This window comes from Dromiciops gliroides, chromosome 4 (assembly GCF_019393635.1).
Source record: "Dromiciops gliroides isolate mDroGli1 chromosome 4, mDroGli1.pri, whole genome shotgun sequence".
NCBI lineage: Eukaryota > Metazoa > Chordata > Mammalia > Microbiotheria > Microbiotheriidae > Dromiciops > Dromiciops gliroides.
In genome coordinates, this window is record NC_057864.1 from 170,606,329 (window position 1) to 170,678,417 (window position 72,089).

Here is a 72,089-nt window from a genome sequence, read left to right on the forward strand (position 1 = left end):
AAGGTAGTGATATTCTCAACCTGTCTGCAAGTGAGGAATAGGCCAAATACTTACGAAAAAAATATGAGATGTTATCATTACCAAAAAAGGTCAACTGAAAGAATAACTATAGCTTCTGACTATATGACTACTTTCTCATCTCTATAAAATCTGAGAAAAATCTTCCTATGCATTGAGGGAATCTGTGCTGAAGGTTCCTTCTGATAACTCAGTCTTTGCCTTCAAAAGGAGTTCAACAATGGATGGAACTGTACTGGATATGTACTGGACCTGTGCTTTCACTGGCATAGGAAACTACCTCCAGGTAAGAGCAGGTAGGCACTTACTCTATAACTGTTGTTGTGAGAGAGTTGCTTGGGGCATTGAGAGCTTAAGCAACTGCTCAGGGTCACACAACCAGCATCTGTTGAAGGACTTGAATCTGTGCCTTCCTGACTCCAAGGTTGGCTCTTTACTTACCAGGTTAAGTAGTCTTTTATTAACGAGGTTGGACAGTATAGGTGGTAGGTGGAAGGGTTGATAAATGCTTTCTCTCCTTATCTCCACACTGTTCCTCCCTGCCAACCACAAAGCATGGCTGGGTGATGCAGTGGATAGAGTGCTAAGCCTGAAGTCAGGAAGACTCATATTCCTGAGTTCCAATCTGGCCTCAGACAGTTACTGGCTGTGGTTAGTAACTGGGCAAGTCACTTAACTCTGCCTCAGTTTCTCATCTCTAAAATGAGCCAGAGAAGGAAATGGCAAACCACTCCAGTATCTTTGCTAGGAAAACCTTAAATGGGGTCACGAAGAGTCAGACATCACTGAAAAATGACTGAAGAACAATTGATCCAGAATGCCCTAACAAAGTTCACACAGACTCAGCTTTAACCTTCACCACCCCTTGCAGTGGGTCAGGTTCCTCTCTCTCTAGTTCTGTTCCCTCCACTAATAACTAGTGAGATCTCTAAAACAAAGCTTAGGTATAAATCAGGTTTAGGGTTTCCTCCCAAAGTAGGGGTAACTCCCATAAAAGTACTCAATATACAATACAGGTATAGAACAAGTTTTATTTTACCCCCACAAGAAAAATACTTAAGATGTAAGAACTCAGATACATTCATGAACACATACAGGAAACATTAAACATCTCAAATGGTCTATTAGACTCAATTTACTTCCCCCAATCAATCAATCAACTGGTTAATCAACGGGAATTTATTAAACACTTACTATGGGCTAGGCACTGTGCTAGGCACTAGGGAGACAAATAAAATGAATGACAGTAAAGAGTGCATCTTCTGAATCCTCTCAGTCTTCTAAGACAATGGTTATTATTGTTCAATTGTTTTTCTGTCACATCTGACTCTTTGTGACCCCATTTGGAGTTTTCTTGGCAGAGATACTGGAGTGGTTTGCCATTTTCTTCTCCAGCTCATTTTACAAATGAGGAAACTATGACAAACAGGGTCAAGTGACTTGCCCAGGGTCACAAAGCTAGTAAGTGTTTGAGGTCAGATATGAACTCATAAAGATGAGTCTTCTTGGCTCCAGGCCCAGCACTCCATCTACTTTGCCATATAGCTGATAAAGGTGGGATAATGGTTACTTGCAAATGGTCTCATAAATAAATAAAAAAATCAAATGAACAAATAATTAATAATAAACTACCCTAATTTATAATGCAATAATTAACAAACAGCAAATAAAATAAATGAATTGATGTGATAATATAATTAAATAGTTAAAATAAAAGCCACATCCTCAGACCATGTGCTAAGTCATGGGAAGCCAGTTAGGCCTTACTGTAAAGGCCTTTTGGTCTTGCTAACTGTCCATGGTCTGTAAGCCTCAGACAAGCTCTAGACATCTTCAGTAAGACCAGCAGGACACCCGATGTTCTTGATAACTTTGAGATGATGGGAATATGTTAATGAACCAAGCCCAAGGTGGAACAGATAAAAGTTAGTTGGTCCCCTACCAAAACTCTATAAAGATGAGACACCAAATTTGTGCTTTCCAAAGATTCTTCCATTTCCTAAGTGCCCATGCTGTCTGAGTGCTCCCAACTCCAATCCATAATTACACAAGTGATTCTCTGTGCCTCTCTCCTCCTTTTTTCTCTTCTCCATGTGGCCTTCCCCATGTTGTTTGCCTCTGAACCTCCTCCCCATCTCATTTTTAAATTTTTTTTAGTGGGGCAATGAAGGTTAAATGACTTGCCCAGGGTCACACAGCTAGTAAGTGTCAAGTGTCTGAGACTGGATTTGAACTCAGGTCCTCCTGAATCCAGGGCCAGTGCTTTATCCACTATGCTACCTAGCTGCCCCCTCCCATCTCATTTCATTTGTCTCTGGACTTTAGGTGCTGTTTGCCTTAGTATTTTCTGTGCCTTATTAAAGTGTGATTGATGCATTATTTCCCACTTGCTGCCATCATGATCTTTTCCAGTGTGTATCCAAAGAAGCTGCCTGCCCTTCACTCAACCAAGAGGGACCCCATTGTGGTCCCATTCCCTTATTCCAAAAATTTAAATAGCAACCCAACATCCATTTCTACAGCACTTATGCACATATGTGTACATACCTATGTCTAAATAGTAAATAAATGTGAATTATCTTTCTTAGAGGATGGGAGAAGCAAGGAGGGGTCAATAAAGAAGAGAGAGGAGCATTCAGTGAGATAGAAGAGAAACAGGTGAATGAAATACAGGAAGATAAAGGGAACGTTTTTGGGAAGGAAGAGAGGTTAATAAGGTTAAATGCAGCAGATACAGATGAAGAAGGGATAGGAAAAAGCTATTATAAGAGGCCTAGGTAGCTAGGTGGTACAATGGATTAAGAGCAGAGCTTGGATTCAGGAAGATGTGATTTAACATCACGACTCAGATCCTTCCTAGCCGTGTGACCCTGGGCAAGTCATTTATCTTGCTTTCTTATGCTCACTGCCTTTCCTCCGCCTCGAACCTGTAATGTATCAAAATTGCTATGGCGAAAGTCAGTGTGGCAGGGATAACAGCAGTCCAACAGAAGGGGTTTGCCCAAGATCATATGGGCCAGTGGGTAGTGATGGGGTCAGGGCTCAAATGCAGTTCTCCTGATTGTCATTCCATGCCCTCTCAGAATAGAAAGAAAGGGAAAGGCAATAATGAGAATACTATGGTCATTTGTGTTCATAGAGTCTGGGTGGGGCATATTGGCCCATCGCACCTATGCTCTATCCATGCCTGTAACAGCAGGAAAATTCCTCTGAAAACAACAAAAAATACTATAAGAAAGAAAATTCTAGTTTACTGTTGATAATAAAACATAGTTTTCTCCATATTTGTTAATATGTGCTTATTAGTTTTTTGTATTGTAAATATTTTTCAGTGTCAAAAGAAATAAACTGTTTTCCTGTTACCAACCCCTATAATGTACAATGAGTACCTTTCCTAGAAGGGACCCTATTTGGGGGATTCTTCCACTTTTTGGGGAAACCCTAGACTCCTAAATTACTATGGGGCGGTAACAATGAGCAAAGAAACAGAGAGAAGCCTAATGCTCAAACCTCTTATTTAGGATTAGGTACAGGCCCCCAACCCCTCCCCATGAACCTAGTCCATTTGATTCCAGAGTCAAAGCTCCTTGTGGGACAGTAAGGGGATAGAGGTTCAGGATAGATTACATATATTTTTGGATATATTTCTGTGTGAACATGTCTCCTCTGGAAGAAAGTAAGCTCCTTGTGGGCAGACTGTTTCATTTTTTTGTGTTTGTATGTCCAGCAACTAGTACAGTGTTTAGTATGTAATAGACACTGGATAAGTGCTTGTTGATTTAACTGATTAAATTTATAAATTACCAAATATATATGGTAATTTTCTTTATTAAAATAGTGGAAAGATTTGATAATCTTTCATTTAGTTTTTCAAAAAAATCTTTAGTTCGAAAACATTTTTTCTGGCTCATAGAATGTGAGGTGGATTGCTGCCACACTCACCATCACTACCCCTTTCCTTCCCAGCCATCTCCATGATGGTTAGCACTGGTCTTCTGTTGCTGCTCAGAAAATATTAAATGGTATTCATGATGATGACCATATTTCAGTGTCATCTTTGAAATAGGTAGACTTGATCTTGACACATTTCATGGAAGTTAAGAATTCCTTTAAAGAAAGGGACAGCACTATGTGGCTTCTGGATTGGATTCTAAAGTACTTCTTGCTTATGTAACTGATGGGAGGTGACTTATTTTAGGAAACCAAAATTGGTTCTGTATCCTGGCTTCAGAAGAATGACTGTTTTCTTGATTGGTCCTGCAAGGAGAAAAACAGAACTTTAACTAAGGAATATGAAAAAAATTTAACACATGCACTCCTTCAGCAGTGAAGGAAGAGAAGGAATAAGTATTTCTATAGCACCTACTGTGTGTTAGGCACTGTGCTAAGCACTTTACAATGATCATCTCATTTGATCTTCACAACTCTGTGAAGTTTCCTTACAGTTAGGGAAACTGAGGCAAATGGAGGTTAAGTGACTTACCCAGGGTCACACAGCTAGTGTCAAGTGTCTGAGGACAGATTTGAACTCAGGTCCTCCTGAATCCAGGGCTGGTGCTTTATCCACTGTGCCACGTAGCTGCCCCCAGTTTAACTCATTTAATAAGTTTTATTCTTTTTGGTTCAGATCAGTATAGGAGCCTCCCAATGGCTAACCCTTTCCATTTGTTCAGTTGGAAAACTCATCTATAACTTGTCTTAAAAAATTGTCTAGGTGGCGCAGTGGATAAAGCACCGGCCCTGGATTCAGGAGTACCTGAGTTCAAATCTGGCCTCAGACACTTGACACTTACTAGCTGTGTGACCCTGGGCAAGTCACTTAACCCCCATTGCCCTGCCCCCCCCCAAAATTGTCTGGGGACAATGAGAGGTTGAGTGACTTGCCATGGTATAACAGCTAACTATTTAATGAACATTCATTAAGTGACTGCTTCATGTTAAGGAACTCTGATAGGTGCTGGGGAGGCAAAAGACAAAATAAAATGGTCCCTGACCTCAGGAAGTTTCCATTCTTCTGGTTTAGCTAGTATGTGTCTGTGTCAGTGGCAATATTTGAACTCAAATCTTCCTGACCCCAAGGCCATCTCTCTATGCACTGTGCCACACTGTCTCTCTATAATGGGCAGTTCATTATTCTTGATCTTAAAGTTGATTAGATTTGAAAAAGACTAAATGAGCTTATCGAATTATTTTAAAAACATGTTCTTGGGGAAGCAAGGTGGTACAGTGGATAGAGCACTGGTCCTTTAGATTCTTCCCCAATACTGACAGAAAAACAAGCTAAGCAACTCCTGAGAAGTCGGCGGCAGGATCGGCCCAGCAAACCTGGTTTTCCTGATGAACCAATGAGGGTGAATACTTTTCTTGGTCAATTTTAAGGAAAATAAAGTCATTTTTTTTTTTTTTGCGGGGCAAAGGGGGTTAAGTGACTTATGAGCTGTGTGACCCTGGGCAAGTCACTTAACCCCAATTGCCTCACTAAAAAAACCCAAAAAAACAAAAAACAAAAAACATGTTCTTGGGGCTGCTGGGTGGCACAGTGGTTAGAGGACTGGCTGTGGAGTCAGGAGGATCTGAGTTCAAATGTGGCCTGAGATACATACTAGCTGTGTGCCCCTGGACAAATCACTTAGCCCTGATTGCTTCAAAAAAACTTCCAAACATGTCTTTGATGGCCATGATGGCAGGTATTGAATCCCTTAAGTTTATTATAACTCAATGTTCCTCACAAAGATACAGGCCTCAACAAAATGTTAAGTACCTACACAAATAATTTTTAAATGTACCTTATTAATACCATGGAAAAGAAATATCGATTTCATAATAATAACCTACATTTTAAATGTTTTTCAGATTTGCAAAATTAATAACTTTTTGGGACAGGCAATTGGGGTTAAGTGACCTGCCTGAGGTCACACAACTAATGAATGAGTGTCTGAGTTTGCATTTGAACTCAGGTTCTCCTGATTCCAGGGCTGGTACTCTATCCACTGCACCACCTAGCTGCCCTCAAACTATCTACCTTTGAAGTAGTGCATTTGGAGTTAGATTTACAAGCCTCCCCTTGACCATGATAGGGGAAGGACTCCCTTCCAGGTAGGTAGCACAGATATTATTGTATTTGTCTGGATGTGTGAGTTCATTGATGTAGGGGATTCCTGGATGAGGAAATTCCCTCTACTTATGCAGATCAACAATTTCTCTTCAAGAGTTACTTGGATGAACTGATGATGAGTGAGATGAGCAGAACCAGAAGAACATTGTATACAGTATCATCAACATTATGTGTTGATCAACGGTAATAGACTAGATTCTTCTCACCAATACAACGGTACAAGAAAGTCCCAAAGGACTCATGATGGAAAAGGCTCTCCAAATCCAGAAAAAAAACCAACTGTTTAATATGGATGCAGACTGAACCATACTATTTCTTTTGTTTTGGTGCTGTTGTTTTTCTTTTTTGAGGTTTTTCCTTTTTGCTCTGATTCTTCTCTTATAACATGACTAATGCAGAAATATGCTTAATATTATTGTACATATATAACCTATATCAGATTACCTGCTGTCTTGGGGGCGGGGAGGGAAGGAAGGGAGGGAGAAAAATTTGAAATTGGAAATCTAATGAAAACAAATGTTGAAAGCTATCTTTACATGTAACTGGAAAATAATAAAATACTTTTATTTTTTTAAAAAAAGAGTTGCTTGGGGCTCTGAGAGATCAATTTACTTACTGAAGGCCACCCAGCAATTATGTATCTTAGGCAGAACTTGAATCAGGTTTTCCTGATTCCAAGGCTAGCTCTTTATATCATGAAGTCTCTCAATATAAGCCAATTTATATTTGCCTTCATTTTGCAAATGAGGAAACTGAGGATTTGAAAGTTTAAGGGACTTGTTTGTGGTCACACTGCTACTAAATTTCTGAAGTGGGGTTTGAACCCAGTTCTCTTGAGTAAGGGCTGGTATTTTATTCCCTTAGTTGTGCTGCCTCATTTATACATATCAGAAAGCCAAGATAATTAGGACTGAGAGACCCATCAGAGACTAATATTTCAGGATAGAATTTTAGAGGAACTGGGAAGGAAATATTTGAGCTATTAATCAGAACCATCCTGAAAACTCATGCCCAGATGGCTTAAAATCATGCCATGGGTCCCATTGGGCAACACAAAAACAAACATCTGTGCCTAGTGCAGCTTCCTTCAAGTAGGTGGCTGGCACCTCTGCACTACAAGCTCATTTTAGAAGGGACTGAAGGAGAAGGAGATCAAAATGAAGACTCTACTGGCCCTGGTCCTCTTTTTGTTCACTCTGACTATCTTTGCAGGTAGGAGATCAATCTATGAAAGATCAGAGCACTATTTATTTCTAAGATGGGACCATTAATGGTGTCATTATTATTATGATTTCAAAATACCACTTTGGGGAGGGTAAAGCCAATATTTTGGTACTCTTTCACAACAGGTTTCTAAAATCCTTTGTTAGCATCATTGGAGATAGAACTAAGCAGCTTTATCTTTAAATCAATGATGTGAGTAATCATTTTTAAAAAGTATTGAAAATTGTTGCTTCATTAGACAGACCTCTTTTATGTAGGAATGTTTAAATTGCCTGTGGTTTTCTCATTACTGAACATCTCCCAATAAAAATGTAATAGCTTTTAGTCTAGGACTACTTAGAGTTGGTGCACAAAGTATTATTTTCATATTTTTAAGAAATGATACCCAAGCCATCAGAAAGATTAAATAGGAAATAGAAGAAATGTTGTATATTTTTTTAAAAAGCAAACTTTCCAAATGGACAGATACTTTTTTATAGGGTGGACAATTTACAATAGAGAAGGAAGATATTTTACATTATTTTTTTCTTCAGGTGAGCCGATCTCCTTTATTGTCATCACAGATATATTTTAAAATATTCAAAATTCCATTCCAAACCTCCTGGAACACACTGTGTCTTGGGATGGGGCCCTCAAAGAAAGAACACTTTTGTGTGTTAACCCAAATCACACTTGCAAATATTTTGCTGTTGCATGGTGAGTTAAACAATCATCTTCTTGTTAACTTTAATACCTGCATCTCTTCCCTCTGCTCCCTCCCCCTCCCCTTTAGATTCTTCCCCAATACTGACAGAAAAACAAGCTAAGCAACTCCTGAGAAGTCGGCGGCAGGATCGGCCCAGTAAACCTGGTTTTCCTGATGAACCAATGAGGGTGAATACTTTTCTTGGTCAATTTTAAGGAAAATAAAGTCATTTTTCTTTTTTTTTTTTTTGCGGGGCAAAGGGGGTTAAGTGACTTGCCCAGGGTCACACAGCTTGTAAGTGTCAAGTGTCTGAGGTCGGATTTGAACTTAGGTACTCCTGAATCCAGGGCCGGTGCTTTATCCACTGCGCCACCTAGCCGCCCCAACATAAAGTCATTTTTAATGGTAATTGTTCAAGGTGTCCAGTTGAAGAGAGATAATTTAAACATCAAATTAGGCCAGTTGCTAAGACAAATATTAAACTTTTTAAACTAAGCATTTATTAAATATTATTTAGCAATTTCATGCTGAGAGGCAGAGTTTGAGGGAGGGGCAAGAACACTGAACAAGTACCAAGGGACTATTCTTGCGTTTGCTTGTATCCTCAGTGCTTACCACCTTGCCTGACATATAGGAAAGGGCTTAATAAATGCTTGTTGATTGAAACTGGGCTGGGTGCTTGGATAGTGCATAGAATGCTGGACTTAGGTCAAAAGGCAAAGATTCAAATCCTGATTCTGATACTAGGTCTGTGACAATAGAGAAATCATTTAACCTATTTCCTTTCTTGGACTCAGTTTACATATCTATAAAATTATAATATTAATTTCTGTAGGTCCCACTCTACTGGATTGTTCTGAGGTTCAAGTGAGATAATGTGTATAAAATTCAGTATACATCTTAAAACACTATTTTATTTTATTTTTTGTTTTTATTCTGAACTTACTCCCTTCCTCATTTCCACTTACGCATCTCCATTTCACAGAGCTTGTTTTTTGTTTTTTGTTTTTTGGCTGGGCAATGAGGGTTAAGTGACTGGTCCAGGGTCACACAGCCAGTAAGTGTCAAGTGTCTGAGGCCAGGTCTGAACTCAGGTCCTCCTGAATCCAGGGCTGGTGCTTTATCCACTGAGCCATCTAGCTGCCCCTTTTCTTTTTTTTTTTTTTTGGTGGGGCAATGGGGGTTAAGTGACTTGCCCAGGGTCACACAGCTAGTAAGTGTCAAGTGTCTGAGGCCAGATTTGAACTCAGGTACTCCTGAATCCAGGGCCGGTGCTCTATCCACTGCACCATGTAGCTGCCCTTGTTTTTTTAATGTATAAAATAAATTCCATATTACTTTCAAAACTGTTCTGTTTGTCTGGGTTTCCTTCTAAATTTCCTTCTGTTCTCTTCTGTGTATTTCCAAAAAAAATCTTTCAATGGCCCTCTTTTTTCAGTTTCAATATTAGTTGCCTATGCAGTCTCAGGTGTTTCCTTACCCCCATCTCCCATTAAAAATTGAGAGAACCCCATCCCCCAACAACCTTGGAACAAGTAAGTTGAGTCAAGCAAAATGAATAAGCACATTGGCCATGTCCAAAAATGTATGTTTCTTTTTGCACCTTGAGTCTATCACTTTTCTCTCAGGAGATGGATAAACGCCTCATCATAGGTCCTCTGGAAACAAAGTTAGCTTTTGCATTGATTAAAATTCTAAAGTCTTTCAAAGTTATTTTTCTTTACAGGATTCATGTCTTTGTATACATTTTTCTCTTAGTTCTACTTACTTCACTTTGCATCAGTTGATATTACAGAGTGTCCAGGATTCTCTGAAATCATCTCTTCTAAAATTTTTTAAGGTGTGATAATAGTCCATTGCATTCATATACCACAATTCATTTAGCTGTTCCCTAGTTGATGGATAACTCTTTAGATTCTAGTTCTTTAAATTTTTTTCCCTTTTAATTCATCTACTCTTCAAGACTGAGGAATTTTGTTTTGCTTGTGACTGTTCCCTTTCTGGCATTGTCCACCCTCTTAACATGCCCCATCTCCCTCATTCCCTCCCTCCATCCCAGCTTGCTTCCCTGTTGAGTTTGATGTATTTCTACACCAGTTATTCCACCCCCCCCACACCATGTTTAACACTCCTTTGTCCATTTCACATTAGTGTAAGGTTCATCTGATGCCCTTCTTTCCTCCATGCTTAGGGACTCTCCTTATCCAACCCAATTATAAGAAATAGCAAATTCTTCTCTCTTCTTCTCCTTTCTCCATTCACTAATGTTTGTCTTCTTTGGTGCTTCCTTTTCTTCTCTCCCAACCCTTAGGACAGAAGCAATACAGGGCTTTGTTTTTTTATTTAATTCTCACAGTCTATGAAGGCATTAAGGTTCTGAAAGGACATTTGTTTCTTCTCCCCACTGTGAAAATGTTAGCATTACATCATGCTATAGTCTTTTCCATTATTCCATTATTCAAAGAAAGCCCAGACACCCATGAACTCTGAGGTTATGAGCACTCTGTTCTGACAGGATAGAGGAAATTTACTAAGTTTCTCTTGAATCTTGTGTTTACATTTCAAAGTTCCTTCTCACCTCTCATCTTTTCATCAGAAATATTTGGAAGTCCTTTATTCCATCAAAGATCCATTCCACCCCCCACCCCCCACCCCTTGTAGCATTATACTTAGCTTTGCAGGGTAAATTATTCTTGATTGTAAGCCTTTATTTTTTTCCTTTTGGAATACTGTATTTTAATATTTCCTCTCAAGTATAGTAGACACTGCAAATCTCATGGTCCTGACTGTGGCTTCTTGGTACTTGAACTTCCTGGATACTCACAGTATTTTTTCCTCACTGTGGGAGCTCTGGTTTTTGGCTATGATGTTCCTAGGACTTTTCATTTTGGGATTTATTTCAAGAGATGGTTGGTAGATTTTTTCTATCTTTTCTTTGCTCTCAGTTCTAATATATAAGGGTAGTTTTTGTTTATGATTTCTTGAAATATAATGAAATATAGCAATATACGCTTGCTTAAGTGGTTTGGTTAAGTTTTGTATTAGATCTCTTTCCTCTTTCATTTTCTTCTTTTTTTCAGTTGTTTGATTTAATTATAATATTTCTTGCTACTTTATGGAGTCATTGATTTCCATTTGATCTATTATAGTTTTCAGTGATTCTGTTATTTGGATAAGGTTTATCCCTTTATTTTCTAAGCTATTTATTCTCCTTCCAATTCTTTCCTCCAGAGATGTTACTTCATTAAAAAAAATTCTTGTTTTATTTCTTCTAGGGAATCTATATAGTCCCTCTGGAAAATCAATTTTTTTTTCCCTTTGGAACTCTGTTCACAGTTTTTATGCAATTACTCTTTTCTTCTAAGATGGAATTTTGGGTATCATCTGGATCTTCCAAGACCTCCATGGCCTCTCAGGACATAATGCTTGGGACCTCAGAGTCCCTGAATACCTGGGCTTCCTTGGTTTGAGCATTGTTCTGTTCTAAGCACTTCTATGTTTTACTGGTTGCTTCAGGGGTATGCTGTTAAATGTGTAACAACCAGCTCTCAAAAAAGTATTCATATGACATACTTTTAAGTTTAATATGCATTATAAAATTTTCTTAATCACTTCCTGAAGTCTAGAAACTTAAAAAAACCCCAATAAATCAAACTGATTTATAGCATTTGCTGACAGTCAGCTTTCAAGAGGGGCTCTGGCACACAGCTACTTCAAAGTCTACTGCTTTTGTTGCCTCCAGACATGGAGCCAGGTAGGTCACACATACTGGTGGATCATCACTGTTTGGTTGGAAAGATGTTGGGTTTGCCTGTGCTGATCTTGGCTTTGTTGGTAGCACCTATTTCTCTTGTCTGAGGGTTTCCGGTTGGCTTTTTGTGCAGTTCTGGGAGGGAAACAATTTTCTGTAGTTTCTTATCATATTTCCTGATCAGTTTGCTCTGCTATGGGTTTCAGGTTCTTCCTGGAGTAGGTATTGGGGAGCTGGGTAATCTGCCATCTTGGCTAAAAGTATCTTAAAGAATTATGGTAATATATTAGCCCCAACTCTGCTACTAAGTAAGTATGTGACCTTGGGCAAATGAGCTTTATGTTTCTTATCTGCAAAATGAAGAGATTCAACTCAATATATTTTGTGTTTCTTTCCCAGAAGTTTTGTTGGTACTGCATAACTGAAATATGCCTTCGTGACAATTGATTATTATACCTTTTATAAGTAATCATTAAAACTTTTATCTATGGGGGGCAGCTAGGTGGTGAAGTGGATAAAGCACTGACCCCGGATTCAGGAGGTCCTGAGTTCAAATCTGGCCTCAAACACTTGACACTTACTAGCTGTGTGACCTTGGCAAGTCACTTAACCCTCATTGCCCCCACAAAAACAAAAAACAAAAAACAAAAACCTTATATCTATGAAACTTTGCCATTTATTCCCTGTGTGATGCTAGTCAGCTCACTCCAACTTTCTGAGACCTAGTTTCCTCATCTGTAAAATGAAGGGGTTGGATTAGATGACTTTTAAGGTCCCTTCTTTTTTTTTTTTTTTTTAAGTGAGGCAATTGGGGTTAAGTGACTTGCCCGGGGTCACACAGCTAGTAAGTGTTAGGTGTCTGAGGCCGGATTTGAACTCAGGTACTCCTGACTCCAGGGCCGGTGCTCTATCCACTGCGCCACCTAGCTGCCCCTTAAGGTCCCTTCTAATTCTAAGTCTGTCATCCTATGAACTTAGACGATCTTTTTTCTTTGCCCCTATTAACGGATGATTCCCATTATCCCTTTATCAGAAATGTTTATAGTAGATAAATAGGATTGGCCTGAGGTAGCTAGGTAGCATAGTGACTAGAATGCTGGACCTGGAATCAGGAAGACCTAAGTTCAAATCTTACCTGAGACACTAGCTATGTGACCCTGGGTAAGTCACTTAACCCTATTTGCCTTAGTTTTTCTATCTGTAAAATGAACTGGAGAAGGAAATGCAAACCACTTCAGTATCTTTGCCAAGAAAAGCCCAAATAGGGTCATGCGTATGTGTTCATCTTTAATGCTTGGATGGAGGATTTAAAATTATTTAAAAGCAGAGGAATTTAATGAAATGAGATAGTAAGAAAAGTCACAAAAATAATTTCTCCTATACACCTGGGGCATAATATTCTTCTACAAATAGGAACAACACCAATCCTTACATAGGATATATAAATGGAGAGGGACACATGCAAACAACATATGTGACCAGGACAACTTTGACTTTAAATGGTACAGGGCTGTTGATTTTTTTTTTTTGGTGGGGCAATGAGGGTTAAGTGACTTGCCCAAGGTCACACAGCTAGTAAGTGTCAAGTGTCTGAGGTCGGATTTGAACTCAGGCCCTCCTGAATCCATGACTGGTGCTTTATCCAGTGCGCTACCTAGTTGCCCCTATTGATTTCTTCTGGTGATGTCATCATGATGACCTTGTGGGACCTGTGATCCCCTACTCTCCACTTGTTGCTGCTGGGTAATGCTCAGCTGGATGTGTTTGTCTTGGCTGAGCTGGAGGTAGCACAGCAGTACCCTGGCTACCATGTCCAGATGAATAGCATCTATTTGGCCAAATGCCATCAGATGGGAGCTGACTGGAGGCAGGAGGGGCATGGGATGGGTAAGAGCAGCAGCAAGACATCAGTGACCCTTGAGCATCAAAGGTGTGTGTTCTCCCTTCCCATGTGTATCCTGGACTGATGTGTTCCTTATGTGTGTCTCTACATGCGTCACTCCCTCTGTAGAAATTGTATGTAACTTTGGAGAGTGTTCTTCGAGTTCATGGGGACAGTGTTTGGTTACAACTTTTCTTACTGTACTTTCATTAAATGCTCCTCAGGTAAAGAGTCAGTTGTTATGCTCAAGTCAGGGTGTGGCTGGCTCATGCTCTATGCTTGCTTATTGGCTAGAAGGGACTTAGGGATCACCTGGGCTCACTGGATCACAGACATAGGTCAAATCACCTGGTCTAACTAACTTCCTCATTTTATAGATGATTTGAGAGAAGGGAAGTGATCTGCTCGTGATCATTTTTTTTTTTTTTGGTGAGGCAATTGGGGTAAAGTGACTTGCCCAAGGTCACACAGCTAGTCAGTGTCAAGTGTCTGAGGTCAGATTTGAACTCAGGTCCTCCTGACTCCAGGACTGGTGCTCTATCCACTACACCACCTAGCTGCCCCTTGCTCATGATCATGCAGGGAGAAAGGTGGAGTTTTACTGATCACTTATAAATGTAATGAAAATAAATTGTCTCAGTGGCATCATTCAATTATTTTATTTTATTTCCTTCATATGGTCTTTTTTTTTAACTCGTGTCTTTTTTAATGGGTTTTACATGTATGATTATGTAAAACTACCATATTTGTCATTTTGTATAAGCAAACTTGATTAAAAGAAAAAAATGAAAGAAAGTGAAAAATAGCATGCTTCAGTCTGTTCCATCAATATCAGTTCTTTCTTTGGAGGTGGATAATATGTTTCATCAATAGTCCTTTGGGATTGTCTGGTCTTTATTTTTAATTTGTGTATTTATAATAGTCAAAATGACAGAGCCGTTCCAAGTTGTTCTTAAAACAATATTGCTGTTGCTGTATACAATGTTCTCTTGGTTTTGCTCACTTTGCTCTTTATTATTTCATGCAAATTGTTTCCCTTTTTAAAAAATTTATTTTCAATTTGTGGGTTGATTTTAAGTAGTGATATCTAAGTGAGCAAATCCTCTGAGAATAAGCTCCTTTATAATGAAGTCCTTGTTTAAAGAAAAGAAAAGAAAAAAAAAGGAAAGGAAAGGAAAAGAAAAGCAAAAATGTTCACCAATCACTTGAAGGTCAGCTGTATATGCCCCATTGCAGCTCATGACCAAAATGCCTTCCCTGCTGTTGGAATTTCAAGGACTTCCGAGAAACTCTAACCCTGCTGGTTCTGCATTCAGCAGCTAAGAACCCCTACATCCGGCCTCATCTACCCACACTGAAGAGGATTATGGAACAATGAGGAAAATACTGATTTAAGAGTCAGGTGACCTGAGTTTTGTTTTGACTTTCATTATGGCCTTGGGCAAATCACTCCTCTCTGGTTTTTAGTTCCCCTTTGGTAAAAGGAGGGCACTGAACCTGAAGACCCCCATAACCCCATTCTAGTTCTAATATTCTGTATCCTAGCCTGGGACAGCTAGGTGTTGCAGTGGATAGAATAGCAGGCCTGGAATCAGGAAGACTCTTCTTCCTGAGTTCAAATCTGGCCTCAGACATTTCCAAGCTATGCCTAGCACACAAGACTTTCCTAGGGTCATGGACAGGGACACACAGGGAAACTACTCAGCCTCCTGGATGTCCTAATATGAATAACAAGATCTCTTTTCTTCCAAGATAATCAGTTCTGAAATAGCAGTATAATGGGCAACCTTTTATGAACACCAGCCAAGAATTATGCTTCTAGATTTTATGTGTTATCTGTAAGTGTGGGAGAAAGGCTGGTGCAGTATTAACTATTTCCCGGAACAGCTTCCTTGCTGTCCCCACAAGCCCCTGAGATGCCTTGGTTCCTTTGCTTTGGGGACATCTTAGCTCTGATTATTCCTGTATTTGAGCCCTTTCCTCCAACGAAACCAGACTAATCATTGTTCCCCCACTAGATAGCACATATTCACACCTTTCTACCTTTGCTCATACTGGTACTCCTGCCTAGTATGGTTTTTGTTTTGTTTTGTTTGTTTTTTTGTGGGGCAATGAGGGTTAAGTGACTTGCCCAGGGTCACACAGCTAGTAAGTGTCAAAGGTCTGAGGCTGGATTTGAACTCAGGTCCTCCTGAATCCAGGGCCAGTGCTTTATCCTAGAATGGTTTTTACTCTCTTCAACTTAGATTACCCTTTCTTCAGGGCCCAGATCAAGTTCTGTCTTGGTTAGTAAAGTCTTCCTCAGCTCCCCGACTCTTTGGTGGTCACTTCTCCAAATTCCTATAGCACCATCTGTCTGTTTCTCTCATTTGGCATTTAATATACATATAATTTATGTCAAAGGCTTCCTCCTGACACAAAGGGTCTGGGCATCATTTGATGACCTTTCAAATCTCTGGTTTGTTTTTCATCACTTCCTGGGTGGGATCTGGTATTATTATCTGGAATTTCCCCTAGGGTAGCCACCAGCTTGCTGAGTTCAAGCACTTAAACCACCATATTACACCTTGTCTTCATGCCATGCCTCTGCTCTTGGATGTCCCTTTCCTACTCTAGCTCGGGGAATGGTAATCAAATCAAAACTACCAAAATATTCCTCATCCCTCATCACCAATTGTCCATATGTCAACTTCTATCAGAATGTAAGCTCCTTGAGGGTTTTACTTGCTTGTATTTGTATTTCCAGCATGTAGCACCATGCCTAGCATATAGTAATCATTTAATAAACATGTTTCTATTTTATTTTATTCCACTCCAAAGAACGATACAGGCATCCAGATGGCCATATCTTTTCCCTTCTGTCCTTAGTGCTATCAGGCATGTGTGTAATTAATTTGCATCTCTATCCCTTGAATACCAGGCAAGTCTAAGGGAGTTTCGCCTCCACAGGACTCAAACAATCTGTTTATTCTATCTTTCCAAAGCACCCAGAGAGGGAGATGGCACTGACTCCTCCTGAAGGCAGGTCATCATTTGTTCAGCTCCACTTCCTGCCTGACCTAATCACTTTTGAATCCGCATGGCCTTAGCTCCCACCACCAACCGCATTGCTATGCTAATCTTTATTTTTTAATCTTTTTAATTAAAAATTATACTTATGTCTTATTAATTAATTATTTTTAGTTTTTATTTTTTAATCTTTAAAAAAATTATTAGCATATGCTAATCTTTAGTTATACTCTACCTAGAAGTTTTGTGGGCAGGCCATGGGTGCTAAACCAGGATACAATGGAATAGTAAGGTCTATGCTGAGAAGAAGAGGGAATGACTGAAAAGGAGATGGAAGAAGGGACCATGTTATGTCCAAGAAAGAAGAAAGAATATAATTAAAAGGATAGTAGCATTTGGTTGATTACTTTGGGTTTTTTTTTTTTTTTTGCAGGGCAATGGGGGTTAAGTGACTTGCCCAGGGTCACACAGCTAGTAAGTGTCAAGTGTCCGAGGCTGGATTTGAACTCAGTTTCTCCTGAATCCAGGGCTGGTGCTTTATCCACTGCGCCACCTAGCTGCCCCAGTTCTTATTTTTTGAATGAAGGATGAGCTACTTATCTTTTTGAGACCTAGATTATTACTTAAGCATTCTTTAGGGCAGAGGTTCTTAATCTTTTTTTTTTTTTAATGTGTCATGAACACATTTGACAGTTTAGTGAACCTTAAGGATCCCTTTCTCATAATAATACCTTTAGCACTAGAACAAGCAGGTTGTTCACTGACAAACATTTGCTTGGTCCTTTGTGGTATTTTGAAATTCTAGTCCTTCTAGAATTGAAAAAAAGACTAATTTGTAGTTAAAAGTTAGTGAAAATAGGGGTGGCTAGGTGGCGCAGTGGATAAAGCACCAGCCCTGGATTCAGGAGTTCCTGAGTTCAAATCCGGCCTCAGACACTTGACACTTACTAGCTCTGTGACCTTGGGCAAGTCACTTAAGCCCCATTGCCCTGCAAAAAAAAAAAAAAAGAAAAAAAAAAAGTTAGTGAAAATAAAGATATCATTTTCTTCCCATTCAAATTCATGGACTCCATTGAAATCTACTCAAAGAATCCATGCTTTAGAGGATGAGCTCATGCTACAGAATTCATTTTAGGAGTTGTAAGCTTAAAGGATTAGAGCTTGAGAGCTGAAAGGGACCTTGCAGGTCATCTAGTTTGGCCCCTTCACTGTATATGTTGAGATAGCTAGGTGGCACAGTGCATAAAGTGCTGGACCTGGAGTTAGGAAAACCTGAGTTCAAATTCAGCCTCAGACATGTACTAGCTGTGTGACCCTGGGCAAGTCATTTAACCCCGTTTGTCTTAGTTTCCTTATCTATAAAATGAGCTGGAGAAAGAAATGACAGACTACTAAGAAGACCCCGAATGGGGACATGAAGTGTTGGACACAATTGAAATGTTTAACTGAAAACAACAACAAAAGGTAGCACAGTGGACAGAGTGATAGACCTGGAGTCGGGGGTACCTGAGTTCAAATTCGGTCTCAGATACTTATTAGCTATGTGACCTTAGCCAAGTGACTCAATCTCTGTCTTATATTCCCCATTTATAAAATGGGGATAATAATGGCATCTACCACCCAGGGTTGTTTGAGAGAATCAAATGAGATAATAATTGTGAAGTGCTTAGCACAATCCCTGGCACATTAGTTATATAAATGCTAGCTGCTTCTTCCTCTTCTTCCTCCTCTTCCTCTTTCCCCCCTCCTTTCCCTCCTGCTCCTCCTTCTTCATGTAATACATAAAGCTGTTTCTATTTCTTGAACATAATCACATTCTTTAAACCTGGTCAGCCCATTTTTAATATGTAGGGGCTTTATGGTGTTGACTTTTTTTCTGTTTGAAAACATGTCTGTAGAATGTATCTATAAGGGGGAAGCTAAGTGGTGTAATGGATAAAGCTAGTGCCTTGGATTCAGGAGGACCTGAGTTCAAATCCAGCCTCAGACACTTGACACTTACCAGCTGTGTGACCCTGGGCAAGTCACTTAATCCTCATTGCCCCACCAAAAAAAAAAAAAAAGAATATCTATAAGTAACACAGAGGTGTGGTGACTGACTGATGAAGGCACTGACCTTGGAGCATGTTCAGTGCTCTCTACCTGTTGCCTATCCAAATGTAGGCTTGGTGAACCTGCTTCTGAGTAGGTGAAGCAGAGGGCCTGATTTCCATTTTAGAGCATGCACAGGTTTCTTGTCAGCTTATTCGTGATGAAAAACTTTGAAAATGGCTGATGAGCCAGACTGGTTGTGCATATAAAAGGCAAGAAGAGATGAAATCTCTCTCTTTCTCTCCAACTACTTTCAAGTGAGTGAGGAAGAACTTGTTTAGTCCTTTAACTGGGGAGAGGGTCAGCCACCTGAGCTCCCTTATCTGCCTACCTGGCTTGCCATGTGACCATGAATGGATGGTTGGCTCTACTGTCTCCTTTTTCTGAGTTTATTCTTTTCTGATCTAAGGTGACTGAATATCTTTGGCCAGCCACCATTCCATTCAGAAATCCCATTCCTTGTGGCACGGGTTAGTTACTACTGAGAGGAATTCTTTTAGGGAACAGTCCTTCCTTGGAACTATTGGGTTGTTTTTTAAGAGGTCTTTTCCATGTTCTCATCTAAATTGACCAAATTCAAGTTTTCTCTTAAAGCCCCAATTGAAGGAGGAAAATGATTTTGTTGCCAGGATGACCAATGGAAATCTCTAGAAAGATGACATCCAAGTATAAATTATTTCCTTTGTGAATACATGTTTAAGTGCTCAAGTGCTCTGGGACTACCTCTTTTCTAAGCAAATATTCTTTGATTTGGCCCATGTGCCCTCAAGGAATGTTCTTGATGGTGGTGTATAAATCATGGTAGCTTTCTTGTAAATAATCCTAAAATATCCTTTCATACTCAGTCTGTTGGACATAATAACTCCATTATCCATTTCTTCCTTGTGATCTTAAAGCCTGGGTCAAGGCTATTGAGATTTTTATCCTTTAAAATATTATTCTATGGTCCTTTTTGGATGGTGGGCATATTCATTTTTTCCTTTGGGGGGAACAGTTCATTGACCATCAAACATCTCCTCTGCCTATAAACTTGCTGTTAGTTTATTTAATGAACAAAATTTTTTCCAAATGTTGATGGAACAGTTCTCTTCCCTGACCTCCCACCTCCTAGTGAAGAGTGCAGTGGAAGAATTTAACTATTCTAAAAAAAGATTCTCCTGTGATGTTGACTGCTGTTTGATAGAAAGCACTCTGGTCTTCTGTTTGGCCTATAATAATTATATGACCTATTTATCTGCTTATATGTAATGAATGCCCTCCCTCTTTACCCCAATGAAAATGTAAGCTTTTTGAAGTCAGGGATTTTTTTGCTTTGTTTTTGTATCTCCAGTTCTTAGCACAGTGCCTTCTGTATTATAAGTACCTACTAAGTGACTGTAGAATTGGATTGGATGCTCAGTTTCCAGTCTATCTTTCAGCTATTTACTAGGTATATTTCCCTGAATAAGCCACTCAGTCTCTCTAAACCTCAGCCTCTTCCTCAGTTTTCTGGACCTGATATTCTATCTCCTTCTCTGTGCCTTTATATAAGTTTTCCTACAGACGCTTTCCCTCTTTGAACCCCTAGCCCCCTTCAAAGCTGAGTTCAAATGCGTGTCCTTTTCTGATTATCTTAGCTATCTTTGCTCCCCTATACTCCCACACACTTATATTTATTTTCTGCATTTTTCTATAGGAATTATCTGTGTGCATGTTGTTTCCCTTTCAAAAAAAATGTAAGCTTCTTGTGGGCAAGGACTGTTGTTTTTCTGTTTTTATCTTTGATGCCTAATGCAGTGTTTGAATGGAATGGAATCCATAAAATGGGGATTAAAATACTTGTATTATCTACCCCATAGGATTGAAATGAGAAAATGATTTGCAAATCTTAAAGTATAGAAATATGAGTTGTCATCCGTATTATTTTCTGCCTTAATTAGCTCCTTGTGAAGTCAGTCATTTGATTATTCTACCTTTTACATACCATAATGAAAGGCCTGTTGTGATTAGTTTCATTTGACATCTGAGGTAGGACTCTGGTCCTTATTATTATTATTTTTTTTTCAGCAATTAACCTATAATAGTCGAAACTGATTTTCCATCTGCCCCTTCTTCCTCAGTCCAGGAACATTTGAGTCAATCATTAAGGCTGGGTGATGCTGCTGAATTTGTGGTTTCCAGCAGATTGGACATTTGGCTCTTCTTCTTTGAACAATGATCATTTTTCAGCCTTGTGGGGGATTCATTTTCATAACATTTTCAATAAATAATGAAATACCATGGAAACTCCTGCAGGCTTTGGGCTTGTTTTTCTGCACCAATAATTTGAATTGGCCTTTAGGAAAGGGAACTATGTACTGACTATTCTTTGAAGTGTTTTTATGTACTCATTGTTCCTGGCCCCAAAGACAGTGTAGTGTAGTAAATAGAACGCTAGATTTGCATGATGGATTTAGAGTCAGGAAGACCTAAGTTCAAATTCCATTTCTGAAACTTACTGTACTTAACTAGCTGTGTTATTATGGGTAAGGTACGTTCTGTGCCTTAATTTCCTTATCTGTAAAATGAGATAATAGCACCTATCTTACAGGATTGTTGTAAGGATCAAATGAGATAATATATGAAAAAGCACTTTACAAATCTCTAAAAGACCATATAAATACCACCACTACCACCACCATCACCACCACCACCCTCCTCCTCCTCCTCCTCATTATAATCGTCATTAAGCGCTGAATGAGCATTAGGTGTTCTGTGTTCCAGTTCTGGATCTTCCAGTAGCTAGCTGTGTGACCTTGGGCAAGTTACTTTACCTCTCTTAGCCTCAGGTTCTTCAGATGTACTAAATGGTTTCTGAGATGCCTTCAGGACCCTAAAAAGTCCACGTCTCAGATGCTTCTAATGCTGCTTTTAGAAAGTTAGTTTTCTGGTTCAAGGAATTATCTCCTATTGAAATGCAAATACACCTGGGAAGAGGTCACAGATTAAGAAGCATTTGGTTACAAACACATTAACATAATTAGTTGATCAGCCTTTTTTCAGAGTAGAAATCCAAGCTGAGAGCAGATTTTTAATAGGGAAAGGGAAAGTATGGTCTAGGGTTTAGCTTCTTAAATTGTGGATCGCAAAATGGGGTTGTGTAACTGAATGTGGGGGTTGTGAAAAATTTGGCAACAGTAAAAGTTTATGTATACCTATTTTATATACCGATATAACTGGGGTTGCATAAACATTTCTTAGGCAAAAAGGGGTTGCAAATGGAAAAAGTTTAAGAAGCCCAGAGTCTGCAGAGATTTTTTTCTTATGTCACATGCCCCTTTGCCAGTCTGGTAAAACTCATGTACCCCCTCTCAGAATAATATATGTTTTTTAAATTAAAAAAAATTGGGGGAGCTTTTTTTTGGGGGGGGGGGCAGGGCAAAGAGGGTTAAGTGACTTGCCCAAGGTCACACAGCTAGTACATGTCAAGTGTCTGAGGTCAGATTTGAACTCAGGCCCTCCTGAATCCAGGGCCGGTGCTTTATCCACTGCTCCACCTAGCTGCCCCAGAATAATATTTTTTAAATGCATAATATACATAGAATTACAAATGAAACCAATCAGATGGAAATGGTTATCAAATATTTAAGCCTATATATGTATATCTACACACATGTATACATGCAGAAATATTTGATAACTATTTCATATGTATGTATGTGTGTATGTGTATATACAGACATACAAACATACACATACATACATATTTTAAAACAACCCAAATTCATGGGTCCCGTATTAAGAACAATAAGTATTAAAACACTAGTAACACTTGTCAGATAGGCCTGAATGGCTTTCTCAGGGCAGCCCACTTGATATCTGTGTGAAGGATCCATGAAAGATGATGCGTGAAGGATGAAAAGGAAGGTGAAGAAATAAAGGTGGAGAGTTTTACCCAGGGCTCTGAGCAGTGGGACTGCTCTGCTATATGCAAACATATACTTACTCACCTATTCTCCCTCTACCTCCATGATATTTGGACACTATGAGAAGGGGCAAATGATGACAGATGCAGTGAAATGGATTCGGAGTCAGAGCATGTGGGTTTGAATTCCAAGTCTGCCACTTCCAACCTTTGGCTTTTAACCCAGCTTCTCTAGGTCTCAGGTTCCTTTGCTGTGAAATGAGGATTTGGCTGAGGCAGTCTCTGAGGCACTTTCCAGTTTTAAATCCTATGATCCTCCATTCTCTGCGTTGGTCCATTGCCATCCTTGGTGACCTTCATTAATTTTTTTTTTTTTTTTGGTGAGGCAATTGGGGTTAAGTGACTTGCCCAGGGTCACACAGCTAGTAAGTGTCAAGTGCCTGAGGCTGGATTTGAACTCAGGTACTCCTGACTCCAGGGCCAGGGCTCTATCCACTGCACCACCTAGCTGCCCCCTTTCATTAATTTTTAAATTTTGCTTATACACTTATTGAAGAACAGTGAGTCATCTAGAGTTACTCATTTGGCAAAGAAAATATAAATTGGTGTCAGGAACAGCTATTCCTCTTTCTTCAGGAATTCCTCTGTGCTCTGAATAGCGGGACTGCTCTGCTATATGCAAACATAAACTTACTCACCTATTCTCCTCTACCTCCATAATATTTGGACACTATGAGAAGGGGCAAATGATGACAAATGTGGTGAAATGGTTTTGGAGTCAAGCAAAAGATTGCTTTAGTTGTTTGCAGGCAAAGCAGAGAGAGTAAAATAGTGTATAAGTTGTGTGTTCTTACATTTACATATTCAATTCAATTTAGCACTTAGTAAACCGCACTGTATGAAAGACACTGATCCTTGCGGGTGGGGGAAGGGGGGGTCTATGGTCTCATTAGTGTGGCTACTCCATCCAACTATATAGATTGCACAGACCCATCCCTTTTCATGTTGTGTAATCTTGTCTGTGTCCTACCATGATGCTTTGGAAACTGACCTCTAAGTCTTAACATTTTATATCAATTGACAATTGACAGTTTTAAAATCAATGTTGTGCAACAATGGCCCCTTGATCTTATTAGATGACTGGTCCACTTTCTTCTCTGCTCTGTTTCTGATCATTGTTGACAAAATGACTGTCCGTTCACACTGTAATAGAGAGACAACTGGTATCTTAGTGGATAGAATGACTGGTGGCTCAGTGTATAGAGTGATAGGCCTGGAATTAGGAAGATCTGAGCTTAAATCCAGAGTCAGTAACCTACTGTGTGACCCTGGGCAAGAAACTTAACATCTGTTTGCCTCAATTTCCTCAATAATAATAGCACCTAGTTAGGATGCTTCAAATGAGATAATGCTTGTAAAAAGCACTTACCTGGCACATGGTAGATGCTATGCAAATGCTTATTCCCTTCACTGTAATGACAGTCTTTAAAAAAATCCCGATAGTTGTCTGCTCATTCATCTCAAGTAGATGTGATTTTTAATATTGGAAATCTCTATTCCACTAATGGAAATATCCTATGTAAATTGTTAATTTATTTTTCTTACTTGGCTCAACATTTAGAACACCACATGCCTGAGGAAATGGGCATGTAAGGCCAGAGAAACAAGACTCAGGATGCTTTGGAGAAATAAAAACAAAGAGAACGTCCTTTTATCTTTCTCTGATTATCTTTCCCTGGCTGCCAGTTAAAGATATTTCCATTTTCTCTTCAAATGAGACTACACCTGTGATTTCATTGGTAAACTGCAACATGGCATATTAGTTCTAATCCTGACACGTGCTGACCTTGTGATCCTGGACAAGTCCCTTAACTTCTGAGTTCCAGTTAACTCTTTAAGACTGTAACTTGCAAAGAAGGTACCAACCTGCATTGATAGAAGGAGTTTTCTCATTAGGGTTCCCTATGCCAATGAAATCCTCTCTCTTTTCTCATTCTCACCACACCATTATCTAGTATTGCATTTTCCTAATTTGGAGATGGGGTGGGGGGGACCATGATGTTACCTGGTAACCTTAAAATTTAGGGATAATTAACTCTCCCTTTGGGAAGTTCTCAAAAGCAGCCTTTCACCTTTGGGTCACCACATCTTATGGGCAGTAGTGAAAAGTACTTTTTTTTTTTTTTTTGTAACTGACATGTGTCCCCATGTTTGGTTTTCTCCAACTAACCTTACTGTTGAAACATTTGAATGAATGAACAGGTATTCCAAACCTTTTTTCTTTTACTTATTAAAATCTCAGACATTTTCTCCTCCACAAGTCACAGAGATGGGGAATTAGCACAGTATTTAAAAGTCTAAGAATTGCCTCTCTTCAGTTAGAATAAATCTGATTCTTGTTAGCAAGTAGAGATGCCCATTTTATTTTCTCTAAAATAATATTGGCCTCACCTGTTGCTACACACACACACACACACACACACACACACACACACACACACACATATCTGTCTATAGCCTTACTTAAGATATAAATTTCCTCCTTTACTCATATTGAGTGATGCAAGAGCAGTTCCCTGACTCTAGGGAAACCTCTGATAGAAAGTATTTGCATGTATGTAAGAATCCCCATGTTTGTTTCCTTTTTTTTTTTTCCTTGAAAGAATGTTTTACTAGACAAATGATACAAAGCAAATGTATCATTGCACTTTTTCTGCTTTCTATATATACTATATTCTCTGGATAGTTTTGGTTAGGAACCATTTGCATTAGAATACAGAATTAGGGAGGCAGTATAACACACTGACCTGAATCAGAGGATCTGAGTTTAAACGTGTCCTCTGGTGCTTAAACTTCCTGGGTCTCAGTTTCATCATCTGTAAAATGAATGGGTTGGAATCAATGGCTTCCAAGGTTCCTTCTTGACATAGATTTATGATCATATTTGTTTATATTCTGTTAAAATGCCTCAATGGTCTTTTCCTTCTATAACCCCTGGGTGGTGCTGGTGGGCAAGGTCATTCAAACTAGCATTTATTTCTTCCCTGACTGCACATACCTGCAGAATTCACTCCCTGCCAAACCTCCCTAATTTAGAGTGGGCAAAGCTTCCCTAAAAACTGGGGTATGACCTTCCTCTCTTCCAACCTCTTGAGTACTGAAGGGGAAAATAGCCACCTGTCCCACTTGCTCAACTGTCTTCATGATTAGGCTTTGTTTACCAGAAGTGGATATTGGGGATTGTTCCTTCTCTCTCCTTCACTGTCTTACTCACTTGTTGACATAGTTCATAATGTGTTTCTCAAAGATCCTTACTAGTACAATGCTTGCCAGTCAGCTGAGTGACTTTCCAGTGCTTTTCTCTAGCCAAGTAAAGGCTGAAATGCCTGGGTGGGGTTCCTCCATTGGGTTAGATTGAATTTTTAAATGTTACAAGCACAGCAGAGGCAGGATGTGTGGCATAAATATTGACTGTCAAAACGGATTTGATTTCCCAGTACAAGAATTTGGGATGATTTTAATGTGAAAAAGAGACAACTTGTTGAAAGATAGCCTTTAATGTAATGATAGCTAGCATTTATATAATACTTTAAGATTTACAGAGTTCTTTTTTGTGTGCGAGGCAATTGGGGTTAAGTGACTTGCCCAGGGTCACATAGCTAGTAGGTATCTGATACTGGATTTGAACTCTGGTCTTCATGATTGGAGATCCAGCTCTCTAATCTACTGTGCTACCTAGTTGCCTTTATATATTTTTCTCTGATAAGTCAAAATTTGCTTAAAAATTTGGGGCAAAAATCAAGGAGTGATATACACAGCAGGATTTTGTATTACATAATACCTTTCAGCACATTGTATGGCTGAATATTCAATACAAAGTGCCTGCAAAAGCCTCTCTATTCCCTTTTCATATTCTCATCTAGGATATCCTCAATATATGCATAGAATAATTTCAAAGATTTTACAGAAATGAGAAAGAATGTAGATGGGTTGGTAGGTGCTCTTTTTAGTAATAATAACCCACAAAAACTTTAGATAAAATTTTTTTTTTTTGGTGAGGCAATTGGGGTTGTGACTTGCCCAGGGTCACACAGCTAGTGTCAAGCGTCTGAGGCCGGATTTGAACTCAGGTACTCCTGAATCCAGGGCTGGTGCTCTATCCATTGCACCACCTAGCTGCACCTAGATAAAATCTTTAAAAAAAATTTTTTTTGCTGGGCAATGAGAGTTAAGTGACTTGCCCAGGGTCACACAGCTAGTAAGCTTCAAGTGTCTAAGGCCAGACCTGAACCTAGGTCCTCCTGAATCCAGGGCCAGTGCTTTATTCACTGTGCCACCCAGCTACCCCTAGATAAAAATCTTACTGAAGAGATACGCATTGTATTAATCGGTTAATCAAAAGCATTTATTAAGCACTTATTACATTCCAGGTATAGTGCTAAGGAGTAGGGATATTAGAAAAAGTGAAAACCATCCCTGACCTCAAGAAGCACAACTTCTAATATTATGGGGTGAGTGAGTCTATACACATGAACACAAGAAACAGAAAAAAACCATTCAGAGATGTAGGAAGTTTGACCATTCTCATAAGAAAGAATATCATGGATGAAATTCTTAAGAACTTACAAAACACTAACATTTTATACAACAAATAGAAGTATTTATGCAATATGGTATGATAGAAAGATTTGAAATTGGGAGATCTTTGTTCATATCCTTGTTCCCATCCTCATAAGCTATGTGACTCTGGACAAGATATTTCATCGCTTTAAATCTCAGTTTCTTCAACTGTAAAATGGGAATAGAGCATCTGCACAATCTACTTCACAAGTTTGTTGAGAGGAAAATGTTTTGTTAACCTTAAGAGACTTTAGAGATGATCTAGTCCAACTCCTTCATTTTTCTTTTCTTTTTTTTTTTTTTGCAGGGCAATGGGGGTTAAGTGACTTGCCCAGGGTCACACAGCTAGTAAGTGTCAAGTGTCTGAGGCCGGATTTGAACTCAGGTACTCCTGAATCCAGGGCCGGTGCTTTATCCACTGCACCACCTAGCCGCCCCCTACTCCTTCAGTTTTTTTTTTTTTTTTTTTGCAGGCAATGGGGGTTAAGTGACTTGCCCAGGGTCACACAGCTAGTAAGTGTCAAGTGTCTGAGGCCGGATTTGAACTCAGGTACTCCTGAATCCAGGGCCGGTGCTTTATCCACTGCACCACCTAGCCGCCCCCTACTCCTTCATTTTTCAAATGAGGAAGTTGAGACTCAGAGAAAGAAAATACCTTGCCCAAAGTCACACAAGTGGTTAGATGGAAGGGCCAGGGCTTAAACCTAGGTCCACTGACTCCAAATATAATGTTTTTTCCACTACTCTATGCCGAAACAGTACAGAAAGGTGAGATGTTAATTATTATGCAAAGTCTTCCTTGGTATTGATGAGGCTTTTAATGAAGGGTCTGGTTTGGGATTACTAAACATTTCAGAAAGACCTTTAGGAAGTGTGAATTCAGCCCTGAGTGTGTTTCATTTTAAAAGAATGAGAGCATGACATAAAATTTTAAAAGAGTGAATTGTGAAATGTTCAACTTGACTGAAGTCCCTTGCTTTTCGGTAGGAACCATGCCGTTTTAATTTGTTTTGGTTATCACTGTTGTTTTAACTGAACTAATCAGAATGCAACAGATGTCCTGGTCTCTAGGCCACCAGTAGGCAGAGTCTTTTCAGTCAGCCCCAAACTTCCAGTGGGGAAGAGGGGGCTCCTTGTGCATCTGAACAATGGCCTCCTTGGCTTCTTACTGAAAGTATGTAAAGGCTTTGAGCAGAGTCCTACTTCAGCCAATCAGCCTTAGCCAGAATAATAATAACGGGTAGAAGCCGGAAGACAGAATGGAAACCTTGCAGAGAAGCATCAAACCTTCTCTTACCTACAGTGTTGCATCCCCTATCCCCATTGTACTTCATTCTCACCAAGTGATACTTTAAGTAGTAACATGAATAACATCAGTAAGTTTTTCTTCTTTATGTCTGTTTGTAAGAGGATATAGATTTAGTCAAGTGTCAAGATTGTGGACCCCTGAGGAAAGATCAATGGGTGCAAAAACCATTTGCAATAATAATCATGGACAAAGAAGAAACCTTACCAATCTTCTTTGTTTGTTTGTTTGTTTTTTAATTTTTGCAGGGCAATGAGGGTTAAGTGACTTGCCCAGGGTGACACAGCTAGTTAAGTGTCAAGGTTAGTTAAGTGTCTGAGGCTGGATTTGAACTCGGGTACTCCTGAATCCAAGGCCAGTGTTCTATCCACTACGCCACCTATCTGCCCCCCCCCTTACCAATCTTATAGTCACATACTTGGCTTTTAAAGATGAGGAAGCCAAAGTCCAGAAAGCAGAAAGTAATCTGCCTTTGAGGATAGAGATCATATCTTATCTAAATCCCATGTCTTCCCTCGCATCTGTGATGCTCTGTACCTAACAGGACCCTCGAAATATTTATTGTATTATATTCCCCAAGATCACATGATAGTTAATGACAGCACTAGGACTAGAATCCTGGTCTGCTGACTTTTAGTCTAGAGCTTTTTCTACTAGGGAAATTAACAAAATTGATCTCAAACCTATTCTAATTATTATTGTTATTTGATAACCTTGAGATAAGTGGCAACTACTACTTGATATTTTTATTATATTTAGGTTTCTTTCAGTTTATGTTAAACTTCTATCCCTAACCATTAGATGGCGCTGTTATCCACTAACCTGATCCAATTTAATTAGATCCTATGCTCTCCCTGGTGATTGTATGTTCATTTTGCTGAGGAGTTGTTGAGCAGAAATGCTTCCTCAGAAGCAGAGGGTTGAGGAACAGACAGAATACAAGGGACTCTTCACATTTAAAATGTAAATTAGAAAAACATCTCAGGCTGTCGTTAATTATCCATTCCATAGCTAGTCGGTAGGAAAAAAAAAAACCCAAAACAAAAAAACTTCTCAGTCCAGTTAAGTATTTTCTCTCTGAATGTCATCACTGAAGTGGACAAGTCAAAATTGGATAGAAAGAGCAGATCTCTTCTTCCTTGTCTCATGGTAGCCTGAAGGAGACATCTCTTTCATCCACAATCTATTAATTAATCAATTAACAAACATTTATTAAGTACTTACTATGTGTGTACCAAGCACTGCTAAATATTGGGGATACAAAGAAAAAGTAAAAAAGTCTCTGCCCTTAAGGATATTATATTCTAATGGATGATTCAGCATACTTATAACTAGGTACATATAGATGCATAGTAGATGGAGAGTAATCTTAGAGGGGAAGGCACTAACAGTTGAGGAAAGGAAAAGGCTTCCTGAAAGTGGCATTTGCGCTGAATTTTAAAGAAATCCAGGAATTCTAAGAAGAATTGATAAAGACAAAGTATTCCTGGCATGAGGATCAGTTAGAGTAAAGGCATAGTGATTGGAGATGGAATGTCATGTGGGAGAAGCAGTAAGTAGACCAATATGGTGCATTGAGGGAAATAATGAGTAAGAAGGTTAGAAATATAGGAAGGGGTCAGGTTATGTAGAGCTTTAAATGTCAAATGGAGGGGCAGCTAGGTGGCGCAGTGGATAGAGCACTGGCCCTGGAGTCAGGAGTACCTGAGTTCAAATCCGGCCTCAGACACTTAACACTTACTAGCTGTGTGACCCTGGGCAAGTCACTTAACCCCAATTGCCTCACTAAAAAAAAAAAAAGGAAAAAAATGTCAAATGGAGAATTTTATATTTGATCCTAGAGGTAATAGGGGGCCACTGGAACTTACTGAATTGGAGTAACGTGATTAGACCTACACTTTAGGAAAATATCTTTGGCAGCTGTGTGCAGGATAGATTGCAGTGGGGAGAGACTTGAGTTAGGGAGACCAATTAGAAAGCTGTTGTAATAATATTTCAGGCAAGAGGTGAGAAAAGCATGAATAAGGGTGTTGGTTGTGTGAGTGGAGAAATGAGGACATATGCAAGAGATGTTATGGAAGTAGCAATGATAAGATTTTTTTTTAATTTTTTTTTTTAGTGAGGCAATTGGGGTTAAGTGACTTGCCCAGGGTCACACAGCTAGCAAGTGTTAAGTGTCTGAGGCCAGATTTGAACTCAGGTACTCCTGACTCCAGGGCCGGTGCTCTATCCACTGCGCCACCTAGCTGCCCCACAATGATAAGATTTGTCAAATGATTAAATATAAAAAGTAAGTTAATATGAGGAATCAATGATGACACTGAAATTGTGAATGTAGGTGACTAGGAAGATAGTGGTGCCCTTCACAGTAATAAAGAAGTACAAAAGAAGGCTGGGTTTTAGGGTGAGGAGGAATGATGAACTCAGTTTTGGACATGCTGAGTTTGAGAAGCCCTTGAGACATACCATTTGGAATATCTATTAGGCACTTGGTGACACAAGACTAGAACTCAGGAGAGAGACTAGGTCTGGGTATACAGAAGCATCGGCATAACTATCATGGTTGAACCCTTGGAATCTAATGACATCAAATGAAAGAGTGTAGAGAAAAAAAAACACAGAAAAGGACTGAGGGCAGAGCTTTGAGGGATCCCCACACTTAACAGATGTGACATGGAGTAAGCAAAGGAAATTGAAGAGTAGTCAGATGGGGAGAAGGAAAACCAAGAAGGAGCCGTGCCATGAAAACTCAGAGAAGAGAATCTAGGGGAAAAGTCTACCAACCGTGTCAACTGCTACAAAGAGGTAGAGAAAGATAAGGATTGAGATGTGAAAAGCTGTAGCATATGCAGTGGCCACATCCTTGTAAACCATCTCAGGAGATGGGCTAAACAAGGTTGAGGATAACTGACCCATCAGTGAGTTAGGGGGGTGTCTACCCCAAGCATGAGAAGACTTCCCCTGGTGGAATGGGAGGATGAGAACAATTCGTTCCAATGGCCATGAAGGAGGCTGCAGCAGGCTCTGTGGAGTACTTAGAGATTGGTCAGACATTGATGATGCCAAGGTCACCCACTACAACCTGGGACATTGTCAGTTATTTTGAACCTGCCATTGGGTTTCAGTGACTCAGGAAGGGAAAGTGAGGCCGATGATGACTTTGTGCAGCTCTGCCGCACTTAAATCCAATTCATTTGGAAGTCAAGACATCACCCTATGAGGTTATTAGTCCTCTTAAAAAATGGAGGACAAATGATTACTACCAGGTGACTTTGGGCAAGTCGTCCTACCCCTCTGGGCTTCATTAGATTCCAAGGTCTTGTTCATTTTTTTTTTTTCTCTCGAGGCAATGAGGGTTAAGTGACTTGCCCAGGGTCACACAGCTAGTAAGTGTCTGAGGCTGGATTTGAACCCAGGTCCTCCTGAATTCAGGGCTGGTGCTTTATCCACTGTGCCACCTAGCTGCTCCCATCTTGTTCACTTTTAAATCTAATCCTGTGGAAGAACCAGTGAGGGAACTCAGGAAACTTAGTATAGAGAAAAGAAGCTTTGGGGCTGTGGTGATGGTAGTGTTAAATTGGAAAACTTTCTTCAAATATTCAAAGATTTGTGGGACTGGATTTTTTCTGGGTTGTTATGTAGACCAATGGGCAGAAGCTATAGTTGCCGATTTCAGTGTCAATGTAAGGAGGAAAACAGTAACAGGGCTATCCAACCATCATAGCTTGTCTTATGATGAACAAGTTCTTACTTGCAACTTAGGCCGAGGATGGTTGATCAATGGTTAGGAATTCCATAGAAGCAATTTCTGCCCTGGGTGAGAGGTTGAATTTGAGAATGTTTAAAGTTTATTCTGATATTCTGATGATTTCGCTGGAATTGTTAATGTCTTCAGCATCCTTCCCTCTTTTCCCTCAGATTAAAGGAAGTTGGCAATTGCAATTCATGGATCATTCAATTAGTGGTCATTTATTAAGAAGCTACCATGTGCCAGGCACTGGGGATGCAAAGACAAAAATGAAGACATCCCTGCCCTCAAGGAACTGATATCCTATGATATGAGACTACATATATGCATCTAAGTATATACAAAAATTCGAGGTGATTTTAGAGGGCATTCATTTCAACTGGAGAGATTAGGAAGTGGGAAGTAGGATTTGGGATGAGCTTTGAAGGAATTAGGTATTCCAAGATGGGGAAAGGGAGAAGGGAGTACATTCTAGGCATTAGAGACAAAACAGAGGCAAGAGAAGATTTGTGAGGAAGAGAAAGAAGGTCACTTCGATCATGTATGAAGGAGAAGAATGTGGAATGAGGCTGGAAAGGTAACTTGGAGCAAGGTTGTGAAGTGCTTTTGTTTTGTTTTAAATAGTATTTTATTTTTTCCAATTACATGTAAAGACAATTTTAGCTTTTTTTTTTTTTTTGTGGGGCAATGTCTGTGTGCCCAGGGTCACGCAGCTAGTAAGTGTCAAGTGTCTGAGGCGGGATTTGAACTCAGGTCCTCCTGACTCCAGGGCTGGTGCTTTATCCACTGCACCACCTAGCTGCCCCCAACATTCATTTTTTAAATAAAATTTTGACTTCCAAATTTTCTCCCTCTCTCATCCCCCCTGCCCAAGACAGTAAGTAATTTGATATAGGTACTCTATGTGCAATCATGTAAAACATATTTCCATATAAGTTATGTTGTGAAAGAAACAGAACAAAAGGAAAGTACTACCAAAAAATAAAGAAAATGAAAATAGCATGCTTTGATCTTCATTCAGACTCCATCGGTTCTTTTTCTGGATGTGGATCATTGGATCTTGGATCATTGCATTGCAGAGAAGAGTGAAGTCAGTCATAGTCATAGTTGATCATTGCACAGTGTTGCTGTTATTGTGTACAATGTTCTCCTGGTTCATCATTTCACTCAGCATCAATCCACTTAAGTCTTTCCAGGTTTTTCTGAAATCTGCCTGCTCCTTATTTCTTATAACACAATAGTATTCCATTACATTCATATACCACAACTTATTCAGACATTTTCCAACTGATGGGCATCCCCTTGATGTCTCTTGGTTCATTTCACTTTGCCTTATTTAATGTAACTCTGTGAAGGGCTTTAAATAACAAACAGAAGAGTTTATTTTTCATTCTAGAGATTAAAGATGGAAGGAAAGATAATGAATTCTATTTTGGATATATTGAGTTAGCAGTCCCTACAGGAATCTATTTATGTTGAAGACTATCTGCCATGGAAAGGAGGGGTTATGGGCTGCACAAGTGGATATAATCCCTATGCTAGTAAAATTATGCCTTAGTTAAAGCACTGAATAGAAAGTGCATCTCAAATGGGTCTTCAAATCACATCTTCCAATGGGTCTTATCCTAGAGCACTATCTGAGCCTTCATAGACTTATTTCATTCTTAAGATCTCTCTACTCTTATTCTGAAGTTGGTTTCATCCTTTAAAATTCTGTTTCGTGTTCTTCTACTTATCTGACATTCTTCCTCAGATTCCTTTGTTGGGTCATCATCCATGGCCTGCCTCCCTGTTTTTGTACCCTAAAGTTCTATCATGGGCCCTCTTTTCTCTTTGCCCTTGGTGATCTCATCAGCTTATTATATTGGTTTAATGATCACTTCTATGCAGATGATAACCACATCTATATATCTACCACCCTACCACTCAACCTACTGCAATAACATTTTAATTGATCTCTCTGCTTTAATTCTTTCTCCTTTTCCACCACAAAACCTCCAAAATGATTTTCCCAAAACACAGATCCAAACACGTCACTACTCAACTCAGTAAATTTCAGGTGTCTCTGTAACTTTGAAGAAAAAAATACACATTTTTCTGATTGACATTTAAGCCATTTGCAACCTGGCTCCAACATATCTTTATAGGTAACTATCATTTATGTGTTACCCTCTTTCATGTACTCTATGGTTTAGATCGAAGCTTCTTAAACTGTGGGTTGTGACCCATATGGGGGTCACACAGATGAATGTGGGGGTTGTGAAAAATTTGGCAACAGTAAAAGGTTGTGTGTACCTGCTTTATATACCTAAATATCTGGGGTTGCATAAATATTTCTCAGGCAAAAAGGGATCACAAGTGGAAAAAGTTTAAGAAGCCCTGCTCTGGACAGACTGCCCTTGGTGTTCTTCATACACAGTACTCCATCTCTGGTCTCCATGCCTTGGTGTTGGTTATTCTCCATGAGGAAAATACACTCCCTCCCCATCTCTGCTTCTTAGGATCCCTAGTTTCCTTTGAAACTCAGCTCAAGAACCATGAGGCCTTTCCTGATCCTTCATAAGGACTAGAGCCTCCCCACCAAAACTACCTTGTACTTATTTCATGTGTATATAATTAATTAATTAATTTATTTATTTATTGTGGGGCAATGGGGGTTAAGTGACTTGCCCAGGATCACACAGCTATTTCATGTATTTTTTCTATAGAGTACTATGTGTATGTGCTATCTTCCCTGTTAGAATGTAATTTCCTTTAGGGCTATTTCATTTTTTTTTTCCTTTGTAAACCCATTGCCTAGAACAGTGCCTGCTTGGCACCTAGTAGGTGCTTAATACTGCTTATCAGTTGACTGAGTGGTCAGATGAGCCTAGACATGCCCACTTTTCCCACCCCCTGATTTGATGTTTTCTTTTCAATAGGAGTACATGCTTCACCTTCTTCGGCTGGAGCAGAGAGCAGAGGAGCAATTTCTTGAGCATTGGCTGAATCCACACTGCAAGCCGCACTGTGATAGGAATCTGGTCCATCCCATCTAACAGGTCTGGAATTCTCAGGTATGCTCTCTTCCTGAATTCTTTCCCTTATAAGGTTCATTTGTGAGAATTTTTCTCTTTTCTTTTTATCGTTTCTTTGTTTCTCTCCTAATGCTGCAGGATAGGGGAGCATTGGTACTTGAAAGGGAAAAGTGTCAGCAGTTGGTATGTTTTGTGTCTGTTTCGTGATTCTGCGGAGTAGGGAAGACACGTGTAGGACCTTGCATGTTACCTTGGATAGTGAAGAGAAAATGCCCATCTTTTCTATTATATCCTAGTTGTTTTCCTGGCTTCCAGTCTCTTTCCTCTTTAATCCTTTCTTCGCACAGCCACCAAAATATAAAGTAGTTCTAACCAGTTCTGAATCCTTGCTCAGAAACCTCCAGTGGCACCTCATAACCTCTGGGAGAAAATACAGATGACTCAACCTTGCATCCAAAACCCTTCATGAAACTCTTGGCTCCCCACTTTCTTCTCAGCCTTACTTCTCATTAGTCCCTTTCACACACTTCATCTTCCAGACAAACTATACCACTTACTATTTCCCTGGGCCTTTGCATGGGCTATCTGCCATGCCTGGAATATACATCTTCCTCAACCCAACCTCTCAGGGACCTTACCTTCCTCTAAGGATCATTGGAGTACAGGTCCAGAACCAGAAGGGACCTCAGAGGTAATCTAGTCTAAATCCTTCGTTTTATAGATGAAAAAACCAAAGCCCAGGGAAGTTAAGTGACTTGTCCATGGTCATACAGAGAGTAGGCATCAGAACCAAGTTCTCTGTCTCCATTGCTGGGGCTTTCTCCATTATGCCATTGTCAGTCAGTCAATAAACATTTATTAAGTGCCTACTATATGCCAGGCACCATGCTAAGCACCGGGGATCCCAAAAGAGGCAAAATATAGTCTCTGTCCTCAAGGAGCTCACAATCTAATGGGGGAGACAAGAAGCAAATAAATATGTACAAACAAGATAATGGCAGGATAAATGGGAATAATTGAGAGGGAAGGCACTAGAGTCGAGGGGTTGAGAAAGCCCCCCTGTAGAAGGTGGGATTTTAGTTAGGACTTAAATCCATTGTGCCGCTGTGCCACTATACTGGGAATGCAAACATGAACATTAAAAGACAATTAACTGCCTTCAAGTAGCTTACATTCTAATGGGGGTGGGGGGGGGGAGAAGAAGACAACATATAAAAGAGAGTGGTGGTGTCTGGGGAGGGGCACTTTCATCCTGAAAGTGGATGGTGAGTGAAGGAGTTACCTAGTGCTGGTCTACTTCAGGAGCCATAGTTTAGTGGCCACAAAGATGACTTATCAATTGTTCATTTAAAAAAAAAATCTGGATTTTAAAAAAAATCTGGAGTACTGTGTATGAAGAACACCAAGGGCAGTCTGTCCAGAGCAGGGCTTCTTAAACTTTTTCCACTTGTGATCCCTTTTTGCCTGAGAAATATTTATGCAACCCCAGATATTTAGGTATATAAAGCAGGTACACACAACCTTTTACTGTTGCCAAAATCTGGAAGGTAAAAAAATCTGGATTTTTTTTTTTGGGTGAGGCAATTGGGGTTAAGTGACTTGCCCAGGGTCACACAACTAGTAATTTGTTAAGTGTCTGAGGCCAGATTTGAACTCAGGTCCTCCTGACTCCAAGGCCGGTGCTCTATCCACTGCACCACCTAGCTGCCCCTTAATGAACTCTTTAAAAACAACATTTTATTTTCTTCCCAATTACATGGTTTGTTTGTTTGTTTGTTTTTTGTTTTTTGCGGGGCAATGGGGGTTAAGTGACTTGCCCAGGGTCACACAGCTAGTAAGTGTCAAGTGTCTGCGGCCCGATTTGAACTCAGGTACTCCTGAATCCAGGGCCGGTGCTTTATCCACTGTGCCACCTAGCCGCCCCCAATTACATGTTAAAACAATTTTTACCATAAAAAAGTTTTGAGTTCCAAATTCTGTCCCTCCCTCCTCTTGCCCCTCTCTGAGATGGTATGAAGTCTGATATTTTTTACAACGTATGCATGTCCTTCTTTCCACCTGATGCATTCCTAAAAACCAGGGGCTGGAGAGCATCATGGGGAGAAATGGTCCTCATAGAATTTTGGTTAAGTTTAAACCTGTACTTACCTCTTTTCACCACCAGATGGCAGCAGTGTCTTGGTAAAATAAAAAGATGCATTCTTGGGGAAACTGCAGGGTGGACCTCTGATTTCTGAGATGGAGGAAACATGAAGGGGGCAAACTGGTGGAAAAGAAGAGAAAGAAAGCAATCAAGGAGGAGTAGGGTTCTTTTTTAGGCATCACTTTAAAGTCATGTTGGGGAAATTTGAAGTGATTAGAAGAAGCAAAGGCCATCAGAGCAGTAATATGCACCTAGGAGGCAATTTTAGTTCTGAGCTTGGTTTGTACCTCAGATTTACAGCCTCTAAAGACTTTGAAAATGAAACAGGGGTGAGGGTGAGGCACAGAGGAAATATACAGTGCCATATTAAGAATAAAAGGAGGGGGCGGCTAGGTGGCACAGTGGATAAAGCACCGGCCCTGGATTCAGGAGTACCTGAGTTCAAATCCGGCCTCAGACACTTGACACTTACTAGCTGTGTGACCCTGGGCAAGTCACTTAACCCCCACTGCCCCACAAAAAAACCCCAAAAAACCAAAACACACCAAAAGAATAAAAGGACCTGAATTTGAATCCCGGCCCCGCTACTTAACTCCCTGTAAGATTTTGGGCAACTCACTGAACTCTTCTCTGAGCCCCCAGCTTTAAAATGAGGAGGTTGGTATAGATGACCTCGAAGGTCTCTACTAATTCAAAATCAGTTATCTTTATCCAGACCATCTAGTCTAGCCTCCAGATAAATGCAGTGCCATCTATATAATTTCTGATCTGTGATCATTCATTTAGTGGCTGCTTGAATGTTTCCAAAGAGGCAGAATTGACAAAGCAGCTTGTTCTGTTTTTGAATAGTTCTAATTGATAGTAAGTTACTATATTTAAGCAAAACTGGACACCCATGACTTCCATACATTGACACTAGTTTCCCTTTTGGAGTTTTCAAGGAATAAGTCATTAATTCTTACCCTCTGATGTTTGATAACAGTTCTCATGTTCTTACTCCCACCATCATCCTTTTTTTTTTTTTTTTTTTAGTGAGGCAATTGGGGTTGACTTGCCCAGGGTCACACAGCTAGTAAGTGTTAAGTGTCTGAGGCTGGATTTGAACTCAGGTACTCCTGAATCCAGGGCCGGTGCTTTATCCACTGCGCCACCTAGCCGCCCCTATTTTTATTATTTTTAAAATTTAAAAATTTTTAATCTTTTGTGTGTGTGTGTGTGTAGCAATGAGGGTTAAGTGACTTTGCCCAAGGTCACACAGCTAGTAAGTGTCAAGTGTCTGAGCCTGGATTTGAACTCAGGTCCTCCTAAATCCAGGGCCGGTGCTCTATCCACTGCACCACCTAGCTGCCCTGATTATTTTTATTATTTAGAGAGTCAGGGGCATCGCCTTGAACTAGACTCGAGAATGTTGAATTCTGCATGTTACAGATATGTGATTCATGGGTGGCACAGATACACGGGGTCTGAGGTTTTGCTCACTTTTGCTAAAAGTAGGAGTGGGGCTGTGTTTGCACCACTAGGACCTAGCTGTGGGGGAGGGGCAACAAAGGTTTAGGATTGCTGAGAATAGGCTGTCTCCCCTTCAGTCTCCAAGAGGGTAATCAAAATAGAATTATAATGACACATCTCAAATATCTCTAGTCTAAGTGTCTAATATGTTCGACAAAAGCCACTTCCCTGATTGATATTAAGATATCTATCCCTCTCTTTGATGACTGTAGAGGCACTCAAGCCTTGAGTACCAGCGATACCCTTGGCCTCAGCATTCCAACTATTCTGTTTTTGGTCAGACTTTTGCTCGCTGCATTTGGTTAGAAATAATGCGACAAGGGGAGATGACTTGGGACTTTCATTTGAGGCTGTGAAAGGATTGGAGCCTCTGATCAGGTGAGCAAAGGTCCAGGCTTCCTTTTGTAATCATTTCAGTGTTAGTCCCCAGAGGAGCAAAGAGAAACCCTTATTATTGCCCTGAAAGATCCATCCCAGTGGTAACTCATCTGGCAGTCATGCTGCATCTGCAAGTGAATTTGTTGGAACCAATGTTATGTAGGAATTGAGTGTATGCCTGAGGTGTTGGGGAGACATGTTTGTATGCTTGTTCTTGCTATAACTTTGAAGTAAGTATCCCTTTGTAAAAGCTAATTGATGTTAGTCATTGGATCCTAACAATGGGTGGGGGTGAGACCAATAGTGGGGACTCAAGATCATGACAGTAGAAATGAAATTCCTCCTCCAAATCCCTCAGGCTGTCCTAGAACCCTAAAGAGAAGATAGGGTCTGCCTGGTTTTGGGAGAGGAAGGCCACAGTGTCCTTGCTAAACTTCATAGCATATCCAGCTGACCATATAAGAATACATGAAGGGGCAGCTAGATGGCACAGTGGATAAAGCACCAGCCCTGTATTCAGGAGGACATGAGTTCAAATCTGGCCTCAGACACTTGACACTTATTAGCTGTGTGACCCTGAGCAAGTCACTTAACCCTCATTGCCCTGTAAAAAAAAAAAAGAATACATGAGCTCCTAACATTCTCTCAATTATTAAGAGGATTGTCAAAACAAGGAATAAAAGTAATTTTCCAATTAAAAAAGATATCTATCCCTTACTCACTAGCCTCTTCACACCAAATGCTGGTTATAAAAAAATTCATCACAAATCATTAATAGTGAGTAAACTCATTTATCTAAGCAGCAAACATAAATCAGAGTTCTACAGATTAGAATATCCCAAAGAAGACACAAGAATAAATGAGCCTTCTGTCTGAGAGTGAGGTAAGATCTCAGCTCAGATCAGGAGGGAGATAACAATCTCACCCAGGGGAGGCCCACTCTCAACAGTTAGAAGACAAGGAACAGGGGCAGCTAGGTGGCACAGTGGATAAAGCACTGGCCCTGGATTCAGGAGTACCTGAGTTCAAATCCGGCCTTGGACACTTGGCACTTACTAGCTGTGTGACCCTGGGCAAGTCACTTAACCCCCACTGCCCCGCAAAAAAAAAAAAAAAAAAAAAAAAAAGACAAGGAACATAATGGGGCTGGAGTCCATATAGATGTCCATAGTGCCAAGGGCTCCGGTCAGCTTTTCACTTACTTCTTATCTCCCGACAGCTTCCCTAGAGGTTCTCTTTCAAAGTATCCCTTACCAAATGAAGTAAGTTTCTTATGCTGATATGTGCATTTAACATTCTCAGGCAATAAGGAGGGCATGTAGGTGACTGATTGGATAGAAGACCAGGCCTGGAACCAGGAAGACTCATCTTCCCGGGTTCAAATCTGGCCTGAGACACTTATTAGCTGTGTGACCGTGGGCAAATCACTTTCCCTTGTCTGCCTCAGTTTCTTCATCTGTAAAATGAGCTGGAGAAGGAAATGGCAAACCCCTCCAAGTATCTCTGCCAAGAAAATCCCAAATGGGGTCATGAAGAGTTGGACAAAACTGAAAAATGAAGCAGCAACAACAACAACGATGGGCAATAAGGGACCATGCCTCCATCTGTGTTCTCATCAATGATTATAGAAGACATGGCACTGAGACTTTGACTGGGTGGCAAAGGATCGTACACCTTCTGTCATACAGCGGCCTGTCGTTCCTCTTGTCTCTGGGAAAGACCTGCTCTGGTTTCTGGCTGAGGAGAGGCATTAGCACTTATCAAATGCCGTAGCAGTTTCTAAAGCTCTATTCTCCTAAGAACGCTGCAAGGTAGATATGGCAAGTATTTTCCCCATTTTTCAGGGAAGAGGGCTGAGGCCTGGGGAACTGTGATGAATTATCTAAGGTCACACATCTTGTAAATGTCAGGCTTGTAAATATCCTAGGTCTTCCAATATCAGTGCCTTCAGACCCCTCTCAGGATGGGTATACAGTGGGGAAGGCACTGGATATTGTAACGTATGGCTTGGGTTCAAATCCCAGTCTTTAGTACCTACAACTTTCATGACTTTGGGCAGGCCACGTAACCTCTCTTGGACTTAGTGTCTTCATCTGTAAAATGAAGAGCTTGTTCTAGATGGCTTCTGGGGTCTCTTCCAGCTCTAGATTTACGATTCTATGTTCTTTAGTTTCTTCTTTTAAATAAGGGACCTTGACTAGGTCTTTTCTAGCACTAAATCTGTCATTCTATGAGGAGTTTAGTTGACAGCTTCAAAAGTGAGCTGAGAAATTCCTCGCTGTTCTCCCTCTATGTTTTGCCTGTTAGGCACATGACCCCACAGTATTTAGGGGAAGATGTTCAGAGAAGGACAACCCCTTCTCAGGTTGACATTGGTCTAATATCTTTGCTCAGCTCTTTTAATGGAACATATTAGTGAATACTATTCACATTTAAATAAAATAATAAAAGCTCACATTTCTTTTTAAAATTAAATTAAATTTTTTTCCAATTATATATAAAGATATTTTTTGAGTTCCAAATTTTCCTCCCACCCTCCCTTCCCTTCTCCCTCCCAAAGACAGCAAACAATCTGATATAGGTTATACATTGCATCATGTTGAACATGTTTCCACATTAGTCATGTTGTAAGAGAAGAATCAGAACAAAAGGAAAAAAAAAACCTCAAGAAAGAATAAACAAAAAAGCAACAACAAAAGTGGACATAGTATGCTTCAATCTGCATTCAGACTCCATAGTTTTCTCTGAATGTGGAGAACATTTTCCACCATAAAATTTTTGGCATTGTCTTGGGTCATGGTATTGCTGACAAGAGTTAAGTCTATCACAGTCGATCATCACACAATGTTGTTGATACTGTGTACAATGTTCTCTTGGTTCTGCTCCTTTCACTCAGCATCAATGCATGTAAGTCTTTCCAGGTTTTTCCAAAATCCATCTGCTTATCATTTCTTACAGCACAATAGTATTCCATTACATTCATATACCACAACTTGTTTAGACATTCCCCAGTTGATGGGCATTCCCTCAATTTCACTCCAGTATCCCACTACTGACACTATTTGTGTGACCTTGGGCAAGTCACTCAACTCTTTTGGGTTTTGTGATGTTTAAAATCTAAATGTGGGTCCTAATCTGCTCTCCCAGTTTTTTGGGGGAAACTGGCTAAGATTTACTGTTAAATTCAGCAAGAGTTTAGGCTTTTAAGGATTTATTAAAGAGTAAAGACAACACATGGGATCCCATAATGCCAGAAAAGTCTATCTACTTTCTATTTACTTTCCTCTCTTTTTCTCTGTCCGCCTTTTCTCTGTCTCCCACAAAGCCAAAGTCCTGAACAAAAAAGAGTCCCTCTGTTTTTCTCCATCTGCCACCACTCGCCAGTTCCTGAACGAAAAGAGGAAGATCCAAGGAGCCAGCCTCAGCTTCCTAGTTCCTCTCTCCCTCCCTGAAAAGGGAGGCCCTTCGAGCTGATTGGTTGAGGGTGATCTCCTGTTGATGTGGTAGTCCACAGCCTCTGAGAACAACACCCCACTCAGGGTGGGCCAGGCATGGTCTTGATTTAATCAACCTTAAGTAGGTTCTCAGTCAGTTTCTCAGTCTCATCAATCTTCAGGTGGGGCCCCATGGCATCTGCCAAATCCCATTATTTTATCACAGTTTCCTCATTTCCAAAAGGCAAGGGTGTTAATGGATGGGCCCAACTCAGTCCAATCCCCTGTTAGTCTAGGTTCTGTATTGGCACAAAATAGGACATTCATAGGCCATTCAGTGCTTGATAGGAGGCTTACTTAGCCATCAAATAGAAAGGTTACTTGGCAAGGAAACTATTGCACTTGTCTCAGGTTGGGTCAACTGGGCAGGGTGTGATGATTCTCATGGCCTGGGGATATCCAATGTCACATCAACAGGGCCAGAGGCCACCAGGAAAACACAACTTGAGCCTTAAGCCCTGCGACCATTCAAAATGTAGGGACATCTGTTTTCTTGTCTTTTAGGGAAAGGATTAGCCTTTCCTAGATGGGGGAGGGGAGCCTGGTAGCTAGTGATTCTATGGAAGGAGTAGACTGGCCAACCTCAGCTTCTTTCCAGCTTTAGAGCCAAGCTCTTAGGACTTGCCCAGGGTCACACAGCTAGGAGATCTTTGCTGGGGATTTGATCCCAGGCATCCTGATTCCTGAGTCAGATAACTTTTCTACTGTGCCTCACCTGCCTTTCTAGCACTGCCCTTGGCCTTGGCTTTAAACAATCTTCTCTCCTTCTCTTGCAGATGCCAACAATTGCTTCTTGAGGAAACCAGCCACCTTGCATTTAAGCAGTATAAATGTCCCTCTGCATTTTTTCCTGCCTGTAGGAATGGGTGCCTGTGGAATTTGGTGCCCTCTTACTCATGCACCAATTGCAAAGGTTGCTTAAGGAATGGATACTCAATTTGTTTGCTCCTTTGTGCTGCTGATCTGCCCAGATCTTGTGTACTAGCAACTTGAGGCACAAGTGTCCCTGGAGGTAGAGCAGGAGAATCTTACATTTTGCTGAGGCACAGGTTCCAGTCAAGGAGTTGGCAAGAGGCCTCTGGGGCTTAAGAATTTGGGTGAAAACATTGTTTATAGTAGTAAAGCATACCGCTTATGCACTGTTAATATTCTGATTACTTCAGTTATACTCCACTAGCTTTCCCTGGCTCTGCCCCCTCTCCCTCACCTATCATAATAAATAAATACTGGCATTCAATCTGTTTCTGTAATGCTTTGATTCCTTTGAAAACCAGACAGGTAAGTAGAAGAGAAAACCCAGGGATAAACAAATAACATGGGGCCAGGCCTGGGTCAGACAGCCTAAAGCAAGGGGCATATTGGGGGACTATGTCTAGCAAAGGGCAGCCATGTGGCACAGTGAATAGAGTGCTGGACCTGAAGTCAGAAAGGCTCATCTTCCTGAGTTGAAATCTGGCCTCAGACACTTACTGGCTGTGTGACTCTGGGCAAGTCACTTAACCCAGTTTACCTCAGTTTCCTCATCTATAAAATGAGTTGGAGAAGGAAATGGCAAACCCCTCCAGTATCTTTGCCAAGAAAACCCCAAATAAGGTCATGAAAAGTCAGACACAACTGAAGCAGTTGAACAACAACACGTCTACCAAAAGGACAGCTGGGGAATGGGTTTTAATTCAACTCACAAGTATTTAAAGGCCTACTTTCTGGGGTAGGTGCTGGGAATACAAAGAAAAACCCAAAATGCCCCCTACCTTTAAGTAACTTACATTCTGTTGGGTAGATTCAACAGGTAAAGAGATAATAATAATATTAATAATAGTTATAATTTATATAGTGTTTACTATGTTCCAGGCACTGCGCTAAGCACTTTTACAATTATTATCTCATTTGATCTTCACAAAACCCTGGGAGGTAGGTGGTATTATTGTTTACAGTTTACAGATAAGGAAACTAAGGCAAAGAGAGGTAATGTGACTTGCCCAAGGTCACACAGCTAGTAAGTGTCCAAGACTAGATTTGAACTCATATCTTCATGACACCAGGCCTGGTGCTCTACTGTATCACCTTTGTGTCATGTCCTCTTCCTCCACCCACTGATCATCCCCAATTATACATCCTATGTACTGACTTCCCAGAAATTCTCCTGCTCTCTAATTTCTTAATCTACTGGGCCTGAAATGACCCACAGTGGCTTCTTTTCACTGTTTCCTATTTACTGACCCTAGCCAACCAGTGATCAACTGTCCTACGGCCAAGATGTACTAAGGAGTCCAGCTCCTCTCCCTAACACTGTCCGGCTGACATCCTTTCAGTCCACATTTTGAGGGGTTACATATGTATGGAAATTCCTTTCTTTGAACTTCATTAAATCTAGCAAGCTTTATTTACATGCCAGGTACAGTATAAAGCAGTGGATTGTTCTTTGTTGGACAAAACAATAAAAGTTCCTGCCCTCAGAGAGCCTATATGCTTCTTTCTCCTTACCTGGGGGATCCTGGTAATATAGAGAAAGCACTATCCGACTGCAGACAATTTCTGGTCAGAGGCTCTCTGTCTAGTTTCCCTGTGTCCTTTCCTTACCCTAGTAAACTGACTGGCATAGTTTTGGACAAATGATCTGTAAGAAACTTAATAAACTACTTGTTCCTAACTGCAGAGCATGAACCTCTGGTACAGTTACAGATTAAAAAAAAAATCATATGTTTCTGACACGCTTCCCTGAAGTTGCTTTTTTTTTTTTCCCATTAAGGCAATGGAAAGAACAATGACTAAGGTTCAGGAGACTTGAGTTCTAGTCTAAGCTTAGATAATTAATACACCTATGGCCTTGGACTTGATGTTGTTGAACCTCAGTTTCCCTTAGGTATAAAATGAGACTACTTCACAGCATCGTTGGACAGTTCAAGTGAGAGCCGAGAATGAAGTGTTCTGCCAAGTGTTATATAGACAGGTGGTACCACAGTGCACAGACTTACCAAGCCTGGATTCAGGAAAACCCATCTTCCTGAGTTCAAATCTGCCCTCAGACACTTCCTAGCTTTGTGACCCCAGGCAAGTCATTGAATTTAGTTTGTTTCAGTTTCCTCATCTGTAAAATGAGCAGGAGAAGGTAATGACAAACCACTCTAATCTCTTTGCCAAGAAAACCCTAGATGGGATCACAAAGAGTCAGACATGACTAAAAAGACTGGTGAAGTCATACAATGTAATATATAATCATTTTTTGCCATTCTTCTATCTATCTATCTATCTATCTATCTATCTATCTATCTATCTATCTATCTATCTATCTATCTATCTATCTATCATCTATCCAAAGTTTTGAGTTCCAAATTCTATCCCTCTCTCATTTCCTCTCTCCCTACCCTCCCATCTCCCTCAGGTGGTAAGCAATCAGATATAGGTTATACATGTGCAATACCATTATTCCTCAAAAGAACTTTTCCAATTTTTTTTTTTGAGGGGAAATGAGGGTTAAGTGACTTGCCCAGAGTCACACAGCTAGTAAATGTCAAGTGTCTGAAGCCAGATTTGAACTCAGGTACTCCTGAATCCAGGGCCCATGCTTTATCCACTGTACCACCTAGCTGCCCGATGCCTTTTATTTTTGAATCAGAGTTATTTCCTGCTATAATCTTCCCCGCCCTCCTATGTTGAACCCTTCCTTGTAAAATGGAAAACTCTCTAATTTTTGTTCTTGATTCTATTCTTTTCTGTCTTCTCCATCTAATTGCCCCCACACTCACATCTTTTCTCTCTCTCTCTTGATTTCAATTTCTCCTTTTTGGGGCAGCTAGGTAGCACAGTGGATAAAGCTGTGGCCCTGGATTCAGGAGGACCTGAGTTCAAATCCGGACTCAGACACACTTGACATTTACTAGCTGTGTGACCCTGGGCAAGTCACTTAACCCCCATTGCCTTGCAAAAAAACCTCCAAACCAAAAAACAAAAAATGGGAGCAGCTAGGTGGTGCAGTGGATAAAGCACCAGCCCTGGATTCAGAAGGACCTGAGTTCAAATCTGGCCTAAGACACTTGACACTTACTAGCTATGTGACCCTGGGCAAGTCACTTAACCCTCATTGCCTCCCCCAAAAAACCAACAACAAAAAACCAAAAAAAACCCCAAACAAATCAATTTCTCCTTTTCTTATGGCTCCTTCCCTACTGCCTACAAATATACCCAAACCTCTCCTATCCTTAAAAAAATCTTCACTTGATTCTACCATTCCCCTCAAGCTACAGTGACATATTTCTCCCCTTTACAGCTGACCTCCCTGAAAAAGGTGTCCATCCTTACTTGTTGCCTCTATTTCCTTTTCTCTCAGTAACCTCTCAACTTCTAGTAACCTGGCTTCTGACCCTATCAGTGCTCTCTCTAAGGTTACTAATGTTCATTTCTCTCCCATATGCCAATCTTTCTTTCTTTTTCCTTCTTTTTTTTTTCCAGAGGGAAGGCTCATTCTCCCTTTATAAGCTTCTTTTCGTTCCTAGAAACATTTTGGCTAAAGGCCAATTTTTGTGACAACATAAGACAACTTAGCTATCCCAATGTTATCCTGCTCCTATTTGCTCAACCTGGCCCCAGAAAACATCTCCTAGATGAAAAACTGTTTAGCATGAGGGTGGAAATGATTACGAATACCTTGGATATAGGGTCTGTATGGGCCACTTTGCCAAATAGGTATTCATATTCACTCTTATGCTATATACACATACACATATACACATATATATGAGTGTTCTTGTGAAAGCTAATTGTTAAATTTTCAGTGTGAGCATTTACATCTCTGCTCAGTTGTTTCAGAAGTGTCCTGACTCTTCATAACCCCATTTGTTTTTTGTTTTTGTTTTTGTTTTTGTGAGGCAATCATGGTTAAGTGACTTGACCAGTGTCACACAGCTAATAAATGTCAAATGTCTGAGACCGAATTTGAATTCAGGTCCTCCTGACTCCAGAGCTGGTGCTCTTTCTGTTGTGCCACCTAGCTGCCTCTGGGCAGAGATACTGTAGTTATTTGCCATTTCCTTCTCCAGTTAATTTTACAGATGAGGAGACTGAGGCAAGCAGGGTTAAATGACTTACCCAAGCTAATAAGTGTCTGAGGCTAGATTTGAACTCAGGAAGATGAATCTTCCTGACTCCTGGCCTGGCACTCTATCCTAGCAGCCATCTAGACTGAGACCTGGTGACTACAGGCTTCCTGTAACAAGAAGAAGAAGAAGAAGAAGAAGAAAAAGGAGAAGGAGGAGGAGGAGGAGGAGGAGGAGAAGGGGAAGGGGAAGGAGAAGGAGAAACACTTATTTAATGCTTGAAGTTTTGCAAAGTGTTTTACATCTATATCTCACTTGAGCTTCACAACACCCCTGGGTCCTCTATCATCGTTGTCATCACCATCATTATCATCATCATGATGCCTCAGTTTCTCTGTCTTGCTCAGACTAGAACTTAAATGGCCCATCGTGGGCCTGACTTCCATGGTGATTGGCATGGAAGTTTTGACCTACTCTGTTTCCAGACTGGGGCAGTTTGTTCCTTATGCAGCGAGGTTTCCTCGTTGCCCCAGGGGTTCCCCGTATTCGTGTGAGATTTAGGATGGACACCAAACTGGTTTGCTCTGCCCTACTGCAGAGCAAAACTCCTGAACTCAGGGAATCCAACAGCTTTAGTCTCCCCAGCAACAAAGACTATAGGTATGCATCATCACACTGGATTCAGCAACAGTTGTGTGTTATTATATATATTTGTTGGCGTCACTCACAAAGTATTAGAAAGCTATTGATGGGGGCAGCTAGGTGGTGCAGTGGATAGAGCACTGGCCCTGGATTCAGGAGGATCTGAGTTCAAATCCAGCCTCAGACCCTTGACACTTACTAGCTGTATGACCCTGGGCAAGTCACTTAACCCCAATTGCCCCACCAAAAAAAAAAAAAAAGAAAGAAAGAAAAGAAAAGAAAAAGAAAAAAGAAAGCTATTGGTATTGGAAAAGGTGGGATAATCTACTGCCCTATATATCTACTCACAATTTCTGTGACTCCCTAGACAAAAAGCCCTTTCTCTGGCTACGATTTTCCAATATATGCTGGATACTCTTAGTTAAGCTCTTTGAGGGCAGAGACTTTGCCTATGTTTATCTCTAGCACCCAACATGATGCTTGGCCAAGAGTAGACACTCAATAAGAATTTGTTTATTGATCAGAGAATTTTTTTTTGATTTGGTACTATGATTTCATTGGTGTAGGAATGATAAAAAAGGAATGAGGAAATTAGCGATACTATTCAACAATCATTCAAAGACAAAACCAAAATCTGTCCTTCCTCTCAAGGAATTTCCATGGATACAGATTAAGCAAAGACAAACTATGTACAAACTGAATAAAAAACAATATGGCAGTTGGTAGAGGGTTGCAACAACTGGCATAATCAGGAAAAACCTCACAGAAGAGGTGGCCTGTGAATGGATCCTTGAGGAAGCTAGAGATTCTTTTTTTTTTTTTTTAAGTGAGGCAATTGGGGTTAAGTGACTTGCCCAGGGTCACACAGCTAGTAAGTGCTAAGTGTCTGAGGCCGGATTTGAACTCAGGTACTCCTGACTCCAAGGCTAGTGCTCTATCCACTGTGCTACCTAGCTGCTCCGAAGCTAGAGATTCTAAGAGGAGGAGGAGGAGGAGGTGTGTGTGTGTGTGTGTGTGTGTGTGTGTGTGTGTGTGTGTGTGTGTTTAGAGCAAAGGGGTAAGAGCCATAATCTCTCTAACAGACAGAGTATCATATGTCCAGAATATTAAGGGACAAGTTTGGTTGGACCATGAAGCACAAGATGGCAAGTGAGGCACAACTGGAATGGAAGCTTGGTCCAGTGGAAAAAGCCATGGACCTTGGAGACAATATGGTGTAGCTACCTCATATTATCATTGAGTAAATTGAGATTCAGAGAGGGAGAGTCACTTACTCAAGATCACACAGCGATTAAGTTATGAAAGTGTGTTTATAGCCCAGGATTTAGGGACAGAAGGAATCTTAGAGACCATTGAGTTCAACTCATTCAGTTTCTAAATGAGCAAACTGAAGCCCCCAAAGGACTGTGTCCAATGTCATATAAGTAGTACATAATACTCAAACCCAGGCTATCTGACTTTAAATAGAGCACTATTTCCAATCTACATTGGAAATCATGGCTTCATGAGCTTAGTTTCCCTATGGATAAAATGAGGATGTTGGAATAGATGTCCAGTTAGGTCTCTTTTATTAACTAGAAGAGGCAGTACTTGTCAGAATCACCACCTGGTGGTAGCTGCAGTTACTTTTCCTTTTCTTGGCACACAGGCTGTCTACATTAGCTCAGCGTAATTAAGTCTGACTTTGGCATCTCTACCTATAGGGTTGGGCATTACGAGTTAGAAGCAGTATAGTGAGGTGGTAGCAATACTGGTGTGCCGGTATGAAGATGGGGATTTGAGGTTCAGCTCTGACTCTGGCCAGTGAGGTAATCCTGGTCAATCACTTTATTTCTTGGGTCTCAGTTTTCTCATTTATAAAATGGGATTACAGCTACTTGCACTACCTATCTCATGTAGTTGTCATCGGGAAAGTACAATTTAAAACCATGAAGCATCCAGGTTGCACAGTGGATAGCTGGAGTCAGGAAGACTTGAATTCAAATCCATCCTCAAACACTTACTAGTCGTGTGACCCTGGATGAGTCACTTCACCTCTTTGGGGCTCAATCTCCTTATCTACAAATGAAGGGATTGGACAATAATTCAGGTTACTTCCATCTGTAAATTTATAATCCTATGGCCTCTGATCTTCATCTCTCTGTGAAGACAGCAGTCTCACTTTCTTAGATTCCTTTCCCCCTCTCTTCTCTCTTCTTCTAGCTCCTCTTTAGAATGTAAGTTCCTTTAGAGGAGGGACCATCTTCTTTTCTTGTTTTGGTATCCTCAGCCCTTATCATAGTGCCTAGAACATGATAAGCACTTTAATGTTCTCTCTCCCCCTTCCCTATCTCCCTTCTCCTCCCTTCCCACTCCCCTCTCTCTCTTCCTCTTCCTCCTTCTCCTGTCCATCCATCCATCCATCTATCTATCTATCTATCCATCCATCCATCTATCTATATCTATCTATCCATCTACCTATCTTTCTTTCATCTATCTATCTATCTATCTCCATCCATCTATCCATCCATCCATCCATCCATCCATCCATCCATCCATCCATCCATCCATCTATCCATCTATCCATCTATCCATCTATCCATCTATCCATCTATCCATCTATCCATCTATCTATCTATCCATCTATCTATCTATCTATCTATCTATCTATCTATCTATCTATCCATCCATCCATCCATCCATCCATCCATCCATCCATCCATCCATCCATCCATCCATCCATCCATCCATCCATCCATCCATCCATCCATCCATCCATCCATCCATCCATCCATCCATCCATCTATCCATCTATCTATCTATCCATCTATCCATCTATCTATCTATCTATCTATCTATCTATCTATCTATCTATCTATCTATCTATCTATCTATCTATCTATCTATCTATCTATCTATCTATCTATCTATCTATCTATCTATCTATCTATCTATCTATCTATCTATCTATCTATCTATCTATCTATCTATCTATCTATCATCTATCTATCCATCTACCTACCTACCTACCTACGCGTTAAGGTCAAGGGACGTAGAAAGGCTGTAAATTGTTTGGATTACCACTAGGTGTCACTGTGTCTGCACAAATGACCACTACCTCATTATGATTGGTTCTGAGTGACACTTTTGACAGTTTGTAGCATTCCTTGGGGGGAGGGGGGGTCCCTCCCTCTGCCTTTTAATTACTGCATCTCTCCTTAGCAGAGAAGGGGAGCCCAGACAACTAAAATAACAAGCCAATGTTCTTTGCAAGGAAATGCAGGAGGTGGTTAAACCGTCTTCTCTTTTCCCGGTCTTGGGCGGCATCAATCAGGATCCAATTGCGGTTTCCTCCTCTCTGGTTATCGTGGTGCCACTCGGTGGGCCACGGAAAATAAAATCTGCTGAATTATTTCTTTTCTATTTTCTGTCTCACCGAGGAGGAGGGTGTTAATGTAGTCTGGCAGTTGCTTGAAACTGAGATGGATAGCAATGGGGTGTGTTAACAAACAAGGGCAGGAAATAGAGTGTCATATTTTCTGAAGGGTGAAACTCTCCCCAGGAGACAGATTGGCAGGGTCCTGCTGGGGAGACACTTGGGGAAAAACACCAAAAAAAAAAAAATCCAAACCCGACTTCATACTGTGTCTTTTTTATCCCTCAATGCCTCTTGGGAGACACACATATGCAATTCTATCTCCCATTCAGCTAACTGGTAGATAAGTGGGTGTGGTATAAAGGTATTTGGGTTTTTCATCCTTCTTCTAAATATCATTTTGAATGCTGATGTTTGAAGTGACAACCATATCACCAGATTCCCAGGTAGGTTTAACCACCGAAAATGAAATCTATTCACTTAAGAACATCCTGGCCAGCCTGGAAAATTGTCTCCTGCCATTCCACAACATGCTAATGTTGCAGAATCAACCATAAGTTCCTAGGATTTAAGGCTGATAAAAACATCTGACATTTATATGGCACTTTTGGGTTTGCAAATCATATAATGTAGAAAGAATTCTGGATTTTGAGTCATTGGGCCTGGGCTAGAGTCCTGCTCAGCTACTTAATATCTGTGTAACCATGGGTGGATCAAAGACCTTGACAAGAACAAAAGATGGGAAGGGTGGGCAGCATTGGAGGGACTGTGCAAGGTGGCAGACGTGTCTGCTGGAGTTCTGTGGCGGTGGTGGGGGCTGTGAAGTGTTCCAACCAGCCTGGGAAGATATTTGGAATTATGCTTTAAAAAGTGACTAAAATACTCATACTTCTTGATCCAGAGATCCCTTTGACCCTTGGATTCTTCATCTTTAAATGAAGGGGTTGGACTAGAAGATCTCTGAAGACCTTTCTACACATAATCTACAATTTGAATTATCTTTGAGCTTCATAATATTTCTGTGAGTTTTGCTGTTGTAGTTTTTGGTTTGGATTTGTGATTTCATTTGCATAGGGATATTCCAGAGAGGACGATCCTTTCACCTATATAGGAGGGGCAACTGTTCTTTTTTTTTTTGGTGAGGCAATTGGGGTTAAGTGACTTGCCCAGGGTCACACAGCTAGTAAGTGTCAAGGGTCTGAGGCCGGATTTGAACTCAGGTACTTCTGAATACAGGGCCGGTGCTCTATCCACTGTGCCACCTAGCTGCCCTGGGACAACTGTTCTTTGTATTACTGTTGATTGATATTATTTGTTTCTCTATTTTTTTTTGGTGGGACAATTGGGGTTAAGTGACTTGCCCAGGGTCACACGGCTAGTAAGTGTCAAGTGTCTGAGCAGGATTTGAACTCAGGTCCTCCTGCATCCAGGACAGGTGCTCCATCCACTGCGCCACCTAGCTTCCCTGAAGGGGCAACTGTTCTTTAACTTATAGTCTGAGAGAGTTGTGTGAGGGCACTGAGGGGTTAAGTGATTGGCATGGGATCATACAGACTAGGTGGGATTTGAACCCAGATCTTCAAGGCTCTCTAAGGCTGTTACTCTAGCCATTACCCTCTGAGGTAGGAATTATGGGAAATATCATGGTACAATGAAAAGAGAACTCATTCTGGAGTCAGAGGACAAAGGTTCAAATTCTACCTTGAATACTTACTGTCTTTGTGACCTTGGGCTAGTCATAGCCTTACTGTACCTCAGTGTCCTTCTCTGTAAAAGGAGGATGTTGGACTAGAAGCTACCTGAGTTCCCTTCCAAATCTATAACTATGCTTCTAATTCCAATTTTACAGATGAGGAAACTGAGGCTCAGTGAGGTTAAGTAGCTTGTTGGTGGTCACATGGTAAGGATTCAATCCTATACCTTCCCAATTCTCAGTCCAGTGTCTTATCTTCTTTACCACATTGTGTCTCAAGATGCGAAAGATATAACTGGGATGAAGCCTTTCATTTGATAGAAGAAACTGAGGCCCAGGGAGGAGAAATGTCATATAGATGACACATAGAAAGTAAAAGCAGGATTTAATTCCAGATGGTGCAGTGATAGGCTGCTGAGCCTGGAGTCAGGAAAAACTGAGTTCAAATCAGGCCTCAGACACTTACTGGCTGTGTGACCCTCGGCAAGTCACTTAACCCTGTTGGCCTCAGTTCCCTCATCTGTAAAATGAGCTGGAGAAGGAAATGACAAACCACTACAGTGTCTTTGCCAAGAAAGGCCTGAATGGGGTCATGAAGAGTCGGACACAACTGCAGATGACTAAATAGCAGCAGCAGCAGCAGCAGCAGCAACTCCCTTTCCCCCCAGCTCTGTGCTGTATCTTACTGCAGGTGGAAACAACATAGGGCTGGAAACAGTGGGCTGTTGTGGGCAGGACAGGTATAAGAACATACTTCCTGTTTTTGTAAAAATTTACTTTCTGGTAGACATTTCTTTTAAGTTCATCTTGATTACCTTTAAGCCTAGCATATTTATAAAATATGCTACCCAAACTTTCTGCCGCCCTAATGCAGGCAGTCTTACCCACAGGTTACGTTATGACTGTGGGACCTACCCTCTCTATTTTTTGTTTTCTAACATTTGTTACCTTTAAAAAGTTATTTATGGGGCGGCTAGGTGGCGCAGTAGATAAAGCACCGGCCCTGGATTCAGGAGTACCTGAGTTCAAATCCGGCCTCAGACACTTGACACTTACTAGTTGTGTGACCCTGGGCAAGTCACTTAACCCCCACTGCCCCGCAAAAAAAAAGGTATGTATGACCTTTTTATCATATATATTTCTAAATATGACCCTACTTCCTGTACTGTTTCCCTTGTAGTAATAAGTAAAAAGGGGGAAACATCTGACAACATATATACATTCTACATCTATCTCCAATCTCTTCTTTTTTTTTTATTCAAGCAAAAACTTTTCAATTCCAGGTAATCAAAATTTGTCTGGTTAGTTTTTATTATCTCCAGAATTCCTTGTTTGGTTAATTCTCCTTCTAACTATAGATTTGAAAGATATCTCCATCCACTTTCTTTCAATTTAAAAATGATGTTTGCATTTAATTAAAATATCCATTTGGAATTTACTGTGGTATCTAATGTAAGATACTGATCTAAAAGTGTGGGGTTTTTTGCCAATCTATTTTTCAGTTTTCCCAGTAGATCTCATTAAATAGTGAATTCTTTCCTAATTAGTTTATGTTCCTGGGTTTATGGAATACTGGGCTATTGAGTTTAATTATTTCTGATTCTCTTGCTTAAGTAGATGGTTACACTGATTTACTTTTCTATTTTTTTACATGTAAAAAGTTTGGAATATTACTCTCTTATAGTATAGTTTAAGGTCTAGATGTTTCTTTTCATTCCTGCCTTTTTCCATTTTTATCCTGGATATTTTTTACCTTTATTCCTCCAAATGATTTTCTTTGTTTAGCTCTATAAATTAACTCTTTGATAACTTGATTGGTATAACACTAAAACTGTAAATTAATTTAGGTAAAATTATAAATTTAAGTGAATGTTGTTGTTGTTCAGTTGTTTTTCAGTCATGTCTGATTCTTTGTGTGTGGGTTTTGTGTTTTTTTGGGGGGGGCAGGGCAATGAGGGTTAAGTGACTTGCCCAGGGTCACACAGCTGGTAAATGTCAGAGGCTGGATTTGAACTCAGGTACTCCTGAATCCAGGGCAGGTGCTTTATCCACTGCACTACCTAGCTGCCCCCCAATGTCTGATTCTTTGTATGCCCATGTGGGGTTTTCTTGGCAGGGATACTAGAGCGGTTTGCTATTTGCTATCTCCTTCTCCAGCTCATTTTACAGTTGAGAAAACTGAGGAAAACAGAGTTAATTTGCCTGGGTCACATAGTTAGTAAGTGTCTAAGAACAGATTTAAATTTGTAAATATGAGTCTTCTTGACTACAGATCCAACACTCTATCCACTGTGCTTTTATTTCTATAAAGAATACTTTATAATTGTGTGTATATAAGTGTTGAGTAGTTTTGATAGAACACATTCCAGATTTTTTTTGCATTTTGTAGTTCTTTTAAGCATATCTTTTTGTCATTTCCTTAGTTTTTGTTATTATATAAAATGTTGACAAGTTTGGGGGTTTGTTTTGCATCCTACTACTTTACTAAAATTATGAATTATGTTAATATTTTAGCTGATTCTTTGGGGTTTTGTAACATCATGCCTAAATATTTATGCCTTTAATTGCCTTCCAAATATGCATGCCTTTAATTCCCTTCTCTTTTCCTATTACTATTGTTAATATTTCTAGAACTATGCCAATCAATAGTGAGGAGAGGGAACAACCTTGTTTTACCCCTGTATTTATTGGGAAAGCTTCTAGTGTTTCTCTATGACAAATAATGTTTCTAGACATATATATTTGATTTTTAAATATAAACTTTTTATCATATTGGAAATAGCTTTTCTGTGCCTATGCTATTTAAGAATTTTCACATAATAGTTGGTATATTTTCAAAGGCTTATTATATAACTTTTGAATTAATCATGTGGCATAGGTTGTTTCCATTTTTAATATCAGAATGTTAATTGTTTTTCTAATGTTGAACCAACTTTACAGATCTGGTATCAATTCAACATGGTCATAGTAAACAATTATTTTTTATATATTCTGTAGTCTTTTGATTTTTTGAGAAAAATTTATGTGTATATATTTTAATTGCTCTTGGGGTTCTTAATAGAATTCACTGGTAAATTTATATGGAGCAGGGTTTATTCCCTTCAGAAATTCCATTGTGGGGGCAGCTAGGTGGCGCAGTGGATAGAGCACCTGTCCTTGATGCAGGAGGACCTGAGTTCAAATCCTGCTCAGACACGTAACACTAGCTGTGTGACCCTGGGCAAGTCACCTAACCCCAATTGCCTCACTAAAAAAAAAAAAGAAATTCCATTGTGGCTTGTTCAATTTCATTTTCTGATATTAGATTATGTGAGACCACAATTTCTTGTATTTTAATTAAGATATTATATATATATGTATGTGTATATATATATATGTGTATGTATATATATATATGTGTGTGTGTGTGTGTGTGTGTGTGTGTGTGTGTATTTTTTTTTTTGCAGGGCAATTGGGGTTAAGTGACTTGCCCAGGGTCACACAGCTAGTAAGTGTTAAGTGTCTGAGGCCGGATTTGAATTCAGGTCCTCCTGAATCCAGGGCCAGTGCTCTATCCACTGCGCCACCTAGCTGCCCCTATTTTACATTTTTTAGACAATCATCCCTTTCCCTGAAATTCTTACTTTTGCTAGCATGTAATTATATATAGTAGATTCTGATAATTGTTTTTATTTCTCCTCTCTTAGAATGTATGCTCCTCGTGGACAGATGTTATTTCACTGTTGTATTCATATTTATAACACCTAGAATAGTGGCTGGCACATAGTAGGTGCTTGATAAATGATGATTGATTCTTTTTTTTTAAATTTTTTTTTTAAATTTTTATTTTTTTTGCGGGGCAATGGGGGTTAAGTGACTTGCCCAGGGTCACACAGCTAGTAAGTGTCAAGTGTCTGAGGCCGGATTTGAACTCAGGTACTCCTGAATCCAGGGCCGGTGCTTTATCCACTGCGCCACCTAGCTGTCCCTGCGCCACCTAGCTGCCCCAATGATGATTGATTCTTTTTTTTTTTTTTTTAATTTTTTAGTGAGGCAATTGGGGTTAAGTGACTTGCCCAGGGTCACACAGCTAGTAAGTGTTAAGTGTCTGAGGCCGGATTTGAACTCAGGTACTCCTGACTCCACGGCCGGTGCTCTATCCACTGCGCCACCTAGCTGCCCCTGATGATTGATTCTTAATGTGATCTTATCTTTTTCATGATTTTTATTTTGCTGATTTCATTTCTTTTCCCTCTCATTTTTTTTATTGGGGTAGGGAAAGATTTGGTAGACATTAGAGGAGAAGAATACTCAATAACACCATAAAAAAGAAATAGATTATATTCTTACAGAGAGGAAAAGGTTCACAATTTATGTAGTATTTATCCCTGAATCAGATTTCTGTATACAGTAAGATCACTGACTTGTTTCAGAATCAGTATAAAGAAGGAAGAATAATAATGAAAAAAAGAAAGAAGATTGAAACAATCCAAATTTGGACTGTTTTGAAGAATAATTAGCAATGAGAAGTAGGAATCAGAAAATATAAATGACGCTGTCATTGTTATAATAATTTTGCATTGAAATTTAACTGCTGTAAATCTACAAGAAGACCAAAAGAGCAAAGAAAGAGCCTTAGTCAGCAAATATTTGTGGTGGCCAAAGGCAATACTGATTTAGAATATAAACTCATTTATAAAGTCTTATGTAGGAGGTGTGTGGTGTGTGTGTTTTGTTGACCATATAGGTTATGTGTGTCCACATGGGTCTGTCTAGATAGATATGGCTTATGCTTACAGGGAAGCATGAATAGATATCTCTTGAGTCTCCTTCACTCCTTTCCAAGGGAGACTTTGATTCCTGCCAGGAGAGGCAGGAGATTTGTGCCAGAGGCTAGCCACTCTGCTCTCCTCAGAGAGAAAAGTTACTGGACTAGAATTGTATCTATTCACCCCCTAAATATTATACATCTAGGGGAAATAAGTTTTAGTTGTAAACTGTACTCCTGATTGCTATCTTTTAACAGGGAAGGAGTGCCCCAAGCTATATATCCAAGGTTTTGCTCCCTTCCTACCAAATGCCAGTTCCACAAAGACCACATATAGCAAATAGCAAATAAGCCCATTTATCCAAGCCAATAGCAAACAGAAATCAGAGAAGGTATACATATGAGAATATACTAGTTAATACACACAGTGAGTGAATACACACAGTGAATGTACTCTCCCACTGGGAGCATGATATCTTATCTCAAATATGGAAAAAGTCCTGGCTCTCATCTCAAGGGGAGTTTCTAGTGCACTAAACTGGGCATAGTGATAAGATCAAAGAGCTAGTTCTTTTACATATCACCTTCTTCTCAGAGTCTTCTCTCCCTCCTGGGACTTCTCCCTGAAAAGAATCTGGAACTACATGTCTTTTTTCCCCTCAAAGCTGGAATACAGAAGAACAAGATCTTTCTTCTTTCAAACTTTTGCCATCTCTGTCATTCCTGCAGGTGCTGAGCACCGAGTAATAAATCTCCAGCAATGAGGACAATCTTAGACAAATGGGCTTTGAGCCATGGACTACATTTGTGAAGAAATATAATGGACAGTTATGAGCAGTATTGTCTCATAAAGCAAAGGGAAGCAGTGGAGAGTAAAATCAGTTTAAATAAAGTTTGGCAAGAGATCAAACTTAGCAAAGTCATCCCAAGGGCACTGAAGGTTGAAAATGAAAGGACAACAAATAGAAGAAAAATTTTAAAGATCTCTAAAGGTTACTAGGACAAATTGTTTTAATTATCAAGGACTGTGAGACGACCACTCTTGGATCCTAACATCACAGTGCTGGGTATATTTATGGGAGAGGTAGAAATTCTACTAAAGAAAACAAATATGGGAAAAACACTTGGATTGTACCAAGTGTATACAGAAAAAATCCATTTGGGAGAAGATACAATTGTAAGCATCCTGATGGATAAAAATACAAATGATTTGAAAGAGGTGAAAATAGTAAAAGCAAAAAATTCTGGGTCTCAATGCTTAAAAAAAGAGACCTAGGGGCATCTGGGTGGCAGAGTGGATAAAGCATCAGCTCTGGATTCAAGAGGACCTGAGTTCAAATCCGGCCTCAGACACTTGATACTAGCTGTGTGACCCTGGGCAAATCACTTAACCCTCATTGCCCCACAAAAAAAAAGAGTGAAAAAAAGAGACCTAGACAATATCAGCATCTACTGTCTTTCCCACCTATATAATTTTTTATAAGGTGAGTGATTGTACACTAATTAGGCACTTTTGATGAAGGTATTAAGAGGCAACAAATGATTTTCGTAAGCAAGATTCCATAATAGAACATATCTTTACTATTTCACATCTGACTGAAAGACATAGTGAGTATAAGATATCACAGTGATTACTATTCATTGTCATTTTATCTGGTAGGGTGAAATGCTGCTTTAAAAGCTAATTTCCAACAAAATGTTTCTCAATTCCATGCCTCAAAATCATTCAAGACTCTTTGAAATGACATAACCGATATAACACAGTTCATTAATTCCCTGAATGCTTACTGAAGGTATTCATCAGTGTGATTAAGGATATCTAATACAAAGTCCAAATTGAAGATGGTGAGATCATCCAGGTGGATCCAATTTATGGATGACATTATGTTGGTTGCATCAAACCCTGGAACATTGTGGAACTTAGTAGAACTTCAAAGAAGAAGAGGAATAATTGGGCTAGATACATCACAAGAGCAAGGAATGATAGCTGGACAGACAGGATAGCCAGAGTGCTCCAATGATACACTAATAGTGTCAGGAGAAAGCAAAGAAGGACTCCAATATGTTGAATAGGTACCCTGTGGCCAACTTACGGAAAGATACAGATAAAAGCCATACTGGATATGCAGCCATGGATGGACTGTGAATTGCATTGTTAAAGAGAACTCTCAAATAGATGACATCATAGATTTATTTGAGTATGTGCAGATGGAAGGATAGATAACAGATTCTCCTTTGAGAGACAAAGAAAATAACTGACTGAATTAATTTTATCATGAGTTGAAAGGCAGGCAACAAGTAACATCATTTCATGGGATGTTTGGTCATTTCACACTGCAGTGTCCATGACCAATATTAAAAAAAAAATTTAGCAGGAAAATAATTCTAGACTATGCCTCAACCTCTGTTGGATAGTATGGAGAGGCAGAGAAATTCTACAAAGAAGTCAACTAGATCCTCCAAATTCAGCCAACATATTCTTCAATACTTTCATACTATGAGGAAGCCTGGAGAAGTGACTAAGAGAGTCAGTCTCCTTTCAGAAATACATGAGTTCAGGATCAACTTTCAGTGAATGCTGACTGTATAACCCTGGGCATCTTGCTTAATCTTTCAGCAGCCCAAACAACTTTCTAAAAGTATAAATTATGCAATTAGGAAACAGAGAAAGCCTCCAGGACGTGGACAAGAGACAGACAGGAAGGGAAGGAATGGATAGGATGTGATCTGTGTTGAAGAAAGTAACTCTCAAATTGAAATCACAAACCCATTTGAATATTTGAAGGCTAAAGATTTATAGATTTTGTTGGCCTTCAAAGAAATGACTTTTAGTTATTGCACATGTGCTTGCTAATGTATATATTTAGAGATACACCTTTTCTCCTAAGTATTCTTTCGTTGCATCCCCCAAATTATGTTGTTTGCCTCATTGTTATCATCCTCTTTTGTAGTTGTTGATGATTTCAATGATTTATTCTTTGTCCCACTCATTCTTTGGGTTATCATCATTAAGTCTATTCATAGATGTCTTATTTTGTTGCATTAAGGTTTATAAAAAGAATGTGCTTATTATCTCTGTCTTTTCATATTTATTTGTTTTTGTGGGGCAATGAGGGTTAAGTGACTTGCCCAGGGTCACACAGCTAATAAGTGTTAAGTGTCTTAGGTCGAATTTGAACTCAGGTCCTCCTGAATCCAGGGTTGGCACTTTATCCATTGAGCCACCTAGCTTCCCCCTTCTTTTCATATTTATTCATAATTTCTCTGTGCCCTAGTATATGGTATTTATTTGTCAGTGTACCTTGTGGTAATAAGAGGTATGTGTATTCTTCAAAGTTGCCATCCAAAGATACCATAAGTCTTTTAGATATAATTTCTACAATGGTTTGTTTAGTTCTAGATGACTCAAGTTCAAATCCTGCCTCAAACACTTACTATCTGTGTGATGTGGGCAAGTCCCTTAACCTTTCTCAGCTTCATTTTCTTCATATATAAAATGGAGATAAAATGGAGCACAGATTGTTATGGAGATCAAGTCAGATAATAAATGTAAAGTGCTTTGCAAACCTTAAATGACTCTACAAATGCTAACTCTGTAACTTTGGGAAAGTCCTCGGCTTGTCTCAGTTTCCTCAACTGTAAAATGGGGAAAATAATAGCATCTACTTTATGGGTTGTTTGTGAGGATCAAATGACATAATATTTGTAAAGCACAGTCCCTGGGACATAGTAGGCACTATATAAATGCTTATTCCCTTTGCCCTAACATCCTGATAAAGAGGTTGTAGTTTTAATAATTGATAAAGAAATATCAAAATATTGATCTGATAGACAAGCAGATACATAGATAGATGGATAGATAGATAATTAAACTCAATGAATTTGGAATATTGCAGATAAATAGTAGCCAGAGGTGGGTGGAGTAGACCAGTTCTCCATAAATTACATTAGAAGTCAGGATAATGAAAATGAATATAGTAATGAATCAAATAATAAGCTATAAGGTAACTACCCAATCCATATAGGCTACCCCTCATTGTAGAATACGTATAAAATGAGTATAAGGGAGTCAAGGGAAAGAAAAAGAAAAGCTTCATGTAAAAAGTGTGATTGAACTAAATTTTGAAGGAAGTAATGTGCTATAAGAAACAAAGATTAGGAGGGAGTCAATTCCAGGAATGGTGGACAATCAGTCCAAAGACTAGAGATGGGATATTGAGTGCTATGAGAAACAGCAAGAAGGTTATTTTTCAGTGGACAGCAGAGTGAAAAGGAAGAAAAGTAAAAGGAGACTGTAAAGGTAGGTTGGGGGAAGGTTATGAAGGGTTTTAAAAGCCAAACAGGGAAGTCTATATTTCATCTTAAAGGATATAGGTAACCATTGGAGTTTCCTGAGTAGGGTAGTTACATACTCTGATTGATATCTACTTAGGTAAAATTACTTTTTAGCTGTAGAGAATATGATTTGGAGTGGGAATGGACTTGAAGCAGGAATATCAATTAGGACGTTCAATTTTTCATGCTGGATTTTTGTTTTCGTTGTTGCAACTTGAGTTTCTCTACTCTTTGGAGTATCATCTTCCATTATTTTTTGAGCTGTTATAGCTGCAGAGTAATCTTGAGTTATTTGAATTGATGTTCCTTCATAGGTGAAATCCTTTCTTTTGGGTACTTCCAAAATTGGTGGTTTGATATTAAAATGGTGACAATTAACTACTTCATGCTTTAGGGTTTCATGCAAGGGATTTTTCTCTAGTGGTGATCTGTGGATTTTATCAATCCCATCTCCATTGCCTATATTAAAAAAGTTTTGAGAAGTTTCTTGTATTATCTGTTGTAGTACTATACTCAGTTTTTCGGAATTATCATATTCTCAAATACCTATGATCCTTAAAAGTTCTTTGTGCATCTTGTCTTCAAGATCAATAATTTTACCTCATATAGGATTTGTATTTTTATAAAACTATTGTTTTTTTGTTTATATTATGCCAAATTTTCTTTCATTTTTGGATTTTTGAGCTCCAAATCTGTCATTCTCTCAGAATTTCTTTGGGGAGATTCTTCATCATATCTTATAATATTATTATTATGTTATTCATCTCCTTTAATTCCAAACTGAGAGTTTTAATTTTTATTATGATTTTCACCCTAATAATTTCTATTCTTTTAAAAGTTACATTTCTTTTTTGGACTATTCCAGAGTTTTTTATTTGTTTTTTTTTTACTGTTCCTGATTTCTTGAAAGTCCACAGATATCTCTTTTTCATTGAAAATTTTTGACTCATTCTTCCTTTTTTTTTGCAGGGCAATGAGGGTTAAATGATTTGCCCAAGGTCACACAGCTAGTATGTGTCAAGTGTCTGAGGCTGGATTTGAATTCAGATCCTCCTGAATCCAGGACTGGTGCTTTATCTACTGCCCCACCTAGCTGCCCCACATATTCTTCTTATTATAAAACTTCTTCAACATGTTGTAGCTTTAATTTTGGTGGTTTAATTTTTTTTTCATTTTGACTTTATGAGTTTTGCTACTGGTTTATCTGCTTGGGAATTAGGCCTTTCTTCCTTGGACATTTTTCCCCTTTCAGCCATTTTCTTGTATTACCAGTAATTTGCCTCTAGTTTCCCTCCTTATACTTAAGTTCTTTCTCTTTCCATTGCTGCACAGACTCCCAAGACTGATCATCTTCAGAATGCTTAATTTGAAATCTGTAAGAGTTTAGCTGGTTTCTTGCATTGAAAAAACCGCTGTGATAATAAAACTGACTTTAATTAGGTTTCCAGTACTCTTTCCCATGGGCATAAAAGCCTCTTTCCTTCTAGCTGTTATGCAGCAGAATTTCTGCTCTGTCCTTTCCTGCTTCTATGGCCCAAATTTTTGCTCTATTTCCTTTTTGTGACCAGGCAGAATTGATATCTTCTGTTGTTGTTTTTCTGGTGTGTGTGTGTGTATGGGGGGGGGTTGGGAAGGGAGGAAAGAAGGGAGGAAGGAAAGAAGAAAGGAAGGAAAGAGGGAAGGGAGGGAGGGAGTTAGTGCCGTGTGGTAACTGGTCATGGACCACATAGCCAAGCCCTGAGACACAAAACTTTGAGGTTTCTAGTCTTTTTTCCTATGGGCATAAAAGCCTCTTTCCCCCTAGCTGTTTCTGTGTAGTGCAGCAAAATCTTCATTCTGATCTTTTAATTTCCATGCCTCACATTTTTGTTCCACTTTCTGCTAGCCAGTCCTACTACATAGCTTTGGCTAGGATTGGGAACAGTGAGTAGCAGCTTTTTGTATTCAAGTTCACCAATATTATTTCATAAGGCTTTTAACCTTTCTTATCTTGAGTCGAGTTCCTCTATAATTGGTGTAGATTTATTCTTTGAGGTTTTCAGGTTGGAGAGGCTTGTGGACAGCAACTACTCTGCCATCTTGCCAATCACATGACCACCTTCTCTCCATTCATTTCCTTTTTAAAGATGTCTCATCCCCATGAAATGACAAATGAAGACAAACATTTAGGATCCCACAACAATCATTCATGTGATATAATATATTAGCAATATATAAATCAACAACATATGTCCATTTGAAGCTTGGTATGTGATACATTTAGTGAATCTATGGTGCATATGGACATACGCTTGCAATTAATGAATCTAGCTAGCTTCCCTGGGTGGATGTAAAGATTCTAAGAAAAGAAACCCAAGAAGAAGAAAAACGTGGGGATGTTCAGAGCCATATGCAATTAAATGATAGCTCACTTGTTACCATTAGTCTTGGACTTGCTCATGGACTGGCACTTGTTCTTAAAGACTGTTTGGTAGACTCACTCTTTTCCAAATATCTCCACATTTCCTTGTTGTGTAGTGAGCACAATTTTCTCTGAGATCAGGAGGGAAGTAACTGAGTTTCTTTGTGAAGCTGAGGGGTGCGATGGGGATTAAAAACATTTAGACTGGATGGAATGACCCAGATTCTTTGGAACCAAGAGCAAATCACAGACTGGGAGTCAATGTCAAAGCCTGGAAGAATTAGGGATCAAATGACATCCAAGGATCTGGAGGTATGGCAGAATAGTATACTACTCTGTATAGAGTGTGCACTCCATAAATAATAATGCTTGATTGATGGGTTGAATAGGTCTGGATGGAGCTAGAGCCTGGGGTAGTCTTCCTTGGGAGGCCCATGGGAACTTTGTCTGGTAAATCTACATATTTTTATGAGTTAAACTATATGCTTTGAACTCTTAGGGTAATGGGAGGAATTAGCAATGGTTTGGACCTCTGATAACTTTGCATAATGGCTTGATCACATTGAGGTCTGGTCACTTTGAGAGTTACCTGTGGGAAGAGTCACAAGCTTCTTCTTGCTATCTTACTCACTAGTCAGAGTCTTGCTATGACCCATGACTTAGTCTAGATTTGACACTTCCCTGACTACTCTTTACTATACTCTAGTATGAGATTTCCATAAGCATGCATTTTATCCTTGGAGCTTTTTCATTCCAAGGAGTGAGATATATTATAAGATTTTTAGACAAAAGACCTGGGTTCAAATTCTAGCTCTCTTACTCGTCTGTGTGACTTTGAACAAGTTGCTTCACCTTTCTCTGTCTCAGTTTCATTTATAAAATGAGAGGATTGGACCAAATTCTTTCTAATATTCTTTCCAGCTCTAAATCTGTAATCTATCTCATTTGCAATTACTCAGTGGTTAAGGAAGACAGTTCTTATATTTTTACATGGGGTGGAGGTAGGTCTAGAGTTCAAAAACAAAACAAAATCTGATGACCGTGATAGTTTCTTCCAAACCTAAAAACTTGTCCATGACCTGTATATTATAGAATTGTAAAATCATAGAATGTTAGAGCTACAAAGAATTATATTAATCCTCCGAACCATTAATACAACCAGTTGGCCACAGCATGATCCCAATAGGTAACCAATAAGAGGATGGAAAGATAGGTCACATCCTAACACCTCTGCAAACATAACTATACTATCTCTTTTACCCATTTCCCTATCAAAGTTCTCTAAATTGCTTCTTCCTGCAATTGGCCTCCTGTGTTGGAGGAGCAAGAAATGAGTCTATCAGGAGGGATGTCAACCAGAGTATTCACAGCATTGGGAATATCCATTTTCCCATTGCACCCCAACTTTTCCCATCATATTATTTCATAGCTGTGACAAGTACCTTTTAGTGGGGCAGGTTCTGTGTTCAGGGGAAGTAGCTGGTAAGAATAATACCTCTTCTCCCCTTCTAATTTTCAGTGGAATAGAGAGAGGATCCCGAACACAGGATAAGCAGACATGGAGAGATTATGATTTGCATTGCATATATCATCTTACAGCCAGGTCCCCATTAGTGTGAAAAATAGGATTAATTTGAATTCTCACTACATATTTCCACTGGGCTGCAACCAGTTGCCACATTTTAAATAATTATAATTTCACATACTGTAAATTTGAATACATAATACAACCTCATGAGATTCATTAATTCTCACTAACCTGGACCTAGCTATATCTTTTCTAACAAAACTATCCCTCTTCCAAATAGCCCCTATTCTCGGAAGAGTACCATCATTCTTCCAGTCTCCCAAGTTCTCAACCTCCATATTATCTTTGACTCTTCACTCAACTGAAACTATATTATTCAAAGTTGTCAATAATCTCTTAATTGCCAAATTTGGTAGCCTTTCCCCAATCCTTACCCTTCTTGACCTCTCTGAAATAGTGCCCCAGTTCCATTATCTCCTGAACACTCTTTCCTCTCTGGATTACTAAAAATAATAAGATTGTTACTTAATGAAAACTCATCTATATTCTTTTTTTGTTTTGTTATGTTTTGGTGGGGCAATGAGGGTTAAGTGACTTGCCCAGGGTCACACAGCTAATAAGTGTCAAGTATCTGAGGCTGGATTTGAACTCAGGTCCTCCTGAATCCAGGGCTGGTGCTCTATCCACTACACCACCTAGCTGCCCCCTCTATATTCTTTAAGAACATGGAAATGGAATTTTCCAACCTGTTTAAAAGTTTTCCAAATGAATTTCAGTGGGTTTTGAACACATCTGTTTAATATATAAAAAGGCAACATCTTCTGATTATTTTGTAATTATACCTGGTTGACATCAGGGAAGATGGAAAATTGTTAGCCAAGGAATAAAGGATGGGAAGGATGTTAATAGGAAGAGATGGGGTGGAATGGAGGGTGACATTCAGAGAGATCTAAAAGCAGGATAAGTCAGAATGAGATCAGGGAACAGTGTGAGAACAGTCCAGTTTGTCTAAAGCATACAATGCATGAAAGGAAATACATTAGCTGGAAAGGTAGGTGGAAACTAAAATTTGAAGGCCTCGAAATTTTAGCTGGATTAGTTTGTATTTTATTAAGTAGACAGTAAGAAACCAATGAGGCTTTTTGAATAGGGGAATAGTATAAACATACCTGTGGATTAGAAAAGTTACTTTGACAGTGACATGAACATTGGATTGGAGGGATGAGAGAATGGAGGTAAGGACACTAGTTTTAAGTTTATTACAGTAATCCAAGCAAGAGATGTTGGGGGACTGAATTAGAATGGTAGGAGTGGAAAGGAAAAACAAGAATAACATTTGGCAGTTGGAAATATGTGACTGGTGCTCAGGGAGGAAGTTGGGGCTAGAGTTATACATGTGAGAGTCATCTGTGCAGAAGTGGTCACCAGAATCATGGGGGTGGATGAGATCTACAAGGAAGAGAGGGGGCACACATAGACTTAGAAAATGGGGAGAGGAAGTCAGCAAGAAAGATTTCTTAGAGATGTTGCACTATGGAAGCCTAGGGATGAGCAAGTGTCACTGTGGAGAGGGGAGCCAATAGTCAAATACTATAGAAAATTTGAGGATGAGGATTGATGATCTTTCCCAGATTCTGCCAAGCCAGAGTCCCCCTCTTTTCTCTTCACCCTCATAACAACTTTTAAAATACCTTTCTCATATACTCATCATATCCTACTTTTTATTGAAGTAAAAATTTTGAGGTCAAGCTAATCTAAGGCAAGAATCACATATTGATTATCCAGTATTCTCCATAGTATATAAAGCTCAGTGCCTTGCACATGGTAGGTGCTTAGTTATGGAATGAATGAATATTTGAATCTTTGTTTTCTGATTTGGAAAACAAAGGGGATATAAATAACATCTATGGAATCTTAGGGTATTTCAGCCTCTCTCCTGAGTTTTAGTCCCATAACACCAGTTGTCTGTTGGATATCTCAAGTTGGATATCCCATAGACATCTCAAATTCATGTCACAAATGGTATGCATTATCTCTCTTCTCCTGACTCTGACTACCTCCATTCCTCTTCCAAACTTCTCTCTTTCTGCTGAGAGGGTCTTTACAGCTGACCAAAACTATGGTAGTTATCTTTGATTTTAACCTCTTCCTCACTCCTCACAGCCAGTCACTTACCAAGTCTTGTCAATTCTACCTCCACAGTCCTTCTTGTACCACTTCTCTTATCTATACTTACATGGCCATAATGCAAGTTATATAAGCCCCATATAGCTGCTTTCTATTGTGTTCAGACTTTAGCTTGGTACTTAGAGTCCTCAGACTCTCCCTTCAGACTTCCCAGGCTCACAGCACAATACTCCCCTGCATGCTCTACATTCCACCTAATATGACTTACTTGCTATTTCTCACATGAGAGCCCATCTCCCATCTCCTATCTCAATGTCTTTGCAAAGGCTTTCCCCCATGCCCACAATGCATTTTTCCTTATCTCCACTCCTTAGAATCCCAACATTCTTTCAGTGCTCAACTCATATGGCACTTCCTATGTGAAACCCTTAGCTATTAGTGTTCTTTCCTTCCTCAAATTATCTGTTGACATATTGTAGCCCTCTAAGAGGGCTTCCTTTTGTACAGGGACTCCTCCTGCCTTTGTAGCCCACATAGTAAACTGAATGTAGTATGCATTTAAGACATACTTATATTGTATTATATTGGAGTTCTCTGGATCTAGCAAGAACAACTACAAATTCAGCTCTATTAAAAGTATGGTGGTGGTGATGTCGATGATGGTAATGGTGGTGATCAAGATTGGCATGGCCATTTAGAGTGGTGATTTGAACACGGTTATGAAACTGATTGGATTCAAAAGGACTGAGGGTGTAGGAAGTGTCAAAGGTGACTCGGAGCTTTTGTGTGAAAGTGATTAGAAAGATGGCGGTACCATCCACAAAAAGGCGGAAGTTAAGAGAGGTAGATTCTGAAGGGAAGAGAATTCATTAAGTTTTGGACATTTGAAAGACTTGAATGGAGTTGGAAAAGATGATTTACTGGAAAAATGAATAGAATTAGGATTTTCTTTTAAAAATTCAGAGTAGAAAAATCTAAGGGAAGGTCTTCATTTCTCTCTGAGCTCCATTCCTGGGTCTCTGGATTTTCTCCCCAATGCCATGGCCGACTTTTCACCTTGGTATATGGTCTCTGCCCCTGTTGTCTTCTCAGCCTGCAGCTTCCTCCACCCTGGTGGTCTCTTCCTCTTATTGGCTTCTCCCAGAACCTCGATTTTAAGGAAAGTGCCCAGGCCATCCATGACTTCATTTCTACCCCGGCTCTATTCCTGATTCTGTTATGTCCTATGGTTGGATACATTCTCCTTCCCCCTTCCCCCTTCCCACCTCCTTTTATGAAGGAAATTCATAATTTTCCCATTAGTGTGAAAGAACCTGGAGGGCAAGATGTCTTTCTTTTTGCTTCTATTTGTATTCCCAGTGCTTGGCAGAGTGCCTGGCACATCACAAGGGCCTATTAAATGCTTGTTGACTTGACTCAGTTTCAAGTTGTGAAGGCTTGTTCTATGAATGATATTGAGTAACTTTCCTCATCTCCCCTGGAAACAGACTAAAAGGGTAAAGTAAGTAGAAATAGCATGGGTTCTGCATCAGAAGGAACTTCTTAACAAATTTCTAAGATGCATGAAAAAGTTAGCCAGAAGTGTGGGATCTTGTTCTTAGTGTCAAAATGATCCAGGATACTTTACCTGTGATCCTTCCTGGAAGTGGAAGATTGACTTAAATCAGGCCCCATGATCTTTTCTAACCTTCATGATCCAAGATTTTTGTCCAAGCCCCCAAGTTCACCATTTCAATGCCCTGAGCATGGTTCTCAGTCCTCTCAAATCATGTTGACATGTTGGTGGCTAGACTTGTCCCAAGGTGAGGGAGCTATTGGGTAAAGGAATCATCGTTCATCCAATGCTTCCCTTAGCAATGAAACTTTGTTCTGAAATAGAATTTAGTCACCTGGGGACACATAGAGACCAAGAGCAGAAAAGTTAGGCTATCAGTTTATGGGGACCATGGCAGGCATCCTTGCATACATACAAATAGCAGGGGACTTGTTATCTAGGGGGATTGAAAAATATTATCAAAGCAGGGTTTATCTGTTTCTGTAGTTATGGAAGAGTACCAGTATGATAAATTTACAGGGTCTGTGGAAGACCCTCTAATTTTCTGGGAAATGACAAGGCGTCTGTGGCCAAGTTGTGTAAAATTTCCGCTTTTATACCCAGGTTACATGCCATTGACTATTTACTCTGAGTCTGAGGGTATATTTACCATTCATGCAGCATCACGGGCCATCAAAGAAGGCTACTCAGAGTAGGATGTGTTGGGTGTCTCACTTTTTCTAAAAATGAAACTTTGCTAGCTTTCCCCCCTTATTTTAATAAATCTTTTAAAGCTCTATGTTCACAGTGCAAATAGGCCTGGAAACACACTGGCAGGTAGTTAAAGTTTAAGTCAGGGCAGACCTCTTGCACAGAAATTAAATCTAACAGTGCATCTTTACCCAGAGACTGAACTGGTCATTTGGTTGGATATAAATTGGTCTTATTCTGTAAGATTCTTCCAGAGCTGCTGGCTGGCTAGGAGTGAGGGTAGGGGTCGGGTGGGGGCTGCTGTATCGATTTGTGAACAAGTCTTCCTCGCATGACTTAGGTATCAGGGTGTCATTTTGAGCAAACATCAAAAAGCCTCACGGTATAGAGAGGCCACATCCAAAGTCAATAGCAGAAGGAATGCATTGGGAAGGGATGGGAGAACATGTTTTTCCAAATTTAGAACCCACTCACATTTCGTGGGTTCTGACATTAATATTGAACTTGAACATAAAGTCCTGGCAAAGTATGATTTCCTGATTCAAAACAAGACACTGTCTAAAAGAGACACAGGAGGCATCTTGGACATCCCCCGCATCTTACAAAACAGCGTCTTGAGGAATTAAGTGTAAATGAATCAAAACCAGACTGATTAAATTTCCCTTGAAATATATGTGGCTTTGGAAATGAAGGGAAAGAAGGAGCCCAGGGCAAAGTGCATCGTCAGTTTTGCTGAACCCAAAACATTAAAAAACCAGTTTTGGAGGCTCTGCCAAACCCCAATTGCCTCTTGGTTCTCCCAGACCCAGTTTTTGGTCTGATAATGAAAATACAAAAAGCGTCATCAGAAAAAGGGCTGCCGCCATGCCTGAACAGATCATGACTCTACTCTGCCCGCAGCCAACCTCACCCAAAGCGAGAGTGTGACCACACTCAGAGCAAGTCCAGTTCTGCCAGGCCTCAGCCTGTCTTCCAATGGTCTGGGATGACAAAGCGCCATTGTTGGGACCATGTCTCTCGGATGACTTTGAGTCTCAGGCCTGCCAACAGGAAGGGGAGGGAGGCCAAAGAGGCAAGTGACCTAAAGCCCTGCATAGTTCTTGACTGGGA

The 72,089-nt window shown here is 39.8% G+C and overlaps 1 protein-coding gene across 1 annotated transcript; it reads left to right on the top strand.

The window, feature by feature from the left end:
• Positions 1 to 7,275: 7,275 nt before the first annotated feature.
• Positions 7,276 to 35,370, top strand: C4H17orf67 (chromosome 4 C17orf67 homolog). The gene is made up of 3 exons (XM_044000455.1): positions 7,276 to 7,345; positions 8,130 to 8,230; positions 35,254 to 35,370. The coding sequence occupies exons 1-3, from the start codon at positions 7,291 to 7,293 to the stop codon at positions 35,368 to 35,370; spliced, it is 273 nt and encodes a 90-aa protein (XP_043856390.1). The 5' UTR covers positions 7,276 to 7,290.
• Positions 35,371 to 72,089: the final 36,719 nt, after the last annotated feature.

Excerpts from the sequence above, each read along its gene's own strand:
- C4H17orf67 (XM_044000455.1), top strand. The coding sequence starts at position 7,291 with ATGAAGACTCTACTGGCCCTGGTCCTCTTTTTGTTCACTCTGACTATC. Across the intron at positions 7,346-8,129 it reads CACTCTGACTATCTTTGCAG|ATTCTTCCCCAATACTGACA; the intron begins GTAGGAGATCAA and ends CCTCCCCTTTAG. Across the intron at positions 8,231-35,253 it reads TTCCTGATGAACCAATGAGG|GAGTACATGCTTCACCTTCT; the intron begins GTGAATACTTTT and ends TCTTTTCAATAG.